This window comes from Pleurodeles waltl, chromosome 6 (assembly GCF_031143425.1).
Source record: "Pleurodeles waltl isolate 20211129_DDA chromosome 6, aPleWal1.hap1.20221129, whole genome shotgun sequence".
Taxonomy (NCBI): Eukaryota; Metazoa; Chordata; class Amphibia; order Caudata; family Salamandridae; genus Pleurodeles; species Pleurodeles waltl.
This window is the reverse complement of record NC_090445.1, coordinates 194,166,876-194,238,964: the sequence shown is the minus strand read 5'-3', so window position 1 is coordinate 194,238,964 and position 72,089 is coordinate 194,166,876.

Sequence of the window (72,089 nt, the reverse complement as noted above, 5' to 3'; positions counted from 1 at the left end):
AGGAACTTGAACAGCACGAGAAGGCTGGCATAATCGAGAAGGTGACAGGACCGACTCCGTGGGTGTCACCCACAGTGGTCGTGCGCAAGCCAAAGCAATGCGGAGAAGTCTGCATATGTGTGGACATGCGCCTTCTCAACAAGGCGATCAAACGTGAGAGACATCTGACACCCACCATAGATGACCTTATAGCAGAGCTCAGCGGGTCATGTTGGTTCTCCAAACTTGTTCTATGTTCAGGATACCACCAGTTGGTTTTATCTAAGGAGTCAAGGTACATAACAACTTTCTCCACACATGTTGGTTTGAGGAGGTACAGACGTTTGAGTTTTGGAGTATCGAGTGCGGCGGAGGTGTTTCAAAACATCATACAGGAACTGTTGAGGGATCTACCTGGCACGATCAATGTAAGTGATGATATTTTGATTCATGCCTCCACCAAGAATTGAAAAGTGGATGCTCCAGCTGCAAGACTATCGCTGCCAGCTGGAGTATCGTCCTGGATCGGACAATCCCGCGGATTACCTTTCCAGGAACCCCCCGAGCTGCTTCAGACAACGAGATCATCGACGCCGAGGAAACGGAAGAATACGTCAGATTGATTTCTGACCGATCCCGGTCAGAAACCAATCTTCGTAAGTGAAATTGTTCAAGCTATGGCCAGCGACGAGTGTCTCCAAAAGGTATTCAGAGCCATCCATGATAATCAATGGTTTGTGGTGAAGAAACAGATTCCCACGTTGGTTTCCTCGTCACAAAGGATCCTAGGGAGCTTATACCAGGTGAGAGATGAATTAGATGCAGAGATGTGGCCCGGGACCAGGGTTCAATTCCCACCTCGGCGGCTCTTGGGCTCAATTCCCTTGGACCAGATAATTCTCGCCTCGGTGCCTAATCTAATTAAGGGGTCCCACTCTGTAACTCTGGGTAATAGCTTGCTTAATCTCCGCAACGGCCCTCATAGCGCTTGGATGCCTGGCTTCACCCTGGGGCTGTCCAGGAGTGGGTGCCTCACAGGGAAAAGGCAGGAGGGGTTCCACAGCCGGGTGCGTACAGTGACTTGAGACCCTAACAGGTCAGTAGTGCGCTATACAAGTGCAAAGTTTTTTTACAATTAAGAGTGGATGCTGAGGGGTGCCTCCTCCGAGGATGCCGATTGGTAATCCCATTGTCGCTCACATCCCGAGTGGTACAACTGGCTCACAATGGACACCAGGACATGGTGAAAACAAAGGGCCGGTTAAGGTCCAAGGTCTGGTTCCCATTCATGGATGAGCAGGTGGAAGAGGTGGTAAAAACCTGTGAGTGGTGTCAAGCGTCGGGAGAGCCGAATCGCCCCACCCCGGTGGAAACTGAACCTGGGCCAACCTCTCCGTGGATGTCTGCCAGCTTGGATTTTGGGAGCCTTCCTGATGGGCGACACACTTTGGTTCTTGTTGATGACTTTTCCAAATATCCAGAGGTGGAAGTAATCTCCTCTCTTGCTGCAGAAGTGGTGATTCTGATCTGGAAAAGATAATGGCTACTCATGGCCTCATATCTGAGATCAAGACTGACAATGGGCCTCCGTTTCAGAGCAGGGAACTGTCTGAGTACTTTGAGGAGACTGGTGTTCGCCACCGACGAATCACCCCAAGGTGGCCTCAGGCGAATGGTGAGGTTGAACGCTTTATGCGCACGTTGAGCAAGGTGTTACGCATTGCTAACGCAAGTGGCCAGCAAGGTAAATATGCAATATATTCCTTCTGGAGAAATTACTGTCAGACTCCACATTCCACAACTGGTAAAGCTCCGGGGCATGTCGTGTTTGGACGACCGGTGGTGGACTCAATACCCCATCACAAGACATGGGTTCCTAGTCCCATTGATCCCGTTCAGGTGCAGAACAGCCGGTCCGCCACCAACGGACTTGCAAGCCGTCGTCGAGGAGCAAGGCTGTCTGATCTGAAAGTGGGAGATCGGGTGTTGCTCAAGGTCACCACTCACGGCAGTAAATTTCCCATGCCATTCAATCCTTCCCCCTGGATGATTGTGAAGCGACGTGGCTTGTTGGTGGTGGCTCGAAGAGGGAAGGATGTGGTGACCAGAAATGTGTCTTTGTTCAAGAGGTTTAACTGTCCCGAAGGATCTCAGGTGGATGCTGAAGTCCATGGATCTAATGATGACCTATCTTTGGTTAATAATGGCGAGGACTGTGATGAAGACAATACTGAGAGTCGAGTTGGTGCCCTGCCAGTCCCTTTGTCAGACGATGCGTCTTCCCCTGCCTCAATTCCACCCGTGAGCTCAGGACGGTCAGAAAATACTTGATACCATCTACGCCATAATCCTGCCCCCTCCATAAGACTTTGTGACCATCTTGTGGATGTTTAATGTGTTAATCTGCATTGTGTGTAGTTATTGTTTTTCAATTTTTAGGAGGAATGTAGTGTCGCGCCAGTGACTGAACTGTGCGCCAGACACTACCTTGTAGTATGGTGCTGGAGGGGTGTGCTTCCTCCTCAGCACCTTGTGGCGTTTCCCCCTGTTAAGGGGCTGAGTTTGGGTGAACCCGAGGTCATGTGACCCGGTAATAAAAGGGCGGACGGCCGGGGGGGCGTGCACAGAGTTCGCCGCGTCAGACACGAAGGATACCGGTGTCTGAGCGCAGAGGCTGTGGGCACGTGTCAGGCCAAGCCCAGTGTTCCTACAAAGTATTCTGTGTCGGCAGAATTTATTTAAAAGGTAGTGCCGGCCGTCACCGACACTACAAGAGTCTACACACCCGTTTCTTGTGTTCCAGTCTGGCATAATCGAGACTTTTGGTTTTGTCCTTGCGGATCACTCATTTTTACCTTACCATTTGCAAAATTGTATCTCTTTCCCTGTAGTTTCCTGTCCTCTGTAGGTCACTCTATGGGGTCTGGTGCAGGTATCTGGTCACCCAGACTCTGTGAGCCCACTATCGTCCGGCATACCAACAAGGCCCATTTGGACCTGAAAATCATTTCTCCAACAACACTTGCATATAATCACATCCTGTGCTTTTATTGAGTCCTGTGGCATAGACATTACTCTGCCATGATTCCCTTCATCTTACTCCTCCTCTTCTCCCTTCAGTTTCAGTTATCATTAGGTCGGGTTCCAGTCATACTGCTTTACAAATCATATCTTCTTCCACTGATGCCGAGGTCTCTGAGTCCTCAGTCTTCGGTTCTCGATCAAGACGTAAGTACTTCGTTGTCAGCTTCAACAACTTGAGTTACAATACTGCTTACACCACCTGGTTAAAACTCTGAGATTTGGGGTAAGTCGCCTTATCTATCATCTTGTGCATTTCCTGTCCAATCACACGGAGTCAAATAACTTTACTGAAGAATCTCACCTTCGGTAATGTTTACAAGAAAGAGTGAATGAATGTGGCTTCTGTAGCAATTGGTTTCTGAAGAACGGTAGCGGCGACCAGGGGCCTTGATAAAAGATATTCCATCAGCAGGAGGCAAGTGGGACTTGCTACTGGAAGCCTCGATTTGAAGGTGATGTGCGAAATCTCGTTTTTCAATCCTAAAACTCACAGTCTGATCCCAGATGAGCCGCCTTCATTCGCAGCCTCCGGCACTGAAATGTTAGAGTGCCGGGCCTCCTCTCCTCTCCTCTCTCTCAGTAAACTATGCACGTTTGCATCTATATAACAAATTCAATATAATTTCAGTCTTCCTTTCACAAAATTGGGCTCCACACTGATTGGTATGGCTTTCAGTATTCTTTATTTCGTGAAGCACAATATTGCTACATAATTACTTCAATTATTTCCAATTGGCTGTAAATGAGACTCTCTCGGGTGCCACAGACCTCTGTTCAGTGACCCAAAAAATGATGATGGAGCTCACATTCCGACATCTTCGGCTTACCAAAATCAACAATTGGATGCAATTAGACGCTTCTATGCCTGGCTCAAGGCGGACATAAGAGGCACTGGGAGGCAGGGAGGGGCAAACGTTTCACGCGTGTGTCATGGAGGGGTCGTATTGGCGAGGTGGAACAGAGTTGGAGGCTGTCAGGTTTTGCAGTTCCGTGCACGCACATCTTATGCAGGCCGTTGTTTTCTATGCATTGTGGGGCTTGTCGTCCTGTTTTATGCCATTAGAACTTTAGGACTAAAAGTCCTGGAATGAAAATGTAAATCTTGTACGGGATAAGCTAGTCAAAACGTGGAACCGGGGAACATGAGTGCTCTGCAGTTACCTCACGGCTGGAAGGGAGGGAGAGGGAGGAAGAAGGAAGGAGGGAGGGAGAGAGGGAGAGAGAGACATGTAGGACACCTGCATAGGTTTACCAGATGACTCCTTGTCACTGGTACCGTCTTTCTCTTCCTAATTGTTTATTTTTACATTATTCTAAGTGCTGTAAAAAAATGGTATTATTGCCCAATGCAATGCTATTAAATTTGGGACCATCTGAAAAAGATGAAATACTGTCAGCCTTGAAGGATTCACTCACTTGATCTGCCATCACTGCGGTTTTCAGTCATGATATTTGAACTCATTAAGCCACCCTGACGCTCCTAGAATACTAACCCTGCTCTTCATTCACTTTTTTCACATTTCAGCAAGAGGCGTTTGTGGGGGGTAGTAATGAAATATTGGGTAATCCGACTGACTACAGATTCCAGCTGTGCTCCAGCTGTGAGTCCTGCCAAGTATATTGAGATCAGGCATGCATGGGAGAGGAAGTGGTGTGTAAATTGAGAAAACTGGTAGTGTGCTGAAGAAACCTAAAGTACAGAGTTCTCATAGTTCCCTGCTCCATGTGTAAGCTGCCATCCCATACTGGACTTTAATTTGCTTTCTGATCCTTTCACTTGATTATCCCATTATAAATTGAGGACTCCATGTGAAATAGTTCTGTAATCACCATAAATTCAGTATAAGGCCAGCGGAACAAATTATAGCTGCAAGCTAATTCACTGTATTTCTCATTACCCCTTCATACTTAACACCCCTAAGTACTGTGACCCAAGACAACAAGCACTGGCACTGTTCTTCAAGGTGAGGAAATTACTGGGGAGGTACTGTAATTTTGTGATGCCCTGGTTACTACTTCAGGAAGGCTGATGATGCTCTGGTTCAGAGAAGTCACACTTCATTATGCTCTTGTGGGTACTCCTGCTTGGAGGTAGCATCATTACTACCTGGTGTGAGAGGCATACCATTGCACAACCTCTGTGTCTGAGGAACAGCCATAAAATTTTATTTGAAAAAGAAAAATGCCAAACTGGTTTTAAAACCTTAGACAGTGGATCCACATCCCATATTGAAAATGTGTATAAAAAGTGGGGTCTTAAACAGAACACTTTGTTCCAGTCTCTTCATGTCCAAGGAAAGGAGTGCTCAGTGGAGTGCTCAAAGGCCTGCTGTGTGACCAGGGCTAGTGTCTGGATGACAGTAAGTGTCCCAGAGGTGAGTGGACATCAGCTGAAGTCTGAATTTTCTCCTTGAGGAGCTGAGGATGAGCCTAGTGCTTAGAAGCCTGGCTTCCTGCTGAGAGAGTGAAGCAGTGTGTCTGGCCCTGCTCGAGGAGAGATTGTCCAGGAGGAAAGGTCCACTTTGTTCTCAGCATGGAGCATAGCCAGAGAGAGAAAGCGGTGCTGGCAAGGGAGCGAAGCTAGGAACAGCCTAGTGTAGAAGTGGTCCCCTGGTCTCCCTGAATGATTCTGGTGTTGAACTGCATCAAACATAATGCAAATTACAAGAATTGTCTGTGATCTGCAGTCCACCAAGACTGACCGACTGGTGTTGCCATTGCCAGCAACAGAGTCAGAATGCTTTGTCATCTTCCTGATTGGTCCGGAGGTTGCAACTGCCAAAGACCACCACAAGATCAAAATCAACCCAGATGCTGCACCTGTCATACCAACATGCCATCTACAATCAGTTTGGGTAGGCTGCAACTGCACCACAGAAGCAGGAGTGCAGCAATCATCCACCATGCACCACCTGAGACTATAATAAGAGCATGCAGGTAAGCATGGGGCTTAAGTGCTGTGTGAGAATTAGAGACTGAGATACCAGAGGAAGCCAAAAGAATAAACTTAAGACTTTGAGTGAAAAACCAAAAGAGACAAACGTGAACTGAGCTGTTGGGTGCATCTACACCTTGAGGGCGAATTGAGAGAAGTGTACCCATGCCTAGACAGCGTTGTGTCACAAATTATATGATAAGGAATACAAATATTGAGGCACACATCATCAGCAGGGGGTGGGTATAGAAGGGGGAAGCAGCTCAAGTAAGACTACAAACAGTTTTCCAGCCCTGTGTCTGATTCCCCTTATTGTATTATGTAATATTACATTATGCTGTATGTTTAAAGTTCTTTTGTTTAAAGCAAAAGATAGGTACTGGGCTGTAAAATACTATGGCCCTCATTACGACTTCGGCAGGTTTACTAAAAGACCGCCGAAGCCGTGGGCGCCACTATACCGCCAGTGCTGGTGGTATATGTGGCTCCCTATTATCACTTTTCCGCTGAGCCAGTGGACGGAAACAGTGTTTCTGTACGCTGGCCCAGTGGAAAAGTCATATCAACATTGCCGCCGGCTCATAATAGAGCCGGCAGCAATGTTGATGTGCAGTGGGTTCAGCAGCACCAGTCGCACATTTCACTGTCCGAAATTCGGGCAGTGAAATGCACGATGGGGCTGTGCCTGGGGGCCCCTGCACTGCCCATGCCAAGTGCATGGGCACCCCGAGTCCCCCTTACCGGCAGCCTTTCCATGGCGGTATTTACTGCCATGGACAGGCTGGCGTTGGGGACTCATAATCCCCAGGGCAGCGGTTCTTGCACCGCTGCCCTGGCGATTATGACCGCCAGGCAGAAGCCTGGCGGTATGTTGGAAGGGCCGGCAGTATGGTTGTGGCTAATGCGCCACGGTCATAATCCACTGACGGTACACCGCCAGCCTGTTGGCGGTGTTACCGCCGGTGTACCGCCGGCCGCCAGGGTCGTAATGAGGCCCTATAGTATGTCTTTTGGTAGACTGTTGAATTCTAAGCTTTTGTCCCCACACTACTTCCCTGAGAAGTCACTGGTGGCTTCCTATCACTACCCTGAGAGTCAAGTGTGGCCCAGTTTGCTAAGCTGTAGCAGGACTCACCCAGGACAGTAAAGGCAAACAACCTTAACTATCACAGTTGGGCTACAACCTTAACTATCACAGTTGGGGACCAGTAGCCCCTGTCTTTCCTGTACTCCCAATCTTCACCCCCTTCCCCATCAATGGGATTTGACAGTTATGTTGTTATGTTTATAATTATTGGGGTTCAGATATTTTGGGTATTTATTTATATTTTTTACAGGTTGTGAGGTGTACAGAGGGATTAAGTGGTAGTTTTTCTTCTTATTAGGGTTATGTTAATGTAAATAACATGTCTATTACATTTTATGATTAAAATAAAAATATTTTCGGGAACAGTTTTGGAGTGCACTCTATATTGTATTAAAAAAACATAACATTTATTGTTTTTCAACTTAAAATGCTTGTGAAAATTGCGGTTTTGGTGTTTAAAATTATCTTAATATATAATCAATATTTTCAGAAAACATTATTTATTCTTTCTGGCCTTTGATCTTCCTGAAGTAGCGGGTGTCTTCCTGGTGGAATTCTGGCTCCATCACCTAGTAATGAGAACACACGGCACAGGGCGTTTACACATTTAGGATCTGATTTAGAATTCAACAGATGGGTTACTCCGTCAAAGCGACGACAGATATCCTGTCCGTCGAAATCTAAATCCCAAAGTACATAATGGGATTTAGATTTCGGCAGGCAGGATGTCCGTCACAGTTGAGATGGAATGACTTATCTGCTAAGTTCTAGATCAGGCCCTTGGTGGCTTATGGACAATGATTTTGTAGTGTTCCTATGTACGGCACTAGAATCATACTTTAATTTAAAATAGGGCCAGGTTTCTTGTGCAGCTACTTAGCAGTGCCGTTCAGAACAGTCACCAGAGGAAGAGCCATGACATATCAGTGCCATGAAAAAAGGGAGAGTGAACTTGATATCACCTCTCAGTGTGAAGATCCTTGCCCTGGAGAAGGCATGCTTGTTGTCCCAAGAGGAATTAATGCTTAGGTAGCTGGAGTCCACCATTCCTCATCCATTAGCATTGTTATTAGGTCCAGCCAAGTTGGCCTGGGTGACTTTACTTTCTTACTATTATGCCACCTGGCATGTAGAGCCACATCAAAGGACCTCCACTTCTGTCTGTCTTCGCCAAGTTTCTTTACAGTTCTCCAAATGTGGTTCAGGTCCTCATTTCTGTTTCCACAGTTTGTCTCCAGGTGTTCTTTGGCCTGTCTCTTTTCCATTTGCCTTCTGGAGTCCAGTGGAGAGATGTTCTTGTGTTGATGATATGTCCTATCCAATTCCATCTTTTTCTCATAATGAAGGTGTCTTGCTTGCATCTGGTGAACAGTTTCTGGTTATTGATGATTCACAGCTAGAAAATGTGCAAGAATCTTCTCAGGTTGCTTTTCATCATCAAGCAGCAGTCTGATCCACACAAGAATGTGGATAGAACGCAGCTGTGGGAAAGCGTGGTGTTGGTGCTGCACTGGGATGACCTCCACACATTGTTCAGCATCCTGAAGGCATTCCTGACTTTGTTCAGTCTGCTCTTGATGTGACTGCTTGCCATGCCATGATATCTGCTTCCTAGGTAGGTGAACTCTTGAGTCATGGATAGGTCCTCCCTATCCTCCTTCATTGTCAAAGAGTTCGGGATTTCAAGTGACTTGACTTCTGATTTCTTTGTGTTGATTTTCAGGCCCACTTGCTGTGCATAAATGTTGAGGTGAGACGCCTTTTCCTGAATATGCTAGTGTGTGTGTGTGAAGGACGAAAGCTAAGTCATTTGCATAGTCAAGTTCCTCCAGTGGAGAGAATAAGGTTCATCTGATTCCTCTGGCTTGGTCTTCTGTTGTGTGTTGCATTACCCAGTCGATGACTAGGTTCAGGAGCAACACTGACATTGTGCGTCCCTATCTCACACTGGACTTGACTTCAACATTATACTCACTATCTCCCACCTTGCAGGTAAAATTATCATAGAAGCTCTCGATAAGGAGATTAATCAGTTGTTGTATGCCATAGGCTCTTAGTATACAGCTGAGGCTGTCACTGTGGACTGATTGACAGCTTTCTAAAAGGAGTGGAAATGACCATGGAAGAAATGGTACCCCCTATAACTAGAAGACCCAATAGTCAGAAGAAACTAGGTCACCCTTGGTTTACAAAAGACCTTAAACTCCTTCAAAGAAAGTACAGACAGCAGGAACGACGGTGGAAACTTAATCCAGTACCCGAGGAAAGGGTGGCCCTTAAGTCCACTCTAAAGGCTTATAAAGCAGCACAATTTATGGCTAAATCTAAATTCTACACTACTAAAGTAAAGGAGGCAATTAATGCCCCCAGGGAATTTTTTAAGACTATTAAGGCTCTAACTGTGCCCATGAAGCCTGCTGGTTTAGAAAACTCTCAGGATTTCTGTGACAAAGTTGCTCTTCACTTTGAAAATAAGATATTGCAAATACATAGCAACTTTGATACCCAGATCATTCTCGAAGTATTATCCCCCACGATACCTGAGAGTTCTACAGCAGATGGCCAGTTACTAATATCACATTTCCAACCCCAATCCATGGATACTATTAAAAAGAAGATTCTTGAAATTAAATTTGGTTCTCCTCTTGACCCGTGTCCTCCTTCTATTTTTCACTTGGTTCCGGACTTAATGGCAAGGATGTTGGTTCCCATTTACCAAAAGGTAGTAATGTCTGGGGAATACCCCTCTATCTGGAAAGAAACTATAGTAGTACCTCTTAAGAAAAAAACAGGTGGGGATAGTCAGGACATGAGTAACTTGCGGCCAATAGCGCGTCTCCCGTTTTTGGCAAAGATTTTAGAAAAAAATTTGAATTCTGAATTGATTGAGTTTTTAGCAAAAGCAGAGGCTCTTGATATCTCCCAACACGGGTTCAGAAATGGGCATAGTACTGAAACAGCCCTGATCTCTTCCTCTGATGCTATTCGGAGGATAGTTGATGAAGGCCAGGGGGCCGTTTTGGTTCTCATAGATCAGTCTGCAGCCTTCGACACTATCCCTCCTATATTATTAATGTCCTGTTTGCATCAAGTGGGATTGAGGGACCAGGCGTTTAAACTCTTGGAGTCCTTTCTTACAAACAGATGGACCACAGTTAGCTGTGGTGATTTTAAATCTATGCCTTATCTTCTGCCTTGTGGGATTCCTCAGGGATCTTCCCTCAGCCCCACATTGTTTAATGTGTATGTAGCGCCTTTGGCTAGTTTAATTTGTACTTCTGGTTTCATTCCATCTTCTTATGCTGACGACACCCAGCTTATCATTCCTATTAATCAGCCATGGGAGGAGGTTACAGAAATGTTCAGTAACTGTATGTTGGCAGTGAATAAATGGATGAAGACCAATTGGCTAAAAATGAATGCCACCAAAACTGAAGTCTTATGTTTTGGACTTGGAAAAAAGTTATGGAACTCACGGTGGTGGCCCTCTGAATGTGGTAACTGCCCTGTGCCCACTACTGTTACTAGAAATTTGGGCATTTTGTTTGACGAACATCTGTCTTTTAAAAAACAGATTAATCATGCGGTAAACATCAGTCTATGGTCAATTAAAATGCTAAGAAAAATCTTCCCTTATCTGTCACATGAATGGAGAGTATCTGCTATCCTGGTACTAGTGATGTCCAAGATAGACTACTGCAATGCACTGTTCCTTAATTCGGATAAGGGGCTGATAAAAAGACTCCAATTAGTCCAGAATTCCGCTGTCAGAGCGGTTCTTAATCTCCCACGATGCATATCAGCTAGAGAGAGTCTCAGGAAATTACATTGGCTACCAGTGGCGCAGCGTATCCAGTTTAAGTCGCTTTATCTTACTTTTAAGGCAGTTCATGGAATAGGACCACAGTACTTGACTTCCAGACTCCACTTGCACGTACCTAAAAGAAACCTGAGGTCGTCACAAGCTTATTGGATATAGGTCCCTCGCACAGATAAAGCTAAATGGGGAGACAAAGCTTTTACAGTGGCTGCAGCTAGAGGATGGAACTCTCTCCCTCTGAATATTAGGCAAGAACCATGTTATATGAAATTTAGGAAAATGGTAAAAACTTGGCTCTTTCCTCGCTAACCTTTCTGGTCCATCAAGATCAGGGTTTTTGAATTATTTTGTTTCTTGTCTTTTATTGGATGTATTTCTATTATAATTATTTTCGTTCTTTCCTTTTTATCTTTTACTACGTGCTCTCCTCCCAGCGCTTCAATGCTCTTTTGAGTAGGAATGCGCTTTATAAATCTCGAATTACATTTACATTTACATTTACATTGTTAGAGGCGTTCTCAAAATCAGTAAAATTTATGTAAGTTGCCTCTGCCACCCATGTACTGCTCTATGATTTTGCATAGTGTAAGGATTTGATTAACTCACCCTTTGCCCTTGCGGAACTCAGCCTATTCTTTTCTTAAATGCTTGTTCGCAGCATCAGAAATGTGCTGCATAATGAGTTACAATAGGATTTGAGTTGGGATTGACAGAAGGGCAATTCCATCCCAATTGTTACAGTTGGTTAGTGTTCCCTCCTTTAGAATCTTGAAGATGATGCCTTGGTCCCAGGCAGGTAAAGAGTGGTTGGAGGTTCGTAGCCGATGTGTCAAGGTCTGCCTTAAACATTTGTGCATTCAGGTTGTCTTAGCCAGAGGCATTTCGGTTCTTGAGAAATTGAATGGCAGTGACGATTCCTTCTTTCTGTGGTGGGGCAGTGTTCATATCCAAGTTGTATGTTGTATGAGATTTACCATTCACTATCTTCACGATTTACCACTGACTATATCACAAATTTGAAGACCTTACCCTGTTCTCTTCTCCTGGCTGCCTCATCAGCATGGCTGGCCAGATTATCCATGCATGCAAGCTTGTCTACTCTTGCCATTCTTTTGGCTTCTCTGTTTGCTTCTATGTATGTTGCTTGTTCTTTTCCCCCAGCATGTCACATTTGGCCTCCATGAGTTTCTGTTTTTACTGCCCCCCTTTCTTCGATTCCTTGCCATAAGTCTTGTCTTATCCATTCTTTTCCTTGTCTTGGTCCCTAGACATGTTTCACTGCTCTTCATAGATATTGAAGAGATCCATTCTCATTTCTGGTTGGCTGCGTCTGCAGCAGGTTCAGACTGATTTTAATCGTCTGCCAGGAGTTAGGACCTGTTTTGTATTTGTAAGACAAATGCTTTCTTGATCTTGGGGTGCTGTAATTTTGCCACATTAAAGTGCAGTTGTCATGATGTTTTGCATTATGTTTTTTCTAAACATCAGCTTTACAAGAGCGGTCATTAGAGGTGATTGTTGCCAATTTTCGCTCCCTTCCTCACTCTGACATCTTGTATTGAGAGTCTCCAGAATCCACTTACCCTCAGGTGGTCAGTCTGGTGATCACCTGCTTAGTCTGTGAATATCACGATGTGGGAAGGGAGTCCCTCCTATGACCAGATCATATGTGGTGCAAAATTCCAACAGTCTTTCCCCATTGGTGTTCATTGTTCCACAGCCTTCCTTTACCTCTAGCTCTGTCATGATTTGTGTTGTCATTTCCCACTTTAGCATCCTAGTTTCCCATCACAATCTTTAGTTTGTAATTTGGCACAGCTTCAAGCTCAGCTTGCATCTGTTGGTAGAATGTGTCCTTGACTGTTTCCTTTGCGTCATTTGTTGCAAGATAGCACAGCATGATGGTGGTTTTGATGAGTCTGCCTTTTAACCTGGGTGTCGTGAGTCTGCTGTTGCATGGCTTACACTCAATAAGGCATTTCTCTGTCCTCTTGCTCATGATGATGGATATGCCTTCGTGATGTTGGTCATCGTCCATTCCTGAGTACAGTGCTGTCTCTCCTGTGGTGGTTTTCATTCTGCCAGAGCCAGTCCACCTACTTTTGCTGACCATTAGGATGCGTAGGTTGTAGTGTCTCATCTCAAATGTTACTTTAGCCAGCTTTACTGTGTTATACATAGTATGTATGTTCCAGAATCCAATTCAGGGCTTGCACTTGACACTCCGAATGTCCGTCACCCTGTCGGCTTTGACTACTGTCAATCACACATGTCTTGTGCTGAGACTCTGGAAGTCCCTCATGCCCCAAATATTTAGGGGGTCATTCTGAGTTTGGCTGGCGGCAGGCGCCGCCAGCCAAACGGGAACCGCCAGAATACCGCTGCGCGGTCAAAAGACCGCCGCGGTTATTCTGAGTTTCCCGCTGGGCGGGCGGGCGACCGCCAGAAGGCCGCCCGCCCACCCAGCGGGAAACCCCTTCCCACGAGGAAGCCGGCTCCGAATGGAGCCGGCGGAGTGGGAAGGGTGCGACGGGTGCAGTTGCACCCGTCGCGATTTTCAGTGTCTGCTATGCAGACACTGAAAATCTTAGTGAGGCCCTGTTAGGGGGCCCCTGCAGTGCCCATGCCATTGGCATGGGCACTGCAGGGGCCCCCAGGGGCCCCACGACACCCGTTACCGCCAGCCAGGTTCTGGCGGTCAAAACCGCCAGAACCAGGCTGGCGGTAAGGGGATCGGAATCCCCATGGCGGCGCTGCCTGCAGCGCCGCCATGGAGGATTCCCCAGGGCAGCGAAAAACCGGCGGGACACCGCCGGTTTTCCGTTTCTGACCGCGGCTGTACCACCGCGGTCAGAATGCCCATGGGAGCACCGCCAGCCTGTTGGCGGTGCTCCCGCGGTCGTTGGCCCAGGGGGTCACCATGACCGCCAGGGTCAGAATGACCCCCTTAGTGTTTTGTGCTGCCTTTTTCATAACAAATACTTTTTATGGGACAAGGTTGTTGACCTTGTGCCCATCCCCCAATCTGGAGGACCAATGGATTGCGCCTCATCTAATCTCTACTCTTTGACCTGTGTAGCTTGGGTGAATCTGGTAGGAGACTAAGCTCCAGCCAGCATAGTGTTCCAGGTCAGTGAGTCACGCAAGCCCCTCAACCACTTCAAGGTGGTGATCCTCCCAGAAGGGTGACTTTGTTGCATAGGATATGTAAGGCAGGTGATAAAGCTGGCAAACTACAATGTTGGCTGACCATGCATGAGTGTACTCCAGAGTTGTTTCCTTCATACATATTACAGTAGACCAGAGGGCTATGGACTTGCTGGATCTCGACTCCCTTTGCAGACTAGTACTGCAATGTGCATGGAGCCCCCCATCTGAAATGGATGCAGCTAACCCCTCAATCTGAGATCTCCCCATCCATGCACCATCAGAAGTGGAGGCAGCTAACCCCTCAATCTATGATCTCCCCATCTATGCGCTTAGAAGTCTAGAAAATGGGGACAACAATCTCCCCTTGGTGCTTCGAGAGATCTCAGAGGTATTCTCTGTGGTGCAATCAGGGAAGACCCCTGGCCCTAACAGCTTCCCCATCGAGCTTTTTAAATCCTACGAATTGGACACCTTATAGCCTTGTTTAACAAGGTCTCCCAGCCATGTCAAAAGCCAGAAGATGACTCCCTTAGGCACACAGTCTCTGTGCTACTGAAATCCGGTATACCGCCCTGATCATTACTCCTCCTATTGACAGATAAATCCAGAGATAAAAGTCCTGTTAAAAATACTGGCAAACTGGTTGATTAACATAATAGTGTCTCTGGTTGAGGAGTATGGTTTTATGCCTGGCCACAGCATGCAGCACTGTCTGAAGACGGGGGTAGCTGGTTTTAGTATGCTCACACTAATTTCCTGTCCCCAGTGCTCTTATACTGGTGGACAATGGAAAGGGTTTTGAATCGTCTAGCTGTAAGTTTCTGTGTCAAGTTCTAAATAAAATGTATTTTGACTCTCGATTTCTCTCAAATGTCACAGCATTTTACATTTTCCCTTAGCTCTGGTAAGGGTAACCTACACAGTCACTACACCCTTGCCTTTAGGAAAGGGCACGCAAAAAGGTTGCCCCTTATCACCTCTCTTTTTTGCATTGGCTATGGAGCCTATAGGCAAGTGGATTAGTTTCAGATATCCTTGTTCAAGGTTTTCAAGAGCTGGTTCATATCTCACTTTACAACAATGGCATGCTTGTTTGATACCTAAAATGAACAGGTCAGCAGCTAATGGAGATTCTAGACCTATAAGATGGAACTATCAGATGGACCTATAAGATGGAACAGGGTTAACTGGGAAAAATCAATCACAGTCCTGGTGCGGGATGGGCTCCTGGCCACTGCCATTCCAGATTATGATTCTAGCCTGAAAGCTTCAAGCATCAGGACATATATAGCTTGACAGATCCTCAAGGATGCTGGAACTTTAACATAGAAGAGACAGAAACACACAGCTGGGGCACTCTCCCCAATACGCTATCCTTGGCAGAACAATGTTATTCAAAATGATTATAGTGGATCCTATTTAGTTTCAATGGGAATCAAGATTTGGCTTAGCCTTCTGGCTTGCAGGCCTGTGCAACCTACTTAGCTTCCTCTGTTTTAGCACATGTATTTAATTATTTCTTCCAAGATGGCTACCATGTTTATAGTTAGGAAGATGTTTTCGTTTCACGGTATCAGTGCCACTCTGTAAAGGCATCACTATCAGTTTCAAAGATAAACGAGATACGTAGGTATTCACATCATGTACTTTCCCACTTTCGTGTGACAGAAACATAATGTACCTTTACAGGGAATTGTTTATATAATTGCCGCCCCAAGCATGCCTCCTTATCTATTGTTTGGGAACATACCTGCGTCAGGGGTCCTACAAGATATGTATAAATACATCTCACACAGACAAGATTATCAGAGAGATTCCTACCAGATGCCATCAGTGCTATCTGTACTACACATCACCTTGATGCAGACACAGCTTTCATGTCACCACATAGTCTGATCTAGAGACCTCATTCCAAGGTAACAAGGGTTGGGGGGCTCTTCTCATGGACATGGTACTGGCAGATTCGGTTTAACACACTTAGCTCTCTTTCGTTTAGAGATTACGTTCATCATGATAGGTTATTAGGGCCTATTTCACATTTATTTCACATCTCATGTTATTGCAAGATGGTGGGGGTCTTTGTAATCATGACTCTCGTTTTTTTTACAATTCTGTTGGTTGCATTGTTTATTATCCTAATCATTGCAGCCCATGCAACTTACAGTACATTGCAGTCTTGTTAATAAAACCTATTGAAAACCTCACTACATCTCTTTCATTGCCTGTGTGTGACTGGGACTTCTTGCTCATGTGAGAAAAGGTTAATCTCCGTTTAACCACGACTCCCCTGAGATGTCACATTCTTGAGCTCATGCTTAAACACTACCACAAATCACCTTTCATCATTTGGGTTTTTGGTGAGGTACTGATTGTGAGCCGGAAGGGTTGGGCCAACAGTTGCGACATGTTGTAGGATTGTCCTAGTCACCTACAAATAAAACTGTTGTCATCCCTAAACGAGCAGTCTTGCCTAGAGCAAGAGTCCAACTACGACATGATGGCCATTTAAAAAAATTATTTACACACTTCAAAATGTCCTTTAAGAGATTTCAGAAAACTTCTTCAAAATGGTGTGTGCAATGGTTTACAACTTTCTAAGGGCAGGTAATCAACCAAGAGTGCCCTTTGATAAATAAACCCTGGCAGTATATGATGGCAGGCCGGGGATGGCTAACATGTTGCTGTATTATTGGGCAGCCAAACCTATCACTATCAGTGATTGGCTTTTCGGCACTAGCAATGACCTTGACACAGGTTTGAATTCAACCTGTTTGAGGCGGCCGTTGGGCCATGATCCCTGATTTGTTCTACTCCACCCATGTCACAGAACACTAAAATGGATAGGTGAGGAGAGCAGGCTCAAGCAAAAGACTTCTTTCTGGGAGGGCTCTTGTCTGGCTCACTCGGCCTGCATAGAGTACTTTAGGGCATGGGACTATATCAGAATCTCTCAGCTGAACAATGTTTGGGAAGGAAGTCACAGAAAGTCATTTGAATGTCTGGGTGACAAATTTGCCTTCCACAGATCCCTATTTTTCCAAATCTCATCAACTAAGGCATACCTTGGAGCCATGCAGAGAGAGTCCAAGAGCACTGTGAGTTCAGCCAAGTAGAGGCAAACTTGTTATCGGAGCTCCTGAGAAAGAAAGACATCTCCAGATATATCATGCCTTGGTGATCAATGGCCCTGGACCCTCGAGATAAAGGGCTGTTATACTGTTGCTAAAATTGACATATTCTTGACACCTGATTTAGAATTGCACTTTACTAAAGTGATTAGCACATTAGCTGTTTGCATTTTATTGGGATATATGGTTGATTTTTTATAATTGCTGATTGGTTCTGTCTTTCGACTCATATGTTCTGCATTGCGCTTTTTTATCTTCCTGTTATTAAAAATTGAATTTGAATTTTGAACTGCTGGTTTTTCAATTGGCAAAGTAAGGACTGCAAGACACCTTACTTCAACCGAGTTTGCAAAACCTAGGATTATTGAATCTCACTAATTCCCTGGATCTCTGTTGAGTTCTCAGACCCTTTGCTAACACGGATGGGAGCACTAACCAAACTGTTCACTACTCTTATTCTGACTCTTTATTGATTATGTACCTTAACACTTGATCCTTATGGAGATCTTTCACTTATTAGACTCTGACTCACCTGATATCCTGCTCTTGGCTGAAACCTGACTTACTGACGAATCCTTGCCTGACATCTTAGCTGCCCTCCCTGAGGACTATTACATACTCCATGCTAACATGCCTGCTGACAAAAGACGGTGTAGCTGCAGTGATGAAGAAAAATCTCATATTCTCTAAATTAACTAACCTTAATATCACTGGTGTATATAGCTTATTGATCAAACTAGAGCCTTTGACTTCACCACTCATATGTATTCTTACCTACAGACCTCTAGACCACATGCAGAACTCCCCCCAGCTATTTTTTAGCTAATTTCCCTCCTCTTTATCAACCATGCAAAAATGTTATTAGTTGGCGATCTTAACTACTGGGCCAATGACGAGGATGGTGGTCAGAAATATATGGACCTCTAAGACCACCTCAGTAGTCTAAATCTTGAATCACACATGTTCGCACCTATCCATATTAAAGGCCACACGTTGAATCAAGTTTGGTCCACTAATCTACAGTTGTCTAATTTAACTGTATCACCATGTGTTAGTTTAATCACTATCTCATTAAGTTATCATTGGTCGAGCCCCCCATCCCCCAAAAAACGTTACATCTTCATGGAATATTCTCTAGGAATTGGTCCTGTTTTGCCATGAACTCCTTCTGCAACTCTCTGGCAGGCTCTATACCTGATATAAACCATAATATCGATGTCTATGGAAAGGAGCTATTTGACTGGTTAATGACAGCAAGTAGTGTCCATGCTCCCCTACGTAAATCCAAATTGGACAGATGGCACAACAAAGCTGAATGGTTCACTGCTGACCTAAAACTAGCTAAGCTAGAACTGCGCTGTTTCGAATGTGATTGGCAGGTAGACTACACTTCAAGAGATTATAAAGCCTGTATCCTTCTTTACAAATAAAATCCTCTTTTCCATGAACAAGTCTGAGGAGAGCTTCCAAATCGTATCTGAACATTCTAATCCTGATAGAATCTCACCGCCTATGTCCCATTCTCAGAACTCCTGTGATGCACTCAATCCTCTCCTTATTGACAAGATCACAGTCATTAAAGACAGTATTCCAACAAGCTCATTTTCAAAATGTGTTACACAGGAAGACAGGAACTCTTCCACTCTAGCCATCTCTCCTGCTATTAGTAAGGATTGCTTCATGGACCTTCTGGCCAAAGTGAAATCGGGATCACCCAATGACACTCTCTCCTAAAGTCTTAAAATCAATAATTTCTAACATTCTGAGCCTTGTCCCTTCTCAATCTCTCCCTGTGTCAAGGTGAAGTACCCAGTTTGTTTAAATAGGCTGTATGGTACCCCTTCAAAAGAAAGTCGGTGAGGACCCTTTTATATTGAAAAATTGCAAACCCCAAATCACTGTGACCCTCCCTAGCAAACGTTTTGAAGGCCCATGTGGCATAATGTCTTTGTGCCTTTCTTGAGGATTCCAATTTCCTAGAACCATTCTATGAAATCCGTCATTCTTTCTGGGGTTGACAATATGCATGGATAATGCAACAAGGGTTCTACACAGGCATTGGTGTTTCTACATATATCTGTGGCCTTCAGCACAGTTGACCATAATTTTTTGGTGGGTTGTGTCAAGGCCAAAGGTTTGCATGGTCTGACACTTGACTTGATCATTTCATTCCTAAAGGAACGCTCTCAATTAGTTTACCTTACTTCTTCTAGGGCAAAAAAAGTCAATTTGGACTGTGGAGTACCTCACAGTTCTTCCCTTTCATGACATCTCTTTAACATATATGTACACGCCCTTTTATCCATGCACTCAAAAACATGAACTGCACAATTCACAACTACGCCAATGATATAAAATTACTTTTTAAACTTGATGACTTCCATGCATCAAAGGAAATCTTTCAAAATACCATGGTTTTCATCAGCAACTGGATGAACAGTAACAATCTTAAACTTAACTCAGACAAAACTGAGATCGTTATTACGAAGAGCAGGATCGAGTCCTGGAATGCCTCATTTTGGCCTTCTGAGTTGGGAGAACTCATGTCCCCTAAGAAATTTGTAAAAAGCCTTAGGGGGTTATTCCAACTTTGGAGGAGGTGTTAATCCGTCCCAAAAGTGACTGTAAAGTGACGGATATACCACCAGCCGTATTACGAGTCCATTATATCCAATGGAACTCGTAATACGGCTGGTGGTATATCCGTTACTTTACCGTCACTTTTGGGACGGATTAACACCTCCTCCAAAGTTGGAATAACCCCCTTAGTGTTCTTATTAATGGCGAGCTCTCAATGAAACCCCAACTTGGGACCATGATCTCACCTTGTTTTCTGCTGCTCTGCAGGATTAGAACAATCTCTAAGGGGGTCATTCTGACCTCGGCGGTAAAAGGTGCTTACCGCCGATCAGAAGACCGCCATAACACCGCCGCGGTCGCGGTAAACCGCCACGGTCATTCTGACCCGCAACTGGCAAACCGCCAAAAACCCGACATCAACAAAAGTCCGCCACACCAACTGCCAGCGAAAAACTGGCGATGACCAAACCTCCACCGTCATGCCAACAGAAATACACCCATGCCATTCCGACCCACAAATCCCCGCAGCGGTCTTTCAACCGCGGTATTCCATTGGCGGTACACACCGCCGCGGTCAAAATATAAACACCTTTACAAAACACTACCACATTGGACAATTCAAAATACACACACTGAGACACATACACACACCACTCCCACACACCCAATACAATATAAAACACACACCCACATCACCCACAAACCCTTACGACCACAATTGCGACTGAAGGACAGAGAGAGACAGCACAGCATAGAGTAGACCATCACACAGAGGCAAATCACAACATCACCCACACAATATCCACGCACAAAACACCATTCACCACCACACTCACCACACTCTACAACACATACACCACCCCTCACCTCATCCACACCACCCCATGGCACCCCAAAGACACCCCAGGTTCTCTGATGCAGAACTCAGGGTCATGGTGGAGGAAATAGTTCGGGTAGAGCCCCAGCTCTTCGGGACACAGGTGCAGTACACCACCATTGCCAGGAAGATGGAGCTATGGCAAAGATAGTGGACAGGGTCAACGCTGTGGGACAGCATCCACGAAATCGGGACGACATCAGGAAGCGGTGGAACGACCTACGGGGGAAGGTGCGTTCCATGGTATCAAGGCACAACATCGCTGTACAGCGGACCGGCGTCGGACCCCCACCTACTCTCCCAGAATTCACAGCATGGGAGGAGGAAGTCTTGCACATCCTGCATCCTGAGGGCCTCGCAGGAGTAGGCGGAGGAATGGACTCTGGTAAGTCAAATCTTCACTACTTCATTCCCCCACCCCACCTGCATGCCAAATCATACCCCCATCCTCACCCCCACCCCCATCACACCAACTCCTTGCAAATGGCTCACCATCACAACCCACCTATCCCAAAACCTAGCCCTGCATGCGTCCCCAAAGCATGGACACCCATCACCAAAGCATGCCCACTGCACATACCCATCTCCCCCACAAGCCACCGTCACAAAAGCCCCCACAAGGGAATGCCAGCACTGGGGTACACGGCCACCCACCCATTACACGAAATGGCACACACAGAAGCAATAACCATACTCTTATACCCCTGCAGGACCCGAATGCCACCACACCGCCCAGGAGGGTCCAGAGATGTACATCCCACCCCCAGAAGAGGCCCCCAGTGATGACAGCAGCTCTGTCTCCCTGGACCCAGATGACCAGCCCGGCCCATCGGGGACCTCGGGACAGTCGGTTCCCCACAGACAGCCACAGGCTACAGCAGACCTAACCCCCTCTGGGAACACCAGCACAGCTCCCACCCAGCGGGCCCATGCCTCTGTCTCCAGGACACTTCCATCAGCGGTGTGTCCACCACTACAGGGCACCCAGGTTGACCCACCACCCCAACAACAACAGGGACCTGGGGGCAGTGGTAGTGGGCACACGGTCCAGGGGACAGAGGCCCAGGGAAACAGGGGAACTGGGAGGGCTGCTGTGCGACAGGGGGGGGACAGGCCCAGGGAACCGACTCTCCAAGAGGCCCTCTCCTCCATCATGGGAGCATACCACCGCTCCCAGGAGACGATGGCGACGGTACTGGCCAGGTTCCAGGAGATCCAGGTACTGCAGGAGGAACAGTACATGGGGTTCAGAGAGGAACTGAGAAACATTAGTTCCGCAATGGGGACCATCGTCGTGGCCCTTAACCAGATAGTCACCACATTGCGGGACCATGTGGCACCACAAAGGGCCCCTGTCACTAGCATGGACCCAGACCAGGCTACCACCTCCGCCGGCGCTAGTGGACAGGAGGCCCCCACACAACGACAGGCCACCAGAACCCCACCTCCTGCAGAAGAAGAACCACCCCGCAAGCGGTACCTGAGATCTCACAAGAAGACAGAGTAGGATGCCAAGACCCCCGCCAGCAAACGATACCCCCTGATGTCATCCCACTGTCCCACATTGTCACCCTGTCCAAACTTAAACTGCCCCTGCTGCATCCTTCCACAGGCATATGGACAATGCACCTGTGAGACTGAAAACTGGACTCTGCCATGGACATTACTCCACCATCACCCATCACCGTTTTACAATCATGTCCCTAAATTTAGCACTTTAATAAAATCACTTATCGCACTTAAAAAATCTGGAGTCTGCTTGTATTTTGATCTAATGTATTAGACATAACGGTGCCAAAATGTTCAGTTACATTGTGATGACAACATACCACTGTCACACAGCTGTAGTCCATGGCCAAAAAAAGCAGAGGTCACGCAGTGGGGCCCACAGCTCTGAAAACGGAAGGGAAAGTCACAACTCAGTTAACAGGAACTGGGGGGAAACACAGACAGTAGAGAGGCAGGAGACTTTAAGTAAATGTAAAATGGTGGGGTTGATTCGTACCTGTGTGCTACTGAAAATACTGTTGTATCACTGTGTCCCTGTTGTCTGTGTCGTCCCCGTCGTCTTCCTCCTCTTCACTCTCCACAGGCTCCACAGCTGCTACAACACCACCATCTGGACCATCCTCCTGCAGGAAAGGCACCTGGCGTCGCAAAGCCAGGTTGTGAAGCATACAGCAGGCCACGATGATATGGCACACCTTCTTTGGTGAGTACATTAGGGATCCACCTGTCATATGCAGGCACCTAAACCTGGCCTTCAGGAGGCCGAAGGTCCACTCGATCACCCTCCTAGTACGCCCATGGGCCTCATTGTAATGTTCCTCTGCCCTTGTCCTGGGATTCCTCACTGGGGTCAGTAGCCACGACAGGTTGGGGTAACCAGAGTCACCAATTAGCCACAGACGGTGTCTCTGTAGCTGTTCCATCACATAAGGGATGCTACTATTTCGCATGATGTACGCGTCATGCACTGACCCAGGGAACTTGGCATTTACATGGGAGATGTACTGGTCAGCCAAACAGACCACCTGGACATTCATCGAATGATAACTTTTTCTGTTCCTGTACACCTGCTCACTTTCACTGGGGGGAACCAAAGCCACATGGGTCCCATCAATGGCACCAATGATGTTGGGGATATGGCCAAGGGCATAGAAATCACCCTTCACTGTAGCCAAATCGCCCACCTCAGGGAAAACAATGTAGCTCCGCATGTATTTCATCAGGGCAGACAACACTTTGGACAAAACCTTAGAAAACATAGGCTGAGACATCCCTGATGATATGGCCACTGTTGTTTGGAATGATCCACTTGCCAAAAAATGGAGTACTGACAGAACCTGCACCAGAGGGGGAATCCCTGTGGGTTGGCGAATGGGGGACATCAGGTCTGGCTCCAGCTGGGCACACAGTTCCTGTATAGTGGCTCGGTCAAGTCTGTATGTCAGTATGACATGTCTTTCTTCCATTGTCGACAGGTCCACCAGCGATCTGTACACTGGAACATCCCTCCATCTCCTCGCAAGTCCCAGCGGACGGTGCCTAGGAAGGACAACATGGAGCACAGAGTCAAGCAACCCACAGGTACGTAACCACAGCTTGCACAGAACACGATTCGCTATGCATTGAATGGCTTGTATGAGTGACAATGCAACGCCTAGGCCTGTGTGACGCAGTAGAACTTAAGCCATGTTGGCCCTTGAAATGGCGGCTGCCTGACCTATGAAGTGTGACAATGGGATGTGAAGTCAATGCGCTGGCGTGGCACACCGTGGCGGTAGGCGGTCGAAGACCGCGGCGCAAAGCAGCATTGGTTAACATTGAACCCTATGGGTCTCAGGAGCCAATGACGATGTGCGCCGCAGTACGCACCGCCATCTTCTATCTGCTTAATCACTCGAGACCTGATCATCCACAGGAGAGGACCTATACTGCAAGTGCTGCTGTGACCTCGGTCTGGAAGATACAATGGCTGCTGCGACTGGGGAACCCTGCCTTCACATCTGAGGAATTGGAGAAACTTGTTGATGGGGTCCTCCCCCAGTATGCGCTACTCTACGGTCCTCCAGACCAACAGGTAAGTACACTGGGACCATGCTTTGTGGGCAATGCCTGTGTTGAGTGGGGTGGATGAAAGATGGTGGGGAGGGGAGCGAATGAGGCATGCATCGCACGACAGATGAGAGCATGTGCCATATGGCAAGGTTGGGGAGGGGGGGCCACTCACATCGACCATGCAGAAAATGATGATATTTATTTTCCCACCCTGTCCATGTCACATAGGTCAGCGCCCATCAGAAGATCGACATTTGGCATGCCATCGCCAAGGACGTCCGTACCCTGGGGGTCCACAACAGACGGGGCACCCACTGCCGCAAGAGGTGGGAGGACATCCGCCGCGGGAGCAGGAAGACCGCGGAGGCTCTGCTGGGGATGGCCTCCCAACGTAGGAGGGGTGGCTCCCGTCAATTGACCCCCCTGATGTCCCGGATCCTGGCGGTGGCCTACCCCGATTTGGATGGGCGCGTGAGGACATCAAAGCAGACACAAGGGGGTGAGTACCAGCACATTCTGCTATGTTAGCGCACAGTGGAGGTATCTGGGTGGGGGAGGAGGGCTGTGGGTATCTCTAGGCCAGGGCGATTTCTGTAGGCTGGGCCCCTCCGTAAGGCATGGCCCTGTGCCCCCGCCCCCCACCTCTGTAGGGTGCTAAGTACAGCTATCCATGGCCCTGGGTCACCTATGTGTGCAGTTGTCGTCCATAGGCTTGTAGGCCAAGTCACAATAATTGAGTAGTGTACACTGAGTGCGCGGCGTAGTGCAGGGGGCTTCTGTGTCTGTCCTCTCCGCCAACGGTGTCGCCAATGCATGCACTCAACATGTCATTTTTTCTCCCCCCCCCCTTTTTTTTGGTCTTCCTGTTCATGTGTGCATTAGCATCATCAGGCGGAGGAGAAGTGGCATCGGAGCACGTGGGAACTGCATCTCACATGGTCCCGGAGGGCCATGCAACCGACTCCGAGTTCACCAGTGAGACGGAGGGCGAGGGGAGCTCCACAACGGGGACCCGTGGAGACGTCAGCGACACAGACACGTCCTCGGAAGGGAGCTCCCAGCGCACCAGCTCCGCCCTCCAAGCAGCCCCTAAGCGTTCGCCCCGTGCCCGCTCGGCCAGGAAGGCGGGCATCTCCTTCGCCCCAGGCATCTCAGGCCCTGCCCCAGTTACCCCTGCTGCCCTCAGTGAGGAGATCATTGACCTCCTCCAGACGCTCATTGTTGGGCAGTCTACCCTTTTGAATGCCATCCAGGGTGTAGAAAGGGAGGTGCACCGGAGCAATGCATACCTGGAGGGCATTCATTCGGGTCAGGCTGCCCATCAGCGATCGTTCAACGCTCTGGCCTCAGCACTGACGGCAGCCATTGTCCCTGTCTCCTGCCTCCCCCCTCCAATTTCCTCATCCCAGTCCCACTCCCCTGTTCCTCTGCCTATCCCAGCCACACCTACAGACCAGCCTGCACACACATCAACACCCAAGGGCAGCTCATCCAGACACAAGCACCACAGATCACACAAGCATTCACACATGCAACATCCACATGCAAACATGCCAACAGTCACTGCCTCCTCTGTGTCCCCCTCCTCCTCGTCTCCCTCCTCCCTCCCTGTGACGTCTCCACTCACACCTGCATGCACACCACCATCAGCCAGTACGTCCATCACCAGCACACCCACCAGAAAACTCCGCACACGTGCAGTCACCACCCCCACTGCCATTTACACGTCCCCTGTGTCCTCTCCCAGTGTGTCTGTCACCCCCTCTTCCAAACCACACAAACGCAGGCAGCCACCCACCCAACAGCCATCCACCTCACGACAGCCTCCGTCACAAGCACCTGCACCCAAAGACAGCACACTTGACTCTCCTACAACCACATCCTCTTCCTCCACTCCCATACCCACTGCACCTACCCTTCCCACTGCTCCTAAAAATTAACCTCTTTGCATCACCTGACCCACCCCCTCCATCTCGTAAGAGTCCAAACAGCACCTCAGCCACCACAAGCCCTGCACCCACAAGGACCATAGTCCAGGGCTATTGGAGTCCACCAGCTTCTAGGGCAGCAACATCGGCCAGCAGCAAGGGGACAGCCAGCCCACCCCCTGGGAAAAAAACTAAAAAAGGGAAGGGCCGGCGCGAGAGGCCAGAGACGGCAGCCCCCAAAGGCACTACCCTAACACCGTCACCTGGCACATCCACAAAGGAAGGCAAGGGCCCCAGAGAATCGGCGAAGGAGGGCAAGGGCAGCAGGGCGGACAAGTCCGGCAGCAGGCGAGCTGCCCAGGAGGGCCCCACCAGCCCCATTTCGGGTGTGAAGGAGGACACCCACGGGCCCAGGACTCCAGCACAGGAGGGCCCCGCAAGCGAAAGGTCGGATGGCGACTGAGCGGAAAATATTTGCCCGATCTGGTTCCCTGGGAACACATGTCAAGCACCGCTGAACAGGGCCCCGCCGTGACAAGCACCGCTGAACAGGGCCCCGCCGTGACAAGCACCGCTGAACAGGGCCCTTCAAGACAAGCACCGCCGAACTGGGCCCTCCAAGACAAGCACCGCTGAACAGGGCCCCGCCGTGACAAGCACCGCTGAACAGGGCCCCGCCGTGACAAGCACCGCTGAACAGGGCCCCGCCGTAACAAGCACCGCTGAACAGGGCCCCGCCGTCTCTGAACTGCTCCGCTGGGCCCTTCTTCTCAAGCACCGCTCCGCTGGGCCCTTCCTGTCAAGCACCGCTCCGCTGGCCACCGCCGTCTCTGAACTGCTCCGCTGGGCCCTTTTTCTCAAGCACCGCTCCGCTGGGCCCTTCCTGTCAAGCACCGCTCCGCTGGGCACCGCCGTCTCTGAACTGCTCCGCTGGGCCCTTCTTCTCAAGCACCGCTCCGCTGGGCCCTTCCTGTCAAGCACCGCTCCGCTGGGCACCGCCGTCTCTGAACTGCTCCGCTGGGCCCTTCATCTCAAGCACCGCGGATCTGTGTCGGCCAGGGCTTCACAATGCACTCTGGGCACCATGCCTCCTCCAGAACCAGTGGAGTCTGTAATCCACTTGATGGACTGTGGCTTTGCACTCCCCAGGATGGATCAGTGGGCAAGCCACCCACTTGTGAGACTTGAGAGACTGTGGCTTTGCACTCCCCAGGATGGTACAGTGGGCAACCCACCCACTGTAGAGACTGGTGAGACTGTGGCTTTGCACTCCCCAGGATGGTACAGTGGGCAACCCACCCACTGTAGAGACTTGTGAGACTGTGGCTTTGCACTCCCCAGGATGGTACAGTGGGCATGGAGGCCCCTCGTGGATCTGGCGTCGTGGACTCAACTGGCTGAGGTGCCCCACCTTCCCTTCCCCCTGAGGTGCCTGTAGTTTTACTATCTGATGCCCCTGCAGTGTTCTCTCCAATGGAATCGGGTCTCGTGTGTGGGCTTTGCCCATGTGTTTAGGCCCATTGGCCCACGAACAATGGATGATAGCCAATATGGGCCGGACTTTTGACCTATGTATATATTGTTCAGGATGTAATATATTTTATTTATATATTTCATATTTCACTTAACTTCAATTATGCTATAATATACTTCATTTTTAATGTTCATTTTATTTTGTCTTTGCATTCTTCCGGGGGGGTTGGGGGGTGACACTCTGACTTGTTGCTCTGCATTGATGTGTGTGTTGTAGTGGGTGAGGGTGGGGGTGGGTGTGTGGCGTATGTGTGTCCCCGTAATTTTTTGCCTCCCCCCTCCCCTGTGTCGTAGGTGCAGTACTCACCGTTGTCTTCTGCGCCGGCGTTCGTGCTCCTGGTAGAGGAGCAGGTAGACAATAGCTGGTAGGATGTGTTGTTCGGGTTCCATGCTGTCCAGATTCCTCGTGGAGTGTGTAGAGGTGAGCGTTTTCCCGTTCGTAGTCTGTTTCCGCCGTGTTTTTATCGGGGGGCTCCCGCCCCGTAAAAGGTGGCGGATTGGTGAGTTGTGATAGGGTGGGCGGTACATTGTCTGCCGCCTGTCTGTTGGCGGTGACCGCCGCGCTGCTTGTCTGTACCGCCGTGGCGGTCGGAGTGTTAAAGTGGCGGGCTGTGTTGGCGGTTCCTGCCAGGGTCGGAATTCCATTTTTTGGGCCGCCTGCCTGTTTGCGGGTTGGCCGCCACTTTTACACCGACCGCCAGGGTTGGAATGACCCCCTAAGTACCTTACATCAGAAGCTCTCATCAAAGTTGTAATTGACTTGGTCGTATCCAGGCTAGATTACTTAAATTTATGTGCATCTCTCCATGATGCTTCTTTACAGGCTTCAAATAGTTCAAAACCAGACAGCCCGCTTATTATTTCGGCAGCCCAAACACTACCACATTACCCCTCTACTGAGAATTTCCACAAAAGACTGTTTTGAAAACAGAGGGCATCATTTTTAAAACTTTTGAAGGCCTAAGTCCTGCTTCATTAAGTCCCGACTTCAGAAATACACACCAAAAAGGAGAGTGCGTTCCTCTCTTAAGAACCTTCTGTCAGTACTTGAGTTTAAAAAAAAGAGAATGGGTGGTTTCAGATTTTCACTCATTGCCTCAGCATCTGGAACTCCCTTCCCCCTGAGATTCAAACAGCCCTAGGTGATAATAAATGTAGAACCCCCCTAAAAACCTGGCTGTTCCGACAAGCTTATAATTTGTGTACTTTTCAGTAGCCTGGGGTTAATCTTCCCTTGTATTAGCACCATGAAACTTACTGGTGTACGTGCGATTGAAAAATACTGGTAAACAAACATAACATAACAGGGCTTCTCTCCCATTGGAAACAGGACATGGGATCCTTAGATGACGATGAATGGGGAGAATAGAAGACAACCTCGCTCCTCTATGCTAACCATATTAACATTTCTCCTTCTCATACAGTTTAAATACTTCGTACACCTTAGAGAGGCTATGAAAAGTGGGTGCGGAGTTATCTCCAAACTGCCCTATTTGCCTCATCACTATTAGTGATTTTACAGATGTAGTTTGGGGCTGCCTGGAAATTATTCGAAGGTTCTGCAGGTGTATACAATGCACCCTTTCTGTGGTTGTGGGGTGGGCAGCTGTCCTTGACACAAACGTTTTAACGTCTGGGAATTATAGAGGAGATAATGGTTGATGGAGCTCCTGCACCCTCATAGGCATAGGTTCCTCCTATCTAAAATAGATATCACTTTCACTGGAGGTCAGACAGAGCAGTCTAATGCGAGACGCGTTACTTTGCAAGACCAGTGTCCCCGTTTGGGGAAAGTAGTCTACAGAGTCATAGTTTCCCCAAGGAAAAAGGAGAGAATAGGGTGGCTTGGTGGAATTACTTCCTCTCTGTGAGGCTATAGTAAATGTTTAGTTTTGCTCGTAGTTCTGAAAACCCGTGTCTAAAGTAATACCCATTGATTACTGTTAAATGTGCAACTTTCTCCAGTTGCCTCACTGGAAGCAGTGATGAGCGATGAGAAACCCTGTACTTACTTGGTCTGTTAACATTGTGTCCTGTCCTAGAACTATCTTTGATATGCTGTGGAGGCTTACTTAGTATTCGGCCATTTACCCTGCAAACATTATAGTCTGATTGTATCGTTATAGATCTAATAAAAAGTTTTGAAAAAAATCATAAAAAAATTATAATACTAAAGCAATTTTTTATAGAAACAGATAGCAATGCAAAAAGTAGTTATATGACTGTGAAATAAAAATAGGCTAAAACAGTTACATACATTTCCAAGTTTAAAAAAATGTATATCTTCATACCAAAATTATGGTACCGATAGAAAAAATGTATATTCTTTTTTTATGGATAGAAACATATTTACCTCAATTATGCTTACGTATGCATATACCTCTAAATAAGCAATAGCTCTTTTAAAAAGAGTTTTCTTTATCTAATTGCCAGAAGGACATCTGGGGATAGGGCGGTCGGTTACTATTTCATCGGATCAAGTAAGGAAAGTTAAATTTTATATATATATGAATTATATAGGTTGGCTATGTTTAGGTTCTGTTACATTTGTTGTAGATATTTTAGAACCCTAGGGGGCAACTCTGTCCGACATGGTCCCCAAACAACACTGTTTGTGTTCTCACTTATAGTTTCCTAAAGGAATTCAATGGAAAACGATACCCGTGAACCCCGTAACTCCTTCTCCCTTAAACAATCTGTACACATCTTTTAAAGATGAAACCTAATCGGCCATTTTTTTTGCTGTGCAGTTTTATCCTGATTCATTACAGAGGGTCAAAGTTAGCTAAAAATAATCTTAATTTCACTGTGTTCAATTTTGGAATGTACCAGTGCTAGCAGTTACTGGGGACAAGGGATTGCCTTTCTGTGTAGTACATTGTGGTACTAGTGCACAGAGTTCATGTGAGGATTAAGGTTATAGGTCAGAAATATATTAAAACTGTCTCACTCGGACCTTGAATTGAAAGAAACAACTAACGTAATGCCAGACCACGCCAGCCTAAATACTGTTATGTTTTTAATGGGAAAAGAGTAGTTTGAATGCCTCTTGGGATTTCCAAGGGGTAGTGTGTATCCATCCTGCCTGGGCCCATCTATAACACCTTGAGCAAAAATTCCACAATATTCACTGAACATAAAATGTTGCTCTCTGAAAGTTTACCAGATGACATGTCTATTTGTAAAACTGTGAAGTCTGCAAACAACTTAAGACTTAAGGTAATTTCCCTCTGCGGTCACAGTACAATTCATTTACCACTGAAGGGTTTTACACTAAGTTTGAAAAAAGGCAATAAAGTAGCAAAATTCTGGCACATATACTAAGGGGGTCATTAAGAGTTTGGCGGATGGAAAAGGCTGTCCACCACACTCTTTTGGTCAGGTTATTTCAAGTGCGGTCCCCTTCCTACAGGCCCCATTACGGGTGTCCCAATGGGTCAGCGGGCTGAAGCAGAGTTTCCGCCTGCTGGCCCAGCGGGAAACAGCCCACAACATTGACACCGGCGCATATTTGAGTCGCCGGCAATGTTGTGGTGCGTCGGGGGCACCAGCACCCCGAGCACTTTTCACTGTCTGCAAAGCAGATAGTTAAAAGCGCGATGGGGCTGGCCAAGGAGGCCCCTGCACTGCCCATTTCAAGTGCCCTCTGCACCCCATCTCTGCCAGCCTTTATATGGCAGGGCAACCACCATGTAAACGGCGGCAGAGAGGGGGATCATAATCCCCAGGCCAGCGCTGCTTGCAATCCGACCGTGAGGCTATCGCCATGGTCGTTTTGTGGGTGCCTGAACCCCATATTTGCGGCAGTCCGACCGCCACCACATCTCTGGCGGTCTGTAGACCACCAGGGTTGTAATGACCGGCTAAATTTGGTGTCATTGTATCCAGTAGCATATTTCCGCAGCCCGCCCCGAAATTTCAAATGGGTTTTTGTGATGGTTTGTCACATGATACCAAAGGTATTAGAAAAGGAAATTTAGATTTTCATATCCATTAACCCATTTGAAGAGGCATTATTGTCACCTTTGTCATATAAGCATTTTGGGTTATATAAATGTTAGCAGAGTGCCGTAAGAATGCATGTAACATGCCCCTCTACCTGTTCTGTATTCACAGGATCCCATTTATCTTTGTTACTGATCCACTTTCGGCTGCTTTTCCATCCCTGACTACGCATTACATAGGCAGCGATGGCCTAAATGTAATAGTGGCTGTGGATGAGACGGGATATGAGAGAAGGCTATCCGGAGAGTCTCTCCAGCAGATCCACGTCATGGTTGCCAGGGTCTGCCTCCCTCTTGCTGTCAGCAGACAATTACAAGCCATTACAACCTTCCTTCAAGCGGAACAGGATTTTAATGCAGCCTATTTCAGTTCCTTTGTCTCATCTGCAGAGAATGAAACCTTGTTAAAATGAGATAATGATCTAGAAGTTGCCTGAAGAATGGAGGCTAGAGTACTGTTACCCAGGCTCGCAGGCTCTTTTCTGGGCCTTTGCTGAGCCACCAGCGCCTGCGGCGCTGAAATAGTCCTCTCTTCATGGGAGGCTCGAAATATTTGTGGGACAGATTTAGGGGTAGCAACTTCTGCCACCATAACTGTGCCATAGCCATATTTCACACACATTGCTGAAAGAGTGCACTAGGTGTTTTTTAAAACCCATGTTTATGTGCATCATGGACGGTTCTTACACCGTCTCAAAGTGTTCCAGGTACGTCTCACATGCAATATCACTATGCATCAACCATGCCGTATTAGCCCTATCGCAAAGTGCACCAGCCACACCTCGCGAGATATTGTGTGTGTGTGTGTGCGCGCACATACAAGCCTATTCCAAACGAGCAATGCTGTAATGTGCACCAGACGAGCAATGCTGCAATGTGCACCAGCCAGACCTCGCGACATATTGTGTGTGTGTGTGTGTGTGTGCGCGCGCACATACAAGCCTATTCCAAACGAGCAATGCTGTAATGTGCACCAGACGAGCAATGCTGCAATGTGCACCAGCCACACCTCGCGACATATTGTGTGTGTGTGTGTGTGTGTGCGCGCGCACATACAAGCCTATTCCAAACGAGCAATGCTGTAATGTGCACCAGACGAGCAATGCTGCAATGCGCACCAGCCGCACCTCGCGACATATTGTGTGTGTGTGCGCGCACATACAAGCCTATTCCAAACGAGCAATGCTGCAAAGTGCACCACCCACACCTCGCGAGATATTGCGTGTGTGCACATACAAGCCTATTCCAAACGAGCAATGCTGCAAAGTGCACCACCCACACCTCGCGAGATATTGCGTGTGTGTGTGCGCACATACAAGCCTATTCCAAACGAGCAATGCTGCAATGTGCACCAAACGAGCAATGCTGCAATGTGCACCAGTCACACCTCGCGAGATATTGTGTGTGTGTGCGCGCACATACAAGCCTATTCCAAACGAGCAATGCTGCAATGTGCACCAGACGAGCAATGCTGCAATGTGCACCAGCCACACCTCGTGAGATATTGTGTGTGTGCGTGCACACATACAAGCCTATTCCAAATGAGCAATGCTGCAGTGTGCACCAGCCACACCTCGCAAGATATTGTGTGTGTGTGTGTGTGCGCGCACATACATGCTTATTCCAAACGAGCAATGCTGCAATGTGCACCAGCCACACCTCACGAGATATTGTGTGTGTGTGCGCGTGCGCGCACACATATACAAGCCTATTCCAAACGAGCAATGCTGCAAAGTGCACCAGCCACACCTCAGAAGATATTGTGTGTGTGTGCGCACGCGCACACATACAAGCCTAATCCAAACGAGCAACGCTGCAATGTGCACCAGTCACGCCTCACTAGCTATATATAATGCAGTGTGCATCCTCCATGCCTTATACACCATGCCTGTGTTTAACAGCCTCATTTTACACATCATGTTTATATGGCCCATCCAAGTGTCATAAGACATGGCTGTCTGTGTGCAAGAGCCCCAATGTCTCACACTGCACTAGCTAAGCCTCAGAAGTCCAGTCTATGCGCACCAGGTGAGTCATGTTTCAGTATACAACAGCCAAGTATCGCAAACGACTCCTATATGTACCAACCATGCCTTGCTAACCAAATCTTACAGTGCACCAGCCAAGCTTCCCTAATATATTTTATAACAGAATGCAAAGTCATGTCTCTGAGAGCCAATCAGACTTCACAAGTCATTACTGTACAACAGCAGAAACACAAGGTGGAATCACGAATTCAGCAGTCCCAGCATTCACCCGCTTCGGCTGCAGGCTTCTGAGAAAAAGCTTGGACACCAGCACTTGTTATTACACAAATTAAGCACTGCAAGTCATGCATGTGTAGACACATACACGTTTAAATGTCATGTCTCATGCTGCAGCAGCCAGGCCCCACAAGTCATGTTTGTGTGCTCCAGTAAGCATCACAATCCATGCCCAGTGTACATCAGTCTCAAAGTTTCAAAGATTATTGTTGGATCAAAATATTATTTCATCGTCATACATGAAATAAAATAATTCAGCATACATTTTACTGATTACGTACATGGGTTAAAAAGCTTCATATAAGTAAGAAGCAAAAACAGAGATAAAACACTCAAGCGTGTTAAAATTCATGAAATGAAAAAGGTAAAAAGAAATCTCAAAGTTAAATATATATGGATCAAGATCACTCGGGGGTTTGTAGCATGCGCCACTAAAATTTCAATAATTGTTTTTCTCTAATGGCCCAGGCTGAAAAAAGAAATTTGGAGACTGGCACCACTACTGCTTGAGTTGTTTCACTCCTATAGATCCAAAGAGTGTTATTCCATCTATAATATAATTAAAAGAATCCTACATAAGGGGGCAATCCACATCCTTCTGGGCAAAATATATTTAGGAGAGAAAAATAATAGGTGTTTGTCTGTTTCATCTGTATTGCTACAAAATCTGTATCTTCTGGTACCATCTACTGATGAAGCCCAGCATGCGGTAAGCAGCAAATGGAAGGGTACCGCACCTAAACTGCAGGAACAATCTACGAGCACGTAGTGGTCTAATATAGTCTAAAAATTCTTCAGCCTTAGGTACAACTTTGTGCATTAGAAAACATTTGATCAATGTTCCTCTACTACTGTCCTGGGCAATCCATGTATCTGTCAACTCTCAATATCTTTGCTTAATCATTGCAGCAGCGGTTGTAGGGGTAGCCCATGGGGCTTCCCAGAACTCCAGTAGTCCCTGATCAGATCATGCTTTCTTCCTATTCTTTCATCACTCAATCATCAGCTTTGCCTGCTTACACTTCATCACATTACTAAGGCCAGACCTATAACTTTCGGGTTCCCTAGTGATCCATCAGCGAACTCAATACGATAGCGGTCTTAACACTGCCAGCTCATCTGCAGGATGATTTTCAAGATCAAAAGTAAGAGGCAAGAGTGGAGTCCCTTTCCCCACACCTGTAATAGTTCTGAGAATTTTTTTCTCCTCAACGCGCAATATACCCAAATTGCAATGCCCCGAGATTTCTGCCCCACATAGGGCTACACCCCTAACCTGCATTTTACAGATGCCGACCGCAGGACTGACTGGGAACCATTGTTCTTTTTTTGCCATTCTAATAATAGCCCTTGATCGATGACTTAGAGCCTGGGAGCTTTTAGTTATCTGAGGATGCCAGGACCAAGGGTCTGCCAATCTCACACCTAAATAATCAATCTCAGCAACCCTTTCCAGTGTCTCATTATTTAGTGAGGCCACACCATAGAGCCTCTCCCTTTCTGTATATATCATCAGCTTGGTCTTAGCCTCATTTGCGTCCAAGCTGAAGTCTTTGCAAAATACTCTAAAGCTGTTCACAAACTTTTTTAGCCCCATTCTGGTTTTGCTCAGAAGAAGGGTGTCATCGGCAAAAAAACAGTCTGGGATTTTCTGTCCTGCTAGTGAAGGGGAGTTGTTAACACAGTTAAATATTCTACACAATTATTGATGTAAAGCAAAAAGAGTGTGGGTGCCAAAATAGCAGCCCTGTTGGACCACCTTACAGTATTGACAACTACCGGGTCTGTTAATTCACCCTTGGTGCCATACTGGATCCTCCCATAGCTCCCTTTTTGTAGGCATACAGTAATGATTAATAATTCTTTTAGGACCCCCATCTCCCGAAGAGTAGCCCACAACTTCCCTCTGGGAACTAAATCAAAGGCTGCACAGAGTCCTACAAGCACCACAAATAGATCTCATCCTCCTAGATCCACAATCTTCCACTTGATCTGCATAAATCTAAGTACCTGATCAACAGAGCTGGTTGGAGATCTAAATCCCGCTTGTAAGTTTGAAATTACATTATTTTCATCAGTCCACTCCACCAATCGGTCTACGGTTTGTTTACACAAAACCTTCTGGAGGTTATCCAGAGGCTGATTGGACTGAAGTTTGCTGGATCACTAGGACTTGCCATTTTTTAAATATAGGCACGATTTCAGCTCCCTTCCATGTATGGGAAATTGGAGCACCAGCGGTGATCGCATTTGTGATTGTATTAATATATGGCACCCATATACTGGTGTTAGATTTATACAAATCTCTAGGGATTCTGTCCAGACCGGGGGCCTTCCCTTTTTTAAGTGCATAAACTGCTGCCAGGGTTTCTTGCTGTGTAAACTTCAACAGGACTACAGCCTCACAGCTGTCATTTTGGGGGATCTCCATATTGTCTTCTAAACCAGTAGGGCAAGAATAAAGGTTGCTAAAGTGGGCTGGCCGTTCGCATGGTGTTATTGAAGACGCTGTAGGGGACCAAGACTTTCCACTGCCTTTTCTAACAAGCCGCCAAAAACTTCTTTGATTGTTGTTTCTGGCAGATTCATATAAATCAGCCCACAGTTTATCCTTGCATTGTCTTTTTTGCTTGCTTTAGCTCATACCTGTAAACGGCCTCTAGCTGCTCTAATCTCCCCAGTATCCCCAGCCTTCATTGCAACTAGTAAGGTATACTTGACCTTCCTGCAGCTTTGGTTGAACCACCCGTTATGACAAGATTGCCTGCCCAAGATAGAAGACCTACACACAAAATTGTCTCTCAATATATTATAAAGTTCCAAATGCTCAGTCATAATTTTCCCACAATCATCCCAGAATGTAAGCATGGCCTCCATATGAGGAGGAAGAGACTTGTATAGTGTGGCTGTTGCATTTGGGGAACGATTTGTAGGCTCCCATTTTACATTCCTACCATTATTAGTCATTACGAGCTGCTTTTCATATTCCCTGGAGTTTAGTGAAACAGCTGATGTAAGTAGTTTGATAATGGTGAGTACTAAGGGATCATCATCACTTTCATCATGTTGAAACAACTCTATATCAATGATAAATTCCCATAATCTAATATCTAGCAGGACATAATCAATTTGGCTTTTATAAGACACACAGTGGTGGCCAGCAGTTTTAGGAGGGAGGGGGCCGGGCGGGAAGCACACTCACACTTTCACACACACACATGCACGCACATCCATTAACAACACTCATCAACATTCAAACATACACGCACGCACCAAACATTCATTAAAAAAAATCACACACACACACACCTTCCGCCTCGAGGTCCCATGAGGGTTGGGACTGCTGCCTTCCCTCACTGGCTGACCTTAGGTCAGCAAATGAGGGAAGGCAGCAGTCCCAGCCTCGTCACAGAGTGAGATGGGGTCAGTAAGACTGCTGTCCCCACCCCCCTCCGTGAAAAAGTGTCACTGATTGACGCTCGCCCTGGGCGCTTCAGGGATTAAACCTGAAACGCCCAGGTCGAAGTCAATGGGTGACGCTTTGCTTCGTCACCCGGGGAAGGGCCTCGAGGCACCTTTGCTGAGCCGAGGAGGTCACGCCCATAGGAGCTGTGACCTCTTCAGCCCAGCAAAGTTCAGCTCAGGCAGCCAGGAGTCTGCGCAAATCGTGCATGTCTGCTCCTGGCTGCCTGACCTAAACCTGAAGAGTGTCTGCCAGGCTGACCTTTGCTCAGCCTCACAGACACTCTTCATGAGGGGCAAAAGGTTGGGGGGGCGTGGCCCCTCCACCCTAAAGGAAGGCCACGCCTGAAGACACATGCCTAAATGTTGGAGCAAGATGAATATCAGAGAGCGAACGGCTACTGGATGCACAAAGTCCATGCGCCAAAGTAATATCTACTGCCTGCAGAGCTGCTCTAGTTAAATATCTTCTGGGAGCACTTTAAGTTCTGGGATACCCCAAGCTTGATCTTCCTCTTGGGTTATATCCTGGACAATAAGATTTGGCTCAAACGTAGGGTTAAATCTCCCATAATGATCGTATGATATGATCCTTTTGATCCTGTAAGGAAATTGTCCAGCATATGCAATGAAGCTGACTCACAGTTTTTCCCAATGCTTCTGTTATACGAATTAACTAGCAATATGGAAACCCCCATTTCTATGGAGAGCACCTACCCTTGAATATCACTAGATCCTAAACTAAGTTCACATACAGTGCAATGGAGTGCCACACTTATCCCTATAAGAAACCACCCGAAGGTTGCCCCATTACTGACACACTTCCTGGAATCCAAAAACTCTTATATCGATTTCTACAGATTGGATCCTGCACACACGTTTCCTGAAACAGGTATATTTGGTGCTGATCAATAAATTGCCCCCATTATGGATTGTTTAATTTGGACCCATTCTCCACAATATTCCAGCTCAAGATACCCACCATGGTGTCCAAGGTGGTTGGGGCAATAGAAGCTGCTACTTCCCTTGAGTTATGATAAATTTCTGTCAGCTGTACTGTTGGTGGGATACCTTCCGGCATAGAAAGAGTAGTTTGCACAATATTACGGAAAATGTGATCTTCATTTAATGTTTAAATTGACATCTGGTACTAATGTCTCTCTTTTGGAGACACATACCAATCTTGTGTCAAGAAACACCTCATGGGTGCATTGGTTGACTGTGTCCTTCTTATTGTACAATGGACTTAAACCTTCCAAACCCCAAACAAAATCTTCTGCTCCTAGGTGCAAATGGTTTGACAAAGAGTGCCGGGTGGCCAAGCATCTTTTATCTGAAGCCTTAAAGGTAAAGAACCGGGATGACATTACATATGCGAGAAAGAACTATGGGGGTCATTACCGCCAGGGCCAACGACCGCGGGAGCACCGCCAACAGGCTGGCGGTGCTCCCATGGGCATTCTGACCGCGGCAGTACAGCCGCGGTCAGAAACGGAAAACCGGCAGTGCACCACCGGTTTCCCGCTGCCATGGGGATTCCGAGCCCCATACCGCCATCCTGTTCCTGGCAGTTTTGGCCGCGCATGGGCATTGCAGGGGCCCCCGTAACAGGGCCCCACAAAGATTTTCAGTGTCTGCCATGCAGACACTGAAAATCGCGACGGGTGCAACTGCACCCGTCGCACCCCTTCCACTCCGCCGGCTCCATTCGGAGCCGGCATCCTCATGGAAGGGTGTTTCCTGCTGGGCTGGCGGGCGGCCTTCTGGCGGTCGCCCGCCAGCCCAGCGGGAAACTCAGAATAACCGCGGCAGTCTTTTGACCGCGCAGCGGTATTCTGCCGGCGGAACTTTGGCGGTCAGAATGAGGGCCAATGTGTCTACTCTCACTCTATCAAAACTCAAATATGAGGAGCATTTATGGGAGTGTCTGGCGGAGGCTGCTAGCTCTCGCGACGCCAAGCTCTTTTGGACTTTGGTTGCGCGCGGCGACCCAGGCCTGTCATCCACTACTGAATGTCATATCGATCCAGGAACCTGGTTCTCTTATTTTCGTGAACTGTATGGCTCTCGGCTGGAGTTTTATGATACTTCCACAGATTATGCACTGTGCCAGCCCGAAATGCCGCCCTTCACCCTAAAAGAAACAGAGATTGCAATTTGCGCTCAAAGATCTGGAAGGGCCCCTGGTCAAGATGCTATTCCCTCGGATCTGTACAAATCAGACCTATCTGTGTGGACCCGATATATCAACAGGGTATCAAACACTGCCATGGCATCTCGATCCTATCCGCTCTCGTGGAAGATGGCGATTATTGTCCCCGTTCATAAAAAAGGAGACAAGAGCTCCCCCGGGAATTATAGGCCTATCAGTCTATTAGACAACTTGCAGAATTTTTTTTCGTACCAGTTGCTAACTAGATTAAAACAATGGATAACGAAAAATCAGGTCTTAAGCCATCTCCAGGCAGGATTTAGGGACAAGATCAGCACTATCGATCAGATCTTCCGATTTACCACCATCAAGTGGAAGACCGTAGATGCAGACAAAGGCCACTTATTTGTGGCCTTTGTTGATTTGAAGTCTGCGTTTGACCTGGTCCTGCGTGCCAAGCTTTGGGAGGTCCTTAGTACCACCGGTGTTCCGGGTTCCATGATTAATATTATCAAGGATCTTTATTCTGATAATTGTGCTAAAGTCCGCTGGGGCGCTATTGGCGATTTGACTCCTGCTTTTCCAACTGCACGGGGCGTGAGGCAAGGCTGTGTCTTGGCGCCCACCCTATTTCTCTTGTTTATTAATGCCTGTTTGCCATATTTTTTAGACTGTCAAAGTGATGCCCCTAGCCTGGGCGGGCAGAAGATTCCCTGTCTTCTGTTTGCAGATGATACCCTATTGTTATCACGTACTGCTATGGGCCTTTCTAGGCTGCTCTCCAGATTCCTGGAGTTTTGCACTGACCATGGGTTATCAATTAATTCAGCAAAAACAAAATACATGGTCTTTGGAGACATTAGGCAAAAAATGAAGAGGCCTGTATACTTAGATGATGTCCCCTTGGAAAGGGTGGGTACCTTTGATTATCTAGGTATTAAAGTGGAAGATTCACATCTTTGGCATGCCCAGCGCCATAAATCTTTATTATGCCTGAAGCAGAGGGCGGGTGGAATTGTCAGATTTGCCTCTAGTTCCCCGAAATTTGCAATATCTCCTGCACTGGAAATATACAAAGCTCAAGCTAGGGGGGCCGCCTTATATGGAGCTGAACTTTGGGGCCATTGCAATTTGGCGAATCTGGCTAGGGCGGAAAATCAGTTTCTAAAAATGATGCTAAAGGTTCCATCGAGTACCCCATCCTTGCCCATTCACCTGGACCTAAATCTTTTCTCCATCTCACAGATTGCTGCCCTAAGGCCCCTGCTGTTTTGGATTCGGTTGTGGACAACAGATGCCCTAACCCCTTTTCGGTGTGGCCTTCTCAATGTGGTGGGCAGCGATTCTAGTATTAAATCTAAATGGTGCATTTTTGTTGAACAATCCTTTTCTCGACTTGGCTTAGGTTCCAATTGGCATGATCCTACTTCTATTCCTAAAAATGCTGCACAGCTGTTAAAGGATGTTTATTGGCATAATGTTCAGGTTGGACAATTTGCTAGCTCTATTCCATTGTCTATGTCCGACAATTTTTTACTTGTTAAATGTCATTACGAATTTGAGCCCTTTTTGGATGCAAAGTTATCTCCATTTGCTTGTGCCCTTTTTATCAGGTTTAGGATCGGGTCTCTCCCTCTGTGCTGCTTTACGTACAAATGGTCCAGTTCAACTAATAGATCTAAAGGTTGCCCGATGGGTTGTAAAAGTGAAGAAACTGTTTCATACGTTTTCTTCCACTGTCAAGCATATCACAGACAAAGAGCACTTTGGCTCATCCCGCTTTGCAAACAATTAGGGGTTAGATCCTGTCTCCACGCTGAGAGAATTTTGAAATGCTACCCGTCCGTCCAGATAGCTCTACCAGTGGCAAGATTTCTCGAGTCTATCTGGCGGTTGAGATTAGCAAGTTTAAGGGACAAAACTGTGTAGTTATTGTTTAGTTTTATCTATGTATATTTACTCAACTTGTATGTATGATTGCAGTTTTGTTGTACAGGACGTAGACCTTGGTTTGGTTTATTATGGATTATCTATAGACCTATGGAACTGAACCCTCATTTTATGTCGTGAGAATTTTAAAACGAAATTCATCCACCCAGATAGTTTTATTAATGGGGAAAAAAAAAGGGAAAACATTTTTGTATTATTCTGACATCTGAGATTGGCAATTTTAAGGAGCAAGAGTGGGGAATTAATTTTTAGACTTATTTATGTATATTTATCAAATTGGATGTGTGATTGCTCCACAGGATATAGATATTGGTGTATTATACTTTTAACCAGTGCTGATTCATGGAACTATTCTCATTATTGAGTACAGCCTCTCGTTATATTAAGTGATGTTTATCTGGCTGCTTATTTCTTGTTTGTTTTTTAAACTTGTCTTGTCCCTTTTAACTGTGCTTTTACCTTATTCTTTTAGTACCCCCCTGCTTTTAAGAAGCCCTCTTTCTTTTTGTTGTGTATTGTACTTTGGTGGTTTGTTTTTTACTTACCGAAATAAAGTTAATGATGATGTAAGGACTAAAACAATTTAACTCCCTACCCCCCTTATGCCAAGACTAGTGTGACAACAGTCATGGGTTAGTCAATCAACTTCCTCCAATACATCGAAATGGTTATGGACGGGTACACTGTAAAACCCATTATGACATTGCAAACAGGTTAGGGGATGTTTTGAGCTAGACTGAGACACTAGCAGCAGGAGGGAAGGAGTCTCTCTGGCAAAATAAGCATGTTTATAGAACTAACCCAAGGGCAGAAGGATCATTTTTGACACCCCATCCTGTGTCTGCACTCCATTACTCAACAACTTTGGAGCCAGATGGGGATCTTTAAAATTAACAATTACACAATCCCCAGGACGATCTGCCCTGCGTGGTCCAATCAACCCCACCCCACGTGTAAAAAGTATGTGAAGCAAAAATTTGGTGCAGAAGTTCTTGTTTCTAATGAGCCAGTGCAAAGATATGTTGGCAAGGTCTTCATGTGTTTTTTCTGGTCTTTACGCCAAATCCCCCCTGGGTCTTCCTTCCCCCAGAAGAGATAAGCTAGCACTGGGTAGTGTTAAAGATGTGACAGAAGAAGAGTCTCTGTTGGCACAGTTCTGAGCAGTATGTGTAGGCGGAGAAGTAGGAATAGTCGACGCAGCCCCTAGTCCAACTATATCAGCGCGGCCCATAGCCTGTTGAGATTGTGGGTGCTTGTTTAAAGTATATTTAGGAGCTTGCTCAATTGCAGCAAGCCACTCCAATATTGGTGAGAGTTCCACTGTCAGGATACCCTTAACTCTATCAGCAACCTCTTCCACTAATTGGACTATCCAGCACAGCTGGGAAGCAGGAGCTTTCCTGATTTACCAAGAGGCAATTCGGCTGATGAGGTATTTAGAGAAATGGCAGCTTGGGCACTGGGCTGCTGGGATTTGAGCTGCTGTGTTTTCCTGGGTCTTTTCGCTTTTCGTTGACTCTCTGGAGGACATGTATTTTGGGAAAGTGCCATGTTAGAGTCATTGGCCATACGTCAGATAAAGTGCCACATTAGGAACTCTTGACAATTAATCATAAACCCCATTAATCATACTTGAAACACTAGGGACAGCCTCCGGGGAGCCAGTAGCAATGGCTGTGTCGAGTGGGTTAGTTGATAATTGCTGTTGCAGGGTCCTTCCAATATCCAGGGACAGCCTTCTCTCAGTCAATTACATTTCTGTTGATATAACACTAATTACCCCCTTCATCATCTGATCTATAGATGTAGGTTTTAGTGGTGGGGTGACTAGCTTCAGCCCACCAGCACATTTTCATTTCCCCATAAGTCCTACTCTATTTGTCTCACCACCCATGGGGAAGTAAACGAAAAGCGGACCAGCCACAATTCAGCGAGTTCCAAATGGAAAGTTAGGATGGTTGCCCAAATATATAAATATATAAACACACTCACCCTTGCTAAAAAGATGTTAATGGGGTAGCCCAGCCTCGACCGGCTGCGGACTGGGGCAGACGGGCCAGCTCTTTGCCCTGCTTCACCCAGGCATGCGCCCAGGTGCGTCCCAGGCTGCGGGAGCACCAGGCTCTTTCAAACTCGAGTGCCCCCGGGTGCGCAGCAGCTGTAGGCAGTCTCTTCCTAGCAGAGGTCCTAGCCGTGGTCCATGGCACTGGCAATGCATACTGTCCTTCTCATCAGTGATAGAGCGGTCCGTACTAATAATTTACCTGTATTCGGACGCTCTTTAGGCCGATGAATCTTTTGACTAAGTGGAACTCTCCGTACTCTATATCGATCAATTGCACCAAATCAATAATCAATAACGAACATAAGCAATGCCCTGATCAACATAACACTTAACAATTAATCCAGAATACATTTCGGCGAACCCTGACCTTTCAGTCAGGAATAACCACACCAGTTTATTCAAAGTTAGTGAATTTATTTCCCTATATTAATAAAGCTAGCACAATATAAATGTGTCTCAACACCAAATGATAAACATAAATGAACATTAATAGCTGTCCATAGCGGCGAAACAAGTGCAATCTATGCAGCATTTGAATAACAAGGCATTCGATAATAGCAATGCAAATCACTAAAACTATAATCTGTAATGAACTGATTGCATACATTTAGTCAGCATAACAAGGTCTCAAATTGCATCGTGCAACAGAAGGAATCCTCATCTAACCTCAAATTAGCATCGGCATGTGGGACTTCATGCAAAAAAACAATTTAGCAACATTAATTTAGAAAACTCCTAACTAGGGATCTTGTCAAAAATCAGCAGTTGGTTACCTAAAAGAAACACAATGCAATTTTACAGTTTTCCTTTCATATTTACCAATTACGATCAGCATACAAGGAAGTCTTCGTCTCACAGGTACCGTTTCTTGATCAGCATAGGTACCGTTTCGATCAGCATGGGACGGGGCAAAGGGGCAGGGGTGGACGGGGCAATTGCCTCACGGCGGCAAGGTAAAACTACTACTTCAAGCAAAGGGACAAATCGAAGTTAAAGTCTCTAGGGTAAGAATCATTTAAAGTCTCTTTCTCTCGATTAGAGAAAGCATCAAAGTCTCTTTCAAAATGGCGTCGCAGCAAAGTGGGCCATAATAGCTACGAAGTCTGCAAAATGGCGGGATGTCCAATAATGGCTGCTTTCTTCTCGTGCACCTGGTTTTTATAGACAACAGTTCGAATCCAGTAGGGTCTTCCATTGGAGGGTACATAGGTTAGCTTCAAATTGTCCAATCAAAAACAACAGTTCTCAAGCTTTTACTTAAGCATACATTATCCTTGGAGATGGGTACGCAAGTTGCAACATTTTATACCAATTAGCTCACTTTCAGAGCCTCCATTGTCCGCACCTGCAGATTGACCTTGGAGTAAAGAGAAAAATGCCAAGCTGGCACGAAACTTTAAGATAAGCATGTGAACGATCTCAGTGGAAAAGTACAGCTTCAAGCAAAAATACACGTTTATTAGCACATTGGAAAAATACGAGCATCTAAACCGTGAGACCAAAGCCTCCACTAAAGTAATGCTAAGCTAAAGCATTTCAAGCAAGCAAATCATAGCACACGTTTACGATTATGTCGGATTAGTGCAATTCTAATTCATCACGTTATATAAAGCACGCTTATAAATGTTGGCAACTACTCTAAGGGCACATTTTGTCCCCGTACAATCTTTATTAGTTCGGTTAAAGTCACACATGATTATTTCAACACTACGTTTAAGCGCAAATAAATGTAAAACCTTCATTTCTGCTTCATCAATCCCTCCTCTGATGACTACTTGTCATCACACCAAACCATGCCCACAAATTTTATTCCATTAAAATTCTGTCAGTTCTCTTTTCCTTTTAATTCCCCTAGTTTTCGCTTTGTATTCTTCTGCCATTCTTTTCATTATTTTCTCTTCCTTCCTTCTTTTAATCCTTTCCATAATCATTATTATTCCCCTTTTTATTCCCCAAATTCCAAATATGCAAATCACTACAATTAATATTCCCTCTATTATTTTTAGTAATATTCCATTCCAAATTCCCCCAATCCAATTTCCCACTGAAGCAAGTCCTTTTCCAACCTTCTCCCACACTCCTGGTTCTTTCAATTCCTTCAAATCTGCACTTTCTTTTGTTATATTAGCAAGCATAGTTTTAATTTTCACACTATTGTCTGGAATATAAGTACAACAGTGCCGTGCACCAAGCATTTTGCAAACGCCGCCATCCTTTGCTAAAAGAATGTCTAAAGCAAGCCTATTTTGAAGAGTCATAGCTCTTTCCGCTGCAAGTTCAGCATCTATCAGGATTATAGCACCTGAAAACTTTGTCAACATGTTATCCGCTATAGTAGACAACTTTCTTATTTTGATGGAATTCAGCACAACTCCCAATGAAGGAATCATGGCTCCAAATATATCTCCTACCACAGCAGCTGCGGTCTCTCTTTTCTGGATACGATGGGATCCAGATGCCTTTTGAATCATCGATAGGTCATCCAGTTGATAAACCTTTGGGAACACTATACCCAAATAACATCTCACCCACCATCCCTTTGGAAGACGATAATAGGCATTATACCCACAAATGTAATATACACCTGGAATGACAGGGTCAAGTCCGTTCATCATGAATGTCCATTTGGCCTTAAAGATAAACGTATGTTTACACTCACTCGCTCCTACAAAAATGTTATCATAATAAGATTCACCTCGATATATACAGAATTTCCCTACATGCCAAGCATCTAAAGCTATTCTCCCTTGTGTCTTTATTGCGGCAAAATCATAATTATCTACTGAAGTCCTCTTATGTAGCTCTTTTTCTAATTTCGCATTCATTTGTGCCCTTCTATCATCTGTACGATCTAAAAAGCTTATTTCTACTGCAGAGAGCGAGCAGGTAAGGTTTTCCCTATGAGCGTGAGCCGTTTCAAAAGGTAGCATTGGCTCGAAAAATTCCCTCATTATTTTAGCATCCCAATCTTTAGCAATCTGGCTTAGCTGCGCTATTATAGGAACATATGCAAAGGTAACATCATAATTTGAGTAAAAATACTGTATGTTAGTTTGACCATAAAATCTAGACATTACTATACTACATGCAATCCCGTATGTAAGAGGCATGTGGTGATATGTCACCCCTTCCTTTACTGATGTCGGTATCTGTGTACACACATAACAATCTTTCGCATCCATAGTCTCAACATATTCTGTTAGCAAGCGATAGAAAACATTATATGAAAGCTCTTTCTTATCATGCAAGAGTCTCTCATCTATTTCTAATCTTTTCAATGCGGTTAGTTCAGTGACAGTAACAGGAGCAAAAGTAGAAGCATCAATTTTGTCATTCTCACCCTTTCCATGCATTGCAAGCACTATAGCCATTATTATTAGTACACATGCAATTATCAAGCCTATACACACATATTTACAATATTTCTTTCTACTGTTTTGCGTCATGATCTGTATAGAATCAGAGAGCTAGAAGCACCTATAAAAGAAACGATTTAGCAATTCAGTTACAAAGCTGAACGAGCGCAATGTTCACACAGTCTTCTTCAAGAGGCCAGTCACTTATCGGTTAGCAGCATTTGTCTCAATTCGGCAATAACTCAGTCTTTATCGGTTTAGCAAATGTCTCATCCGGTTTAGCAATGTCTCAGCTGGTTTTATCACTTTAGATTGTAGCAGGCAATGTCATTTATCACCCTTTCAATCAACACTGTCCATAAAACTTTTCTTTTCTATTGGTATCTCTTCTTCTTCGTTCTCGATGCTTAGAGATACAAACTCGTCAGTCCAATCGTCATTGACTGCATACGCCCATTCTGGACCGGAATATCTCCTATTCGGTATCCTTTTCCTTTTCAATTTTGCTTCTCTTTTCGATTCTGCCTCGCTGGTACTTTCCTCTTTTGTCAAGTCTTTTTCTTCACTCGAAGTTGGTACCACGACAGACACTTCCTTTCTTTTCTCTTTCACTTTTGGCCTTTCTCCGTCGTTCAAACCTTCTCCAGTCCTTTGTTTTACTGGTGATATACTTAGTCTCCTCTTTGCACTGTGTCCATTTGATGGACCTGCGACCTTTTCTGTAGAAGTTTGAACTGTTTCGTTCTGATCTGCCTTGTCCCCTCCTTCTGGGGAATCGATCACGTTCTCCTTTTCTTTTTCTGTATCGTCTGCTTCTGGGAAAGCCCTCCTCTGATCAGGCTCTCCTGCTTTTTCACCTTTTTCGAGCCCTTCGTCACCGTTACTTTCGTCAGGCTCTGTATCACTTTCAGCTGCTTCAGGTTCTTTGTCACCCTCAGCTGCTTCAGGCTCTTTGCTACCCTCAGCTGCTTCAGGCTCTTTGCTACCCTCAGCTGCTTCAGGTTCTTTGTCACCTTCAGCTGCTTCGTCGCTGTCTGAACTTTCTCCTTGGTCTTCCCCAAGTGAGTTTGTCTCTTCGTCCTCCAATAATATCTCTCTCTCTCCTGCTTCTGCCTGTTCGCTTTCAGTTCGGTTTTGTTCTGTCTCAGCACTCAGCACTGTTTTATCAGGCACTGGCAGTTTCAGCGCTTCAACTTCCTCATCTGTGGGACACAACACTTTCTTTGTGTGACCTGCGTGAATCCAGTTGGGAACCCCCGCACACTTCACGGCGGTAGTTGTCGTCAGGATCACTTGGAAAGGGCCTTTCCAACGGGGTTCCAGACACGACTTCCTCACGTGCTTCTTTACCACGACCCAGTCACCTGCTTTCAGTGCGTGTTCTGGACCTTGGATCGGTGGTAAGGTGGTTGCTTCCACCTGGTGAGAGAAAGAGCGAACCACGTCAGCCAGACCCTTGCAGTAGTCTAACACCATATCATCTGTAATATTCAAAAGCGCGTTTGCGGGAACTGCAGGAAGTCTCATAGCCCTGCCCATGAGAATTTCGTGCGGAGACAATCCAGTCTTTCTATCAGGGGTGTTTCTCATTGACATTAGCGCCAAGGGCAATGCGTCAGGCCATTTCAAATTTGTCGATGCACATATTTTCGCCATTCTTGATTTCAGTGTACCATTCATCTGCTCCACCAGTCCTGATGCTTCAGGGCGATAGCTACAATGCAGTTTTTGCTCAATGTTCAGCGCTTCGCAAAGTAACTTTATCACCTCGTTATTGAAGTGACTTCCCCTATCTGATTCTAAAGAGATCGGGAATCCGAAACGTGGTATCAACTCTCTCAACAATAGCTTTGCAACTGTAAGGCTGTCATTTCTACGTGTGGGGTATGCCTCAATCCAGTGACTAAAAATGCACACAATCACCAACACATACTTCAGACCTCCATGCACAGGCATCTCAATGAAATCTATCTGCATTCGACTAAATGGGCCACTGGCTCTGCCAATGTGGCTCGCGTTCACAACCGTTCCCTTTCCTGGGTTCATCTGCTGGCAAGTGACACATCGATGGCAAACTGCTTCTGCAGCTTGACGAAATCTGGGGTTAAACCAATCAGTTTTGAACAATCTTATCATGGCATCTCTCCCTAGGTGAGCTTGCCCATGATAGAACCGCGCAAGCTGTGATAAGAGACTGTTTGGCAAAACAAATTTTCCCTCATTTGAAACCCATAACTCGTCTGGTCTCTTTATACACTGTGATTTAATCCAGGAATCTCTCTCATCCTCCCTGACGTTATTCTGCAATGCTTTTAGTTCATCTATTGTATCTACAACCTTTAAGGCAAATGCTTCAGCTGGTTCGAGTTCTGGCTCACTTATCGAATTCCATTCATCCCTGAGCAATATACAATTCAAGGCGCAAAATCTTGCGACTTGATCCGCATATGCATTTCCCAGAGAAACATAGTCCTGTCCTTTTGTATGAGCACTGCACTTTACCACTGCAACTTCGGCTGGCATTTGAATGGCGTGTAACAATTCCCTTATTCTCTCCCCGTTTTTCACTGGGGATCCTGAAGAAGTCAGGAAACCTCTCTGTGACCATAGTTGTCCAAAGTCGTGCACAATTCCAAACCCGTACTGACTATCAGTGTAAATGGTGACTTTCATCAATGCAGACAGTTGACATGCTCTTGTAAGGGCCACAAGTTCTGCTACTTGTGCAGAATAGACTCCTTGGAGCCAGGCCGCTTCCAAGACACCTGTTACAGTACATACAGCATATCCTGCTTTCAAAATTCCCATCCCATCTCTTAGGCATGAACCATCAACAAAAACAATTTGATCATTTTCATCAAGCTTAGTGTCCTTAATGTCAGGTCGAGGTTTTGTGCAAAATTCAGTCACCTGAAGGCAGTCATGCTCGACGTCTTCAGCGTTCTCAATTTCAGCATTTTCACCAGGAAGCAAGGTTGCTGGATTCAACGTAGTGCACCTTTTCAGCTGCACGTTCGGTGAGCCCAGAATTATCGTTTCATACCTTGTGAGTCTTGCTCCGGTCATGTGTTGCGTTCGGGAGCGGGTCAAAAGTTTCTCAACTGAGTGAGGGACCATGACTGTTACTGGGTGTCCCATCACTATTCCTTCACTCTGAGTGAGGCTGATACCAACTGCTGCTACGGCGCGCAAACACCCTGGGAGTGCTGCTGCGACCGGATCCAAAGTAGCTGAAAAATACGCTACTGGTCTGTTTACGCCACCATGGGCTTGAGTCAAGACAGACAAAGAACATGCATCACGTTCATGACAAAACAATGTGAAAGGCTTTGTGTAATCAGGCATACCTAAAGCTGGAGCCCTGCACATGCACTCTTTCAATTCAACAAAAGCATCCATCTCATCTCCTTTCAGTTCAATTTGATCCAAGGCATCCTTCTGGGTCAGTTTCAGTAAAGGCTTTGCTAGAGTTGAGAAGTTGGGAATCCACTGGTGACAATAGCCCACCATTCCCAAAAACTTACTCACCTCCCTCCTTGTCTTTGGTGGACTCATTTGAAGTACACTTGTAATTCTTTCCTTCATTATTCTCCGTGACCCTTTCTCTATTTGGTGACCCAAGTATTTCACTTTCTTCTGACAGAACTGCAATTTGGAAGGAGACACCTTGTGTCCATTTCTTCCCAAATGGTTCAACAGAGCAATGGTATCGGCTGTGCAGCCACTTTCTGTCTTTGATGCAACCAGTAAGTCATCAATGTACTGTACTAGGGTTGACTCAAATGGCAATTCTAATGCTTCCAAATCTTTCTTTAGAATCTGATTGAAGATTGACGGTGACTCAGAAAACCCTTGAGGAATTCGACACCAACTGTACACTCTGTCCAGGAATTTGAAACAAAAGAGGAATTGGCTGTCCTCATGAAGAGGCACCGAGAAGAATGCTTGTGACAAGTCGATGACTGAGAACCATTCGGCATCGCAAGGGACTTGAAACATTATCACAGCTGGATTTGGTACGACAGGGCAACACTTGACTATGATGTCATTTATTTTCCTCAAGTCCTGCACTAGTCGGACCTTTCCACTTGGCTTTATTAGTCCCATTATTGGTGAATTACATGGACTGCTTAACACTTCTTTCAGTACCCCCTGTTTTACAAATTCGTCAATAAGTTGGGCAACTTTCATGAGGGTATCTTGTGCCATGTGGTATTGTGGGGTCTGGGGAAAGATTGCATTGGGCTTTACAGTCACTTTCACTGGTTCCACTCCTTTCATCAATCCCACCTCTTTCCCTGTCATATCCCACACTTCCTTTCCGACTGTTTCCCGTAATTCGGCTGGAATATCTTCTTCAGTTATCATCGGGAAAAGACAAATCAGAGGATACTCTTCATCAAGAGTTTCCATCTCATCCCCCTCTACACTGTCCTCTTCTTCCCCATCACTGCTCGTCTGAATTGTTATTCCCTCGTTCGAACACATAATCGAACAACCCAATTTGCACAATAGGTCTCTCCCTAACAGTGCTATCGGGCTTGAGTCACATACCACAAACTGATGCACCCCTTGATAGTTACCGATGCTGACTGGTACCGGATCTGTTATTGGGTTCGTCAGGTGCCTGTTTGCTACTCCCACCACTTGAACTGTCCTCCCTGAGAGTGGCAAATTTGGTACTTCACTGCTCTTAACAGTTGAACGTGTGGCTCCTGTGTCAACCAAGAATGAAACACGATGACCCATTACTCTTCCCTCCACGTACGGACCCTTTTGATCAACTTCCAAGGATGCTGCAAGCACACAATCTCCTTCTTCTTCTGAACTTTCACTCTCCCATACATTGTTTATTCCACTCTCACTGTGTAGTGGGAACTGTTGTACTGTGCCATTTGTACTCATTGCCTGACCCGAGACCTGTGGAGGAACCATCACTTGCTGCTGACTCATTGGTGCCAAAGGTATTTGCATTTGCTGATTAGGTACCATGGGTAACTGCTGTTGCATTGGCTGCATTTGCGTCATCTGCATACGAGGCATCTGCATCTGCTGCGGCTGCATAGGTTGTAATCCCTGCAACTGATTTACGGTCTGAAAATTTGGGTTTGGACCTCTCATTTTCGGTCCTCTCATTGTCTGAAATGCATTGACATCATTGTTTTGCTGACCAACACTTGCACCTGCACCTGCACCTGCACCTTCCTGCACCACCATCGGGCACTCGCGTTTCCAATGACCGACAATTCCGCACACGTGACACGGCATCACCTTCTTCATTGCCTGCACACCAGTCACAACAGTGTTCAAATCCGGACCATTATTCACAAAACCTCCTCTGCCTCTGCCTCTGGCCTGTGGCTGAAACATCATATTCCCCTGCAACTGCGGCTGCGGTTGCGGTACCTGCTGTTGGAGCCCTTGCATCCCTTGCAAACCTTGCAGACCTGTCTGAGCTGCTTTAAGTTGCATCATCATCACCTTCTCTTTCAACCTTTTCTGTTTCACTTCAATTTCGTCGCTACAGTATTTCGCATAATTTAACACCTCATCAATAGGTTTCGACTGCCAACAAATCAAATGCGACTTTATCATCTGACTTATTTCTGGTCTCAGCCCTTCCACAAATCTGAACACAAAATGAAGCATGTCCTTCGCCTCTATTGTCTCTGTGCCACTGTAGTTCTTAAACGCCTTCAACAACCTCTCATAGTAACTATGAATCGACTCTTTAGCCTCTTGGGCCTTTCGATCGATCTTCTGCCAATCCACATTTTTCGCGGCAACCTTCGTCTTCAAATGCTCAATTACCTTATAGTACAAGCTCATCACCATAGGTGATGGTGCACCCGTATCCCTGTCTCTTTCCGGTTCACTTGTCGGCCAACCTACAGCTCTTTTGCAATCCTCCCACAAATCTGCTGGAACCACAATCTCAAAGAGAGTGTTCAGGTCTTCCCAAAGACATTTTGCAAGCTTCACAAACCTGTCAGTCTGTTGATACCATTCAATCGGCTTCTCTCTCAGTTTGGGAAAATCATCCGTAAATGACTGAATGTCGCTTCTGTGCCATGGTACATGTATTAATTTCCCCCCTGCTGTTTCCCTCATTGGTAACATGGTTACTGCCTCGCTACTCTGTGGTCTTTTCTCATTGAGTTCCGTAGCACTGTCCCTCCTCTTTTCCTTTCTCTTTACCCACCTGCTTTCCCACTTGTCTAAGCACCTCCACACTTGTGCACTCTGCAGCAATTCTCTAAGGTGCGCCTTCATGCCTGCTGACCTCATATGTTCAAAATCTGTGGTCCCGAAATCCAACCTATAGCTCCTGCTCAAGTGTTTCGTCTTGTCTATATCAACCCCGTTTTTGTCAGCTACTTCTTGCAAGCTTTTGTGTACCTTGTTCACTTCTTTTGTTATCCTGGGACATAGATACCTCAGCTCTTCTTCCGAGTAGGACTCTAATCTATTTACCCCCATAGTCCCTTCCACCAATTCTTGTGCTTCCATGTTCAACCTGACCCTATTCAGATAATCTTCTCCCTTCCCACTGGCTGAACTTTGTGTGGAATTTAGACTGTTGAACCACTGTGTCAGCTGTTGCGCATTCAACCCCATCAGTGTAGCGTTCACATCGACTGCCATTGATGGCTGCGGCAACTTTTCAGTATTCGATGACAGCGGTATCACCAGTGGGGGACTCGACCTCACCAGTGTTGACTGAGCACATATGGGACTAAACTCCATCAAGGTCCCAGATCCAGTTGGCTGAGCCGCTATCGGAGTTATCCCTGGAGTGTTTTCTATGCACCTCCTTTCTGTCCCATTCTGCAGCATTGATCCCTGACCGCTCATACCTAAATTAGGCTGACTGTACAGAGGTACCGGTGGACCTACAGTAATGGGTAATGATATCGCATCTGGGTTTTGTCCATTTCCCATGTTCTGAGGCACGTTCATTCCCACTCTATGGGTCATCATTGCCGGCATGCCCATCTGACTCCCCGTCATCTGAGCATGTGCATTTCCCCCCTGCATCTGCTTTTGAGGTATCAGAAACTGAGTTGATTCAACTTGTGCCAATGTCGGGTTGTGACCATTCTGTACTCCCCTTACGGTTGGATCTAGAATCATTCCTGCACCGTTGTCACTGCTGTAGTACCCTGGCATCTGCGGCTGATAATTTTCTGCTGGTTTCAACATGGGCACATCTGGATATATTCTCCTAACCTGCGGTATCTGCGGGGTGAACAGTGAACTCGGGTCTTTAGATCCCGATGATGCCCCTGAACTCTGAGTTTCATTGTTCTGTACCGATGCCGGAGGGGCAGAACTGGTACTTGGACCTTGTCCACTCTCTGCATAAGGTGGTGGACGGTCGTTCAGCAATTGCATGATTAACTCCTCATCCTCTAACTCCTCTTCTCTTCTCAACTTTTCCTCGTCCTCTCTATCCTTGGAACACCTTCTGTTCGTCTTACAGGTAGCTTTCTTACCTGTCTCCTCTTCTTCCTTAGTAATTGCGGGAAACAATTTTATCCCCTGCAGTACATCTGACCTCCACACCTTCTGTGCATTATCCCACCTAGCGTCCGCTAGTGTCTTTTCTACCTTCCTTATCCTGTTCTCGAACTTATTTTGCTGTTGCTGTCTAGCCATCAGTTCCCAAATTGCTAGAGCCTCAAACTGTGCTGGCCTTGGAGGTACCTTCATGTCGTACATCGTGAATCTCAAATTCTCTAGTATCCTTATATTGAATGTCCCATGAATCGGGAACGCTACGCTCCCATGCTTCTCTGTCAGCTTGTGCCATTGCTTTAGCCAAAGGCACGGAGCTACCCCTTTTTCCTCCATTACTATGTAAGCTGGTGTGCCTTCGGGCGGCGTCTCCTCTCCTACGCTCGCTTTAATGTAAGACTCCCCCTTCATTGCACTCCTGAATGCTTTAAAGAATTTCATTTTCTCGTCTTTTATTTCACAAAATTTGTAATCAATAGGTGACTTTAATTCCCGGAATACTCTTCGCTTGCCTTTCCCCCTTCCAATCGAGCCCCACGGACTGCGTCCAATCCGTGCGTGACCCTTCTCTCCAACCAACCTATCCCAGCGCGGCTCCTAGTGACGTCACACTCACACACACTGCGGCTGACAAAGCCTCGCGGCTAGTCCTCCTTCACTCAGCTCCTCTCGTAACAACTTCTTGCATGTATCGCGAGCTACCAAAAATAAAACAGATCTGTCGGTTTACTACAGGAAGGGTAACACAATCGCTTCAGGACCTTAGGGATTTTTCACTAGCCTCAGCAGTTATTCCATCTTTCTCGGTCCCCACGTTCGCAAGCAAATCTGACCCGCAGACCTACTCTCAACTTGTCAATGATCTATTCTAGTGCACTTAGAATCTTGTCAAAGCCCGAGGTCGAAGTTCCTTTCACTCCCTTAACACACGTACCGACTCGTTGACCACGCCCGATCAACCTACTAAACCGCCCAGACCACAACATGGATCAATATACTCCGGAGTCTCTTGACCTCGCAGGGCCCGTCTCAACAACAACAACCACGTGGACCTTTTTATGCACAAAGCGCCACACGCACATGAAGTTCGACGACTTCCCTACTCTCACACTCGGAGTCGCACCTCCGCTATCCTCTAAAAAAAGAAAAAATTCCTCGCAACCTTTTCACACAATCTGCGGCAATAAGCTGTGCAAGCGCAAAACCCTAATTTCACTCATACCATCACTAGTACCGCCAACGCTGATTCCACACCTCCATTCTCTTCATTCGCAAGCTCCGAGATCCCGGGAAAGTCGCGGTGGACCTAGCCCATCATCATTTTCTCAATCAGTTTTACCCAAGAAAAATCTAATTCAACTTCTCGAGTGGAGTGTCAAAATACGAAACCGTTAATTCAACACCATGTACTTTAAGAGTACGGGGTCCCAAAAGGCGAAACCGTCCTCTGCTACCATCTACTGATAGAGCGGTCCGTACTAATAATTTACCTGTATTCGGACGCTCTTTAGGCCGATGAATCTTTTGACTAAGTGGAACTCTCCGTACTCTATATCGATCAATTGCACCAAATCAATAATCAATAACGAACATAAGCAATGCCCTGATCAACATAACACTTAACAATTAATCCAGAATACATTTCGGCGAACCCTGACCTTTCAGTCAGGAATAACCACACCAGTTTATTCAAAGTTAGTGAATTTATTTCCCTATATTAATAAAGCTAGCACAATATAAATGTGTCTCAACACCAAATGATAAACATAAATGAACATTAATAGCTGTCCATAGCGGCGAAACAAGTGCAATCTATGCAGCATTTGAATAACAAGGCATTCGATAATAGCAATGCAAATCACTAAAACTATAATCTGTAATGAACTAATTGCATACATTTAGTCAGCATAACAAGGTCTCAAATTGCATAGTGCAACAGAAGGAATCCTCATCTAACCTCAAATTAGCATCGGCATGTGGGACTTCATGCAAAAAAACAATTTAGCAACATTAATTTAGAAAACTCCTAACTAGGGATCTTGTCAAAAATCAGCAGTTGGTTACCTAAAAGAAACACAATGCAATTTTACAGTTTTCCTTTCATATTTACCAATTACGATCAGCATACAAGGAAGTCTTCGTCTCACAGGTACCGTTTCTTGATCAGCATAGGTACCGTTTCGATCAGCATGGGACGGGGCAAAGGGGCAGGGGTGGACGGGGCAATTGCCTCACGGCGGCAAGGTAAAACTACTACTTCATGCAAAGGGACAAATCGAAGTTAAAGTCTCTAGGGTAAGAATCATTTAAAGTCTCTTTCTCTCGATTAGGGAAAGCATCAAAGTCTCTTTCAAAATGGCGTTGCAGCAATGTGGGCCATAATAGCTACGAAGTCTGCAAAATGGCGGGATGTCCAATAATGGCTGCTTTCTTCTCGTGCACCTGGTTTTTATAGACAACAGTTCGAATCCAGTAGGGTCTTCCATTGGAGGGTTTATAGGTTAGCTTCAAATTGTCCAATCAAAAACAACAGTTCTCAAGCTTTTACTTAAGCATACATTATCCTTGGAGATGGGTACGCAAGTTGCAACATTTTATACCAATTAGCTCACTTTCAGAGCCTCCATTGTCCGCACCTGCAGATTGACCTTGGAGTAAAGAGAAAAATGCCAAGCTGGCACGAAACTTTAAGATAAGCATGTGAACGATCTCAGTGGAAAAGTACAGCTTCAAGCAAAAATACACGTTTATTAGCACATTGGAAAAATACGAGCATCTAAACCGTGAGACCAGGCAACTAGGCCAAAGCCTCCACTAAAGTAATGCTAAGCTAAAGCATTTCAAGCAAGCAAATCATAGCACACGTTTACGATTATGTTGGATTAGTGCAATTCTAATACATCACGTTATATAAAGCACGCTTATAAATGTTGGCAACTACTCTAAGGGCACATTTTGTCCCCGTACAATCTTTATTAGTTCGGTTAAAGTCACACATGATTATTTCAACACTACGTTTAAGCGCAAATAAATGTAAAACCTTCATTTCTGCTTCATCATCAGTCACATCTCACAAATCATGACTGTGTGCGCGAGGTATACCTCAGAGGCCTGGTGTCAGTGTGCTCCCCCAATGTTACTGGCTAAATATGCATGTGCCAAAGCTCTTTGTACACCTAGAAGTTCCTTGTATGCAGTTGTATTACAGTGCAACTCGTGTCTCAGTGTGCACCTGAGGTTTCTCAGCGCCAGTATGAAGTAAATGTGTGTATCATCTACGTTTGCATGAGTTGTGCAACCTCTTTCTACCCTTGACAAGTTTCCTGTGGGCTTATGTTCCTAATTCCGTTTCGCGTTAGGGGGTCTTTAGCTCGACTCGATTGGCTAGAGAGCGGTGGACTCTAGTCATCGGCTCACAGATGGAGCTCATCCCATGGCAGATAAAAATCGCTCTTCCTCTGTATCTCACGTGTAGTACAGTCCAACTTTTTGGGTTTAATGTAAGGCCTGTTCCTTCCATACGTCTTTTCCTAGAGATGTTTGAAGCTCTTTTTTTGTTATTTTATTTTGTTATTTTATTGATCGCTGCAACATGCAAGACATGTTAGCTTCCCATTTAATAGGAGTTTCTATATACCTAAATTATAATTTATAAATTATAATTATAAACGGAAAATAAAACTGAGGATGTGTTTCTGAACCCAACCAGCCTCATTTCACATAAGCTAAATTTCACCGTTTGCTGCTGTGGAACTGTGCACCTGTTGCATCTTAGTCTGTATGTGATTTGTCTCTGTGCTTCCGTAGCATTTACCGTCTGCTTAGGCCGCCTATCAATGTAGTCCTCAATAACTGCGCACTTCTTTTTTCCCTACCGGCTACTTTTGACAAATATTATGGTTCTACCCTCGTCCTCTCTTTCGTCATCGATTTGCTTTTTTTTTGTTGGAACAATGCGGTTTCTCTGATAATGTCATTTTATTTTTTATGCTAGTGCATCTCCATCTGCTTAATCACTGGTTGTTTTTGTTTTAATGTTGTGATTTAACCCTTTCTTGTGCTTGTAATTATTTCTATCAACTTATCCCAACACTTGCTCCTGCAGCTCCCATCTGACTTTGAGTTTTGACGGTTTTACTATTTTGCTATCCTTATAACCTTGTAATGCACTAAACAGCGTGAATCTAACCATACTGTTTCCTCTTCCGTCTAGTTTTGCATCAGATGTGTCTCCCTGTGCGTATCCCTTCAACCTAATTAAATAATCTGTTTCTCTCCCAGCGGTAACAGTATTTACAAGTTCATATGCTCCAGGAGCAGGGCTGCCCGAGTCATAGTGTATTTTTTTAGTATTATTTATTTTATTTTATTTTGCTGGTCAGTTTAAATATGAGCAAGTGTTAAGGTAGTCGGGGTACAACCCCGTTTTTGGCTAGGGAAAGAAATATTTTGTTATTTATCAACAAATAAGCATTTCAACAAGACATACTATACACAGTGACAGAACCACAGTGCAAACTTTCAGATATAGTTCGGGTAGTAATACCTAGTTTTGTTGTATGATAGACACATGATACCTGTTGAGTGAGAGACAAAGTGCAGCTGGCAGAAGAGAGGGTAGGGATCTCACCATATACACACACACTGTAGTGGGATGCAGCGGAAGGGCATATGAGTGCAAGATTTAGTAGATAGGAATTAGTTGTGATCGCGTTCAAGTATAGCTATATGAGTCTTTAAACATTTTTGTAAAACAAGAAGCGTGGAGATAGAGCAGATGATTACTTGGTTGACCGGAATGGGGAAGCAGCAGAGGAGGTTTGGGGATGACAGGAAGATTTAGGTTATTCAAGCAACGATTGATTTTGGACAGTTTAACATTGATTGTTTCGTTAGACTTGGCATCTTTGCTGTGGTTCCCCCTCCTAAAGTTTTGCCTTCAGACCTCATGTTTTGCGGACTTCGTTTTTGTTGGCCTTAGGACGCTACACACTTTACCACTGCCAAACAATGCTAAAGTGCGCTCTGCTTAAAACTTGGTAACAATGGCTTATATCCAATCGGCATAATTAATTTCCTAATAAGACCGTAGTAAAGTGGCACTACCAGTGGCTGTAAATTAAATACTACTAGTGGGGCTGCAACTCTGATTGTGGCACCCACTTAAGTAGCCCTTGAAAACATGTCTCAGGCCTGCCATTACAGATTGTGTGTGCAGTTTTAAACTGCCATTTTGACCTGGCAAAATAACCCTTTTCCCAGGTACAAACCTTCCTTTTAATACATATGTCTCCCTTAAGGTAGGCCCTGGCCAGCCAGAGGACAGGGTACAGTGTATTAAAATAAAATGGACATGTGCTTTTAAGTTGTACATTTCCTGGTAGTTAAAAAACTCCTAAAGTCGTTTTTCACTACTGCAAAGCTACCTCTCCCATATGATAACATTGAAGTCACCCAATTACATTTTATAAGTGTCATTTACAAATGAGAATAGGTATTTGTGGAATCACAGCTTAAAATCCTAATTTATGGTGAAGTCGGATTTTAAATTGCAATTTTGAAATGCCAGGTTTAGAAAGTTGGCATTTTCCTGCATTAGCCATTTGGTGTCTGCTGCCTGTCTCTGGGTCACACGACTGGGTGTAGCTGACAGTTGGGTTTTGTGTATTCCTCGTAGACAACCACACAAAATGGGGAGCTTGGATCTGACTGGATGGGCAATCACTGGTGGGATGGGCAGGAGAAGCTGGGCCCAGTCCCACTTACACTTGAATAGGTTGTGAACAGGCTGTCACCACGCAAAAAGCTGCAAATGCCCTGTAATTAGTCTGAAGCCAGGGCCAGGAAGGCAGGGCATTTGTGCACTTCAAAGGCATGCCTCTAGAAGCTTCTACCCACTTCAGAGGCACTACTGTGTATAACTACTTGACCTCGATACCAACTCCACAGTACACTTCTGGATCTGTGGATACTCTGCCAGGAAAGACTGCTGTGTTGCTGAAAGGACGGCCACTCAGCTGGACTGCTATTCTGAAGGAACTGCTGCCCTGCTGTGGTGACCTGCTACCTGCTGCTCTCTTGCCTGAGGAAGAAGACCTGGGCTTACAACTTCACCTTAAACCCAGAACCCAAGAGTGACTCAAAGGGCTAGTCGGCTAGCCTGAGGGACATAAAAGGCTCCCCAACATCCCACATGAGCCTCTGTACCCAGCTGCAGTGAGCTCCTGACCTCTCATGTCCTGGAGCCTTGTTGTGGCTCAAGGGTGAATTAATCAAGGTTTCAAGCTCTTTGAGACCGTGAATGGGCCCGTTTGCACCGAGACCTCAATGCTCACCTCACAAATCAGAGCGAAGTCCGTCAATCAGACTTTCACCCTGCAGCATCAACCGCTCGTAGTGACCACCAACGAAATGCTCCAGCAACACCCACCCGCATTGACGGTCGGCTCCTTGTGCTTTGCTGACAGCCTCCATCTAGGCTCTCCCTGCTTCTCGTGGCCCTCTTCAATGCGAACGGGACTCTTGGCACAAACTTGAGAAGATAAACTTCAGTGGGCCTAACCTGGTGACTGTATCTGACCTGCGCTCCATCGCCGTCAGCCTGAAAGTGTGACTTTGACCTGGTCCAGTGTGACCAGATGTTCCGAGTTGGTGCTGTATGCTTTTTGGGGCTATTTTTTGCTAAAATCTTTAAAACATTAATAACTCTGGATCTACTGATTAGATTTTTGTCATTTTGGTCTTATTTATTTATTACAGGTCAGGTCACTCTATTCTTCTAACTTGGTGTGGAATCCTTTTTGTGTTGTGTTTTCACTTTTTTACTGTTTGAAGTGTTGCACATATACTTTACACTTTGCCTCTAAATTAAGCCTGACTGTTCTGTGGCAAGCTACCACGGAGTTAAGCACAGGTTAATTTTCGGTTTGCTTGTGCTTTATCCTGACAAGGATTGTCGTTGCTGCTTGACGAGGGCTCACACTAAGTCAACCAGTAACCCAATCTCGTACAAGTTTGAAGTCCCATATTGTTTAGTCCAGAGGCCTACTCTTTTCTAAAATAAAGCATTAAAAACACATTGCCCCCAGTGCTTAATTTGTGCCAGTGTTTTCCGGTGCTCAGCACTGGCACTTATTTGTAAACACCGGCACGTTTTTTTTGAGAACCCACTACATGGTGGGGATGTGTGTGTATTTTAAAGGAAAGTTCATTAGAGAAGCATTTAACTTTTTGATATATCTAAAACAATGATAACACTCAGCCTTAAACCTGAAGTTTAATGTGATATTTGGGTGATGTCAGCTGTCGTGGACCTGTTAAATACCTTGGGCCCTGGAACTTAATTTTTTACAAATCAAGCACTGGTTGCCCCTGTACTGCCTCACCTGACAACACGGGGAAACCACCTGGTGGCAAGGCAATATCTGTTGTACTGTTTTTGGACGTTGTTGAAACTAGAAATGTATTTCCTTTCTTTCTACACATGAAAGAAAATTAAACAAAACATGGTTTACATGACCCAAGGTAATTTTACAAACTTCACAATATATAATTTACTTAAGGAAGGGACATCATGCAGACTGGTAAGCGTGTGATTTAAATAGCCCTAGGCCACTGTATAAACACGGGGCATTATGTTCTGTGCTTGAGTGAGGCATAATGCATTTAGGGCTGCATCTTCTTTTCTTGTGCATTTTCCCTGTACTTTTACTCATTTTATTGCAACCTCCATTTTCCTCTTGTGAAGTCTTTCATAGCGAAAATTGTTGACCAAATGTTAGTGCAGTATTATGCTTTGTAGTGGAAAAGATGAAAATGCGTTGGCAAGTGGTTGGTAAGTATTTATTCCATCTCAATTCAAGATGCATCTAGCAGAGCCACACCCACAAGGAAACTGCTGAGATCTTTTCAGAGTTCCGCTATACTTTCTACAAATAGACATTGGCACACGCTGGAAAGAGACAAGCAAAACCCAACAATAGTGCACTGTTTTCTTCACTTTGTGAGATGGTCCTGGTGCGAGGGAAAGGCCAGATAAATCTTTTTCAATCGAGTTCACCAAATTATCTAAGGGAACACTTTTGAAACAATCCTTGTTGTTGTGCCACATGTTGATGACTGACACTTGATAACAGCCACGTAAATGTTCCTCACTTCATTTCACGTCCCCTCCCATCTATCTTCGTGCCCCCTCCTGAAGTGATCATCAGTTCATGCTACCTCGACCACAAGCATTCGGTAAATCATGCCTGCCTCCAAGCACTCATTGGTTCATTACTGTCTCCCACCCTTTAGCTGCCCTAGACTCACCTACTTATAATTATTGTCAGTTCATGCTGCCTACCCCAGTATTCACTGTATTATACTGCCTGCCCTATAGAGATCAGAGGTTCATCATTACTTTTTACCCTTCCAGCTATCATCGGTTCTTTTCTGCCACCTTCTACAGAGATCAGCAGTTCATGCTGCCTCCCCCACCAGCCAAGGTAGTATGCTGTATTTCTACCTGCAAGTAGTCAACGGTTTATTGCTTCCTCTACCCTTTGGAAGTTGTAACCAGAGCTTGCTACCTCACCATCAGCAGTCATCCCTTCATATGCTGCCTGCCCCCAACCAGTCAATGGTATATACTGTTTCTTACCCTTTCAACTTTCATCATATACCCTCTGCCTCCTCCTCCCCACTAACCATCAGTTCATGCTACTCACCCTTCTTCGTTCATACTGCCTACCCATAAGCAGTCAATGGTTCATCAGCGCTTGCTCCCATGAGCAGTCAAAAGTTCACCTGGGCCCCTTTCTGTAATACCAATTATAATCTTATGCTGTCTTCCCTCAATGGCCTTACACTGCAGTCATGGGTTTATGCAGCCTACCCACACAGAGAATTGGGTCATCTCTGTATCGCAACCCAGGAAGCAATAAGTTCACTTAGTTTTCTGCCTCTCTAGCCCTCTCAGTTTGACACACTGTCCCAACCTTCAGTAGTCTGGGCTCTCCTAGTCCCATTCCTGAGGTATCATCATTTCATGTTACCTACACTCACCACTGGTCATAGGTTCATGCTACCCCCAGCTCTACAGACTTGAGACCTGAAAGGTAATTCAGTAAGGCCTTTAACAATAAAAGTGTCAGAGGCAGGAGACTGCTGATTCGAGGGAGGGCTCAAAATTTCTGATCCGGTCGCCCCCTGGATGGATCCAGCGGAGGACAAGGAAAGAATAGGGCCGTGCAGGCCCTCAAGTGGTGGTCTCTCGTGGCACAAAGCTGTTCCTGATTTGGGGAAAATCTGTTCCCGATATTACTAATCCTTCCCCTTTCTTGATGAGCTTTACTCATGAAACTCTGATATGTGGCTTGGAACGCAGGGATTCCCTAATGTGCCATAAAATCTTCTTTTCATGGCCAGTTTCCTTGATGTTGTATTTTCTTTCCTCCTTCCCCGTATCTCATTCTGCTATCTGCTCCTGCCCCAGTTACTGGAGCTGGGAGTTTCCAGGAGTACGAGTTGGGCCTGTTTTCGCTTAGGCCGCATCCTCGTGCAGTAAATAAATGCCTGCCTTGACCTATTTATATTCCTGGTGATGCAGACAAGAGGAAAATCAGAGCCTGGAAACAGCCCTTATGAACGAGGTGTGGAAATGCTGACCGCACTCCGGTGCTGATAAGGCCCTAGACAATCAAAACCGGCTGCTGTGAACTCTCCTTCCCCACCTCCCTCTCCAGCCCCCGTCATCCGGGTGTGTTTGTGCCCCTGTGTTATCCAAGCTGCGTTAGTGCTGATTCTAGCTTGTGAGTGCATGCCCTTGTGTGTGGCATTGTGAAGTGGCCTACACCTCTGTCACAATGGCAGGATGAACACAAAGCCACACAGACACAGAGAAGCAGCACATGTTTATTATATATGTTTATTATAGGTTTTGGGGAAAAGGGGCGGGCCATGGGGGTGACGAGCAGTGTATGTTTGGCCGGCAGTCTCGGACTGGGAAAACACACATGCGCAGAAGGGTCTCTCCAGCCTTGCAACACAGTTGCTGGGCTGGAGAGAGCCTGCACAGGCTCCCAGTATGCCTTGAAGCTCCCTGGCTGTGTGCTCCCAGCCAATTCTGACGCTGCTCTGAGCATCGTCAGGATTGGCCGCAGGGCAGGCTGGGAGCCTGTGCTGAAGCATTATGGAAGAGCAGAGGAAAGGCGTGACGCAGGAGTGGAGGTAAGGGTGCATTAGGTAGGTTACACTGCCATTTTGAGAAGTACATAAGAGTACAATACAGAAGCTGGTGTCCATAAAAGGGCATAGTACAGCAAATAATATTCTGCATTTGAAATAGACCACAGGTTAGGAGGGGATAGGAATCTCATAGGGTCAATAACATAAGAGGTGTAGAAAGCTAGTGATGCAGAATACATAAGAGTGGGGAGATATCTAATTTGGATTACCAATAATCAGAGTGCATATACAAGACTGCAAGAATAACTTTGCAGATAGAATAAAGCGACAATTGGCATGAGGCACCACTGGTCATGCAGTATGGGCATAGGAGTAACATAAGACTCGATTGCAAATTTTCAAATCACAAGTATGAAAACCACAGTAATTAACACGAGGTTAGAATTGAGCAGAAATGTGCATAAGTCATCATTAGCCATACAAGTAGGGGCAAATGAACAATATAGGGCTGAAAAGTTAAATGCTATGGATAAACGTTATGCAGTAGAAAGCCGTGGGAGGTTAAAGATGTTGTGCATCACAAGGAATTAAGTATGAAGGTAAATAATTGGACAAATAGATGCAAGTGGTAATTATCTGAGAGCACAGAGGGTTCCAATCGAAAATGAGGGTTAGGGCCTGATTTAGATATTGGCTGATGCGTAACTCAGTCACAACGGTGACAGATATCCTGTCCTCTGAAATCTAAATCCCATCTGCTGAAATCTAAATCCCATTATATCCTATGGGATTTCGATTTCGGCACATTTGTGACAGGTAACTCGCCTGCCAGTATCTAAATCAGGCCCTTAGACTGCCAGTGGCAAATACTTCTCAAGCAGCGGATTCTCAATGGTGGATTTGAAGCTTTGAAATACACATGCAACCCAACAATATACAAAAACACGTTACCATAAGGCCAACCAAATCTTACATTATTTCCATTTCAACAAGAAAATAGAAATAATAAAGAGGCTTCCATATATTACATTATTAATCAATAAATGTTTAATCACTCGTGAAATGGGAGCACCTTTGCCCATCACAAATGTCCACTAAATTGTTCAAAATCACTTTACAATAAACCAAGGCTACAAGATTAAGTGCCTTCTCCATTCACAATGCTGCACAGTGTGGCTTTGTCGTACTTAACTTCGGTCCGTCCATAGTGACATCTGTTGCACCATATACCGCTTCCACCATTTCTGGCTTGGATTTTTTTTTAAACAACATTATCAACTATACAAGAAAACTTAACCTTAACCATGTGTACTGCTTTGAGCTGATGCTCCCTTGACTAAAACACCAAACTAAAGACCTAGTCTGTGTTTAAAAAAAGGTTCCTATTTGAGATTTCAACTTTACTATATTCTGTTAGGGGTCTTTTGTTTTCATGAATATGCAAATACCTAATAACTATTGCTGGGAGCAACTATTCAGCATTACAAATGGTGACATGTCTGCGTCTCAATTCGAGTTTGCACAATGCATCAAGCTTTGATAACTGCATTACCACCCCAAAGTACAAAAATCGCAAGTTGGAAAGGTTCTTTCAACATCGTATTCTACTTGTCCATTACTTTTTAGGTCAAGCGCACAAGTGCTCTGAAGTGTTGTTATCTATCGGTGGGCTTTTAAACACGCCCACCACATTCCCATCACTATCACTCATTCATGGGCTTGCCTTTTAAAAATCCTTTGTTATCATTGGTAAATGCTTTACGTTTGTCCCTTCTTGGGGCAGTTTTGTAAACTGCTTAGCCATCGACCCTGTTACATGGATAATTGCACTTTTCGCAATACGTTTGTCTGCGAGTGAACTTCTTTTTTCTTCTGCGTCTCTCCTTTGCGCTCATGCTAATGGCAGCTGTGCCACTTTGAATCGGCTTGCTTATGTCAAATGTTTACTTTTCAATTTATGTGGCACATGAGACCCATTGCATTGCAAATGCTTGCTGGATGATCAAGAAGAATTCATATGTGATTAGTTCCTTTAACTTTCAAATGCTCTTTTATATTGTGTGAAGACTCCATAAATTGTACATCAGGACATTTGGCTACCTGCTAATAAATTCATTAATCTTAAGAAGGCCATGTCAAACTTCATCTTCGCCTAATTACATACTTTCAATACGGACACATTTGTAGTCAACACTTTGTCAATTTCCTTTCACACTGAGCATACCCTTATCATATCTTCCATATCCTATCTATCCTGAATACTTCTTTAAACCTTCGACTTTTGGAGCCATTCCAGAATGACACATAGTAGCTTCCGCTCTTATGCCGTTCATCAAATTCTTTAATAGAACAAATTAACTACAACAGTCCTCCTGGGGGCTTATTACAAATAGGGCATACTGTCCCTATTAGCGCAGCACCACTCCTTCAGACTGGGGCCCCAGACACAAAAAGGGACATTGCACCCTATTACTGATAGCGCAATCTTGCTGCTGCTTTGTGGGCCGCGCATTAGTGAAAGGCAGAGGATCTCCTTAAAGCAGCTGCTCTAGCTCCCATTGTGTCATCTGCCTACCTTGTCAATGGGGAGAGAGAACCCCTGCAGGTGGGTGCAGTGAGTGACTGCCCTCGCTTGCCTGGAGATGTCTGAGGGCACAATGGCACTCTTTTTCACCCCCAGAGGGTGCACAGACTGTGTGCCACCTCCTTGTAGCACACAATCAGTGTGCCTCAGTGCTTAATTTGAGGCAGTGGTTTCCAGTGCTTGGCACCTAATTGTCAACACCATTACTTATGGCAGTCTGCCACATGGTGGCGCTGTCTGTCTAATATAGAGATGAGCACTACAACATTTGTTTAGTAATTCAATATGCATTGAAATGGCTAATACCAACCATTGTTATTGCTTTGGGGGCCTGGAATAGTCTGAATTGTCACACTTCTAGGAGTGTGCTTGTGAGTAGTTGTGTTGGTAGCGACATTTGCAGTACTGATAGGGGAAATGGGTGGTCCAAGCTACAGTGGACTTATGACAAGGGCCGACACTTATTTTTTTTACAAATTAAGCAATGGTGAGCTTCTCGACAGCCTCTTTGATTCTATTCCCACATCTACAATACTGTGTGGGTGCAGAGGAAAAGAGTTTCCCTCATTTGCATTGGGCCATGCTCCCATGCAAAAATAGCAACACCCTCTTAAGGTAGCATCTGTGCTGTATGTGGGCCACTTCTATCTGTATTACAGGTGTGACTGCACAAGTGTCTGCAGCCCCTTCTGTAATGCTACAGTATCCTGGGGCACAAACAAAACAGACACACCCACCCATTGCACCACAAGGGCACTGCACATAATATGGCCCCTGACTGTGCACCATCTTCTAAGTAGGACTCCCCGTACTTCCTTCCAATCATGTCCTAACGGCACTACAGAATATATGTATTCCACATCCTTGACATGGATGTTGAAGACACCTAGGTGTCTTAAATCTCTTCCATAAGGGGGGGAGACAATTTGGAGTTAGAATCTGATATCCTACAGTCTGCTCTTTTCTTTAGTTGTGACCTTGCGTCTTTGCCACTATCATGGTTGACTTGGTGGTGGGATGGGGTAGGTATCATGAATCCATTCTTGGTACCCCCTTAGTCACATTTAAGATAGTTTTGAATTACAGTCTCTGGATCTCGGTGCATTCAAAACTGCGCTTCTCTAATTTCTCATGTGCAACCTCAGTGCTACTTCCAAACTGTAGCGGCGTGGATGCCACCCCTAGTCTGCCCTTTGGCGCCTCTGGTACTGACATTTTTACCCTGGTTTCAGGAAGCATAAAGGTAAGTTACTAATCTTTGTCCTTCTGACAGCCCCTCAGCAGCAATCAATCAATCAATCAGGGATTTGTAGAGCGTGGCTATTCACCCGTGAGGGTCTCAAGGCGCTGGGGGCAGAAGGAGCGGGGTGGTGAGGATCCTGCTGAGAGGCTAAGCGTAGGGAAAAGGCTAAGATTCAGTCTTTTTATGTAACTTGTGTTAAAGGGTGTGCCTCCCACAGCAGGAGTATTAGGGGTAGCAGCAGTGGTGGCCCGTCCTTTAGGGCGGAGGGGCCACGCCCCCCCCCCACCTTTTGTCCCTCATGAAGAGTGTCTGTCAGGCTGAACAAAAGCCAGCCTGACAGACACTCTTCATTTTCAGCTCAGACAGCCAGGAGTGAGACATGCGCGATTTGCGCAGACTCCTGGATGCCTGAGCTGAACTTTGCTGGGCTGAGGAGGTCACAGCTCCTATGGGCGTGACCTCCTCGGCTCAGCAAAGGTGCCTCGAGGCCCTCCCCTGGGTGACGAGGAAAGCGTCACCCATTGACACTCGCCCTGGGCGCTTCAGGTTTAAGCCCTGAAGCGCCAGGGCGAGTGTCAATCAGTGACACTTCGTCACAGAGTGGGGTGGGGTCAGCAGTCTCACTGACCCCATCCCACTCTGTGACGAGGCTGGGACTGCTGCCTTCCCGCAGCAGTCCCAACCCTCCTGGGACCTGGAGGCTGAAGGTAAGTGTGTGTGCGTGTGTGATGTTTTAAATTGAATGTTTGGTGCGCGTGTGCATGTTTGAGTGTTATGAGTGTTGTTAATGGATGTGCGTGCGTGTGTGTGTGAAAGAATGAGTGTGTGTGATCTTTTAAATTGAATGTTTGGTGTGCGCGTGCATGTTTCAATGTTATGACTGTTAATGGATGTGCGTGCCTGCGTGTGTGAAAGAATGAGTGTGTGTGTGTGTGGTGTTTTAAAATGAATGTTTGGTGCGTGCCTGCATGTTTGAATGGCATGAGTGTTGTTAATGGATGTGCGTGCGTGCGTGCGTGCGTGTGTGTCTGTGTGTGAAAGAATGGGTGTGTGTGTGTGTGTGTGCTTCCCGTCCGCCCCGTCCCTCCTAAAGCTGCCGGCCGCCACTGGGTAGCAGCATAGACTTCCATTCACAGGCACTGGGATCCACAGACCGCTTACATTCTGAAAACGTGCATTACACATGCCTAACTGATGTCATTGTCCACTCGCTGCTGTGCCACGCAGCACTTTATTCTACCAATAACTTAAAAACACAGGGTTTTGCAAAGAAAATACTGCCAGCCTTTAAGTAACATTCACATAAGCTCGAGACAAATGGCATTTGGGTCAGTGGAATATAGTTTTCATGAATTGCTAAAACTAGATTCTTGTTAGACTGAATATCTTTCTTCCTGGTTAAAAAGTGACCTCAAGTGGTCTGGTAACAGAATATCATAATCCGGCTATCCTCTGGCCTAAATTATGTGCCTAATTATTTACAAAAATATCACTCCAGTTATTTCAATTATTTTTGTCTATGATATCATGAAATACAACCCTTGCCCAAGTTTCTTCCCGTCCCCGCGAGTCTTCAGCAAAAGCTATGATGTCACGTTGTACAGGTACTGTGCTGCCTTACTTATCGAAAAAAACTACTTTAGATGACGCTCTTGAAGAAAAAAGACGTAGACCCAAGCCAATACAGACTTGCTTATATGCACACATAAATAACGCTGGCAAGTGATCAGTTACTCATAAAAAGCTACTGCACCGTTTTGTGTAAGCAGGAATGCCTTCCTAATGTAAACACCCATCAAAGAGACACCTTTCTCTCCTCCATCATCCTGCACATCCACTAATTTCCCTGGCAGTATGGCCACCCTTCCCTTCCAGCCATCCAAAATGAGTGCCCACTTCCACATCCTGCAGTTTCCCACTCACGTTGAGTGACATTCTTTTTCACACCCCATACACTGTAGCTTCAGCAAAGACTAACTAAAGGGACTCGGGTGCAGCAACTGCGCCCATCCATACAATTATTGAGAAATCTGGGGTGTTTTTCAACAACTCTCCCTTGAATGCTAACTTAGTCCTGCACATACCTTCAGGCACCATGGCAAACAATCACACTGGAGAGTTGTTCTGCTGCCATATGTGAGGCAGTGTCAGATAGTTTTTCCCTTTCTTTTTCCTTTATTTTGTTATTAGTATTATGCTGCACCAGTAAATTGAGCAATATTACTGTTATATACAATTACAAACAGGATGAGTGTGATAGGAAACGCTTTAGAAGCAGACATTAAAATGATGTTAGTCGGGTCTCACAGCTCTGTGAATTAATGCATCCACTGCAAGGGTGTGTGTTGGCCCTGTAGTCACTGATTCAAATCCTATAGGTCCGCTCTGCCTATCATCCTACCAAGGTCAGAAAAATGTGTTGAACACCTATAATCATCTGTTATTAGGGCGCAGATAAACTTTGTTGTGAATATATGTTTAAGAAATACATGTTATGCTAATTTAGTTGTTAATATTCTTGGGCTAGTACAGTCAAGTGCCTTCTAGATTTGTGGGGTTTGTAAGTTGTACTCGGTTCCACTGCTTGTGGATCAGGAACTCAAAAATGGGACTGTGAGGTCAAATTTTGACTTTCTACCAATCTAAAGACTGTAGTTTTTCTAATTGAGACCCTCAAACACATCAGAGGAGTCACTTTGAAACCCATGTCCATTGTAACCGTTAATCTATTACTTACGGTTTTCCAGGTACCATCCTCCCAAGGTTCAAAGACCCCGTAATGCTGAACTCAAGATAGTGAGGCATTCCAGCAGGTCAGTAGTGTTGGCCCCAAGTTGAGAAAGTATTGGAAAGGACTGGTTGCCCGATATTCATTAGCATGTTGTACATGACTGTTAGTAGGCGTTGTACCTCCTCCACACCAATAGCATACAGACAAACTGTTATATTTGGATATACATTGGGCTATATTTATTACGGAGTACATTAAATTCAATGCATGAATCATTAATTGAAATTAAAGGTTAGCATTTACGTTTTCAAGATCACTGCTTAATACTCAGCATGCAAGACGAACCCACCTGCTGCCACTGAAGACAATGGCATCATCATCACATTTGTACTCAAGATGACCACCCTAAACACCCATTTTGGGGGCAATCGTGGGTGGCTGTCCAAGACACACCATCCCAGACCCACCCACCAGTACTGTGAACTGTAAGGGTTGCTGGCAAGGATGTTATAGGGTGAGGGCTCCATGGCACTAAAAGAAGAGCCTATCCCCACAGCCCAAACCAGGGAAAATGTGAAAGTAATTAATATTCAAATACAAATAATCTGCAATGTTCAAAATAAAGAATAAATAGAGTGCTACTACCAGGGCTTTAAGTGGGATGAAAAAACTGGAGGGTCTCTCAAAGGAGTGTGGCCGATGTAATTAAGGGCATGCCTCGACAACATGTAAGCTAAAAATCTGTGCTTCTCATAGCATGCTGCTCAACTGCTATTTTACTACTTCTTTCTGTCAATGCATCCAGATATATAATACAAGTATCGTTACACATAAAACAAGCCAGGGCTATTGGCTTTTTCAATGGTTACTAGATGCATAAGATAAATAAGCAGCACAAATAGTTTTGGTGTCTAAAATATTGAAAATGGTT